Source organism: Balaenoptera physalus (assembly GCF_965194825.1).
Source record: "Balaenoptera physalus genome assembly, chromosome: 15".
Lineage (NCBI taxonomy): Eukaryota > Metazoa > Chordata > Mammalia > Artiodactyla > Balaenopteridae > Balaenoptera > Balaenoptera physalus.
In genome coordinates this window covers 67909949-67976547 of record NC_138894.1, presented here as the reverse complement: position 1 = coordinate 67976547, position 66599 = coordinate 67909949, and the positions used below count along the sequence as shown (strand labels likewise).

Below are 66599 nucleotides of genomic sequence, written 5' to 3'. Positions count from 1 at the left end.
AAGACAGAGTTGAGAACTTGGGAAGGTCAAGTGGCTAGAATTTGCAGAGTACGGGAGGAGAGAGAGGGAGCTTCCAGGAGAGAGCGCTTCAGGGATCAGTAAAGGTTTCTCCATAAGTCTTCAGCTGAGTACAGATCAGCACATGCATGTGAGGAAACTACTCAAGGTGGGGGAAAGATCTACTGAAAAAGAGCAAGCATAACAAGCCCGAGAGCACAGGTAAGGAGCATTTTGTGTTTCCACCAGTCAGAGTGGAAAAGCCTCAAAATACCAGGGCAAAAGTAGAATATCCAGAGAGTATCACCTCTGTAAAGTGTCAAATTATACCAGGATTACAGGCTGCTCTGCTCCAGTCTAAGAAAACTGGAAAGCAAGCCTCCAGAGGACCAAACTGTTTCCAACTCAACTGTGTTTCAGAACAAAGATCAAGAACATTTAAAGGATGCAAATATGCCCAGCACCTCCCAAAAAAGTAAAATCTGGTATCTAATAAAAAATTTACCAGGCATGCAAAGAAGTAGGAACCCATAATGAGGAGAAAAACCAATCAATAGAAACAGACACGGAGATGACACAGATGATAAACTGGCAGACAAGGATATTAAAACAGTTGTCATAACTATATCCCATATGTTCAAGAAGGAAGAAGAAAGGTTGAGCATGTTAGGGAGAGATATGGACGGTATAAAGAAAATCTAAGTCAAACATCCAGGGCTTCCCTGGCAGTGCAGTGGTTGGGAGTCTGCCTGCCAATGCGGGGGACACGGGTTTGAGCCCTGGTCCGGGAAGATCCCACGTGCCGTGGAGCAACTGGGCCCGTGCGCCACAGCTGCTGAGCCTGTGCTCTGGAGCCCATGAGCCATGGCTGCTGAGCCCACGTGCCACAACTACTGAAGCCCACGGGCCTGGAGCCCGTGCTCCACAGCGGGAGAGGCCACCGCGGTGAGAGGCCTGTGCGCTGTGGCGGGTAGTGGCCCCTGCTCGCTGCAACTGGAGAAAGCCGCACGCAGTGGCGAAGAACCAATGCAGTCAAAAATAAATAATAAATAAATAAATTAAAAAAAAAAATCCAGAGAAAGAAAAAAGCTTGTCTGGGATGAAGAGTACATTGAATGGAATTAACAACGGTAACAACAAAGATCAGGCACTGCAAAAGAAAATATTAGTAAACTGGAAGACACAGGAATAGAAACAATACAAATGAAATAGACAAAGAAAAAACAGGAAAAATAAACAGAAAACAGGTGAACTGTTGAAAAGCTTCACACAACTTAATATGTGTGTAATTGGAGTCCCCAAACCAGGAGGGGGCATAAAAATACTTGAAGAAATAATGGCTAAAAATTTTCCAAATTTGATGAAAACTTAAAACCCACTGATCCAAGAAATTCTATGAACTCCAAGCACAAGAACATAAAGAAAATTCCACCAAGGCATATCATAATCAAGTTGTTTAAAAACTGGGATAAAGAGAAAATCTTAAGACAGAGGCATGTTACATGCAGAGGAACAAAGATTAGGATGACAGCTGATTTTTCATCAGAAACAAAGCAAGCACGAAGACACTGGAGCAACATCTCTAAAGTACTGAAAGAAAAAAATCGGTCAACATAGAATTTCATGCTGAGAAAAGATATCTCTCAAAAACAAAGGCAAAATAAAAAATTTATTATCAGCATACAGAAATCACCGCCACACCTGCGCTACAAGAAATGTTAAAGGACATACTTTATGCAGAAGGAAAATGATACCAGATGAACATATGCATCTACACAAAGGAAGGAAAAAAGAAGACTTAAAAAACCCCTTATTTTAACAATCTCTTTGAAAGATAATTTTTTTATGCAAAGATAATAATAATGTATGGTGAGGTTAATAACATATTTATAAGTAAATATCTAAATACCATATTTAGAAGTAAAATATCTGACAACAATAGCACAAAGACTAAGAGGGGAAATAGAAGTAAATTATTTTAACATTCTTGTACTATACACTAAATGATACAATAATTCTTGATTGTATATAGTGACACATTAAAGATGTATACTATAAATCCTAAAACAACCACTAACAACAAAACAGAGGTATAGCTTACAAGCTAACAAAGGAGATAAAGTAGAATAATAAACAACAATCAATTAATCCAAGATAAACGAGAAAAAGTGGTAAAAACAAAGAACAGATGGGACAAATAGAAAACAAACAGCAGAGTGGTACATTTAAACTTGGCCATATCAATAGCCACAGTAAGTATAAATAGTCTAAATACCCCATATAAAAGCCAGAGGTTTTCCAATTGGGTAAAAAAAACAAGACCTAACTGTATGCTACTTATAAGAAGCCTACTTTACTTGTAAAGAAGAAAACAGTTTAAAAGTAAAAAGGACTGAAAAAGATACACCACGCTAATGCTGATCAAAAGAAAGTTGGAGTGGCTATATTCATATTAGGAAAAAAGTAGATTTCAGAGCAAAGAATTGTTACCAAATAAAAATGGGTCATTTCACAATGACGAAGGGGTCAATTTGTCAAAAGGACATTGCAATCCTAAATATTTATGCACTTAATAAGAAAGTTTAGAAATACATGATATAAAAATTAATAGAACTGAAAGAAGTAGGCAAATCCACAATTATAGTTAGAGATTTCAACACCACTCTGTTAGTAATATATACAACAAGTAGACAGAAAATCAGATATTGTATGGAAGATTTGGGGAACATGATCAGCTACCTTGACCTAACTGATATTTATACAACACTCTACCCAATAACAGCAGAATACACATTCTTTTCATGTCAGAACATTTACCAAGATGGATCATATTCTGGGCTATAAAACAATTCTCAAAAATTTTTAAAGGATTCATCCATACCAGGTCCACTCTCTGACCAGGATGGAATTAAATTTGAAATCAATAACAAGAAGATATAAGGGAAATCCTCAACTATTTGGAAACTAAATAACCCATGGGTAAAGATGGATATGAGTAAAGATAGATATGTTCATTCTCTTGATTGTGATGATGGTTTCATGGGTGTAAACATATGTTAAAACTCATCAGATTGTATACCTTAAATAAGCACAGTTTAACATATTCTAATTCTATCTCAATAAAGCTGTTAAAAAAAAGACGTGCTCAAAGGTTGAGATTTAATAATAACCACAATTTTTATTTCTTCATCAATGATACTGTTAAGTGAGACTGGTTCTTTTTCTTTTCTTTTGTCTTTCTATCTCTTTTTTCTTTTTCTTTTTTTTACCGTGCAGGGCAGTGAAGTAGGTTTTTTTTTTAAATAGTACAATTTTGTGTTCTGTCTTGATAAGTGCTAAGTGCCAGAAGTTTTACCCACTATTGCTTTAGCAACATCAGTGCAAAGTTAATACAGTAAAAAAGTAAAACTTGCTTTTGTATTATTGTAAAAATTGATTTGACCTTGCAGACATCCAAAAGGGTCTTCGGGAATCCCCAGGGGTCAATGGATCACATTTTGAGAACTACTGTTTTAATACAACTTTCTGGTTATTACTGCTTTAGTCCAATAGTGTCTCTTTAAAGGTAAGACTAGGTATATGAAAATCCTGCCACCAAAACTGCATGGGTAAGACCTTTATTAGCAGTTGAGTCCTTAATGTGCTTCAAATCACAGTATAGAATCTATACCATAATAAAGATGAAAACCATTCCACCTGTGACTAATGCTATCACTGCATACACAAATTATTTTTTTCCATGATGAAAAAATGGGGCCTGCGGTTGTTTAGTTAAATGTAATAGTCATAGGTTATCTTCCATATGAAGAGTTTGAAGACAGAAAAAGTTGTAGTAGGGAAAAAAATAGCAGATAGAAGGCATTTCTGAAAGTCTCCAGAATGAAGGAGGAGAGAAAAGAAGAATGAATGAAGAAAAGGGGAAGGGTATGTTTAGGGTATAAGGCATAAGAAAAGATAAAAATAAAGAAGGAAGGGACACATAAATAGAGAATTGTATTGGATTTGCAGATTTATGGAAAGTTGTCAGAAAAGCCCGCCTGTGTAAAAAACAATTTACTAAAATCAGTTTCACGTACTATGCAAAATGTTTTAGATGTATGGGATACATTACACGGATACATGAGTGGTGGATACAGAGATGTACTGTTCATACTCCCTTCAGCGAAGGACTCTGCTCCAGCTGTTGGAGTGTCGCTGGCAGACAGCCTCTAGCTGTCAGCTCCTTTGGCTGCAGAGAACTGCTTATAGGAAGTCACCCCACTGAGGTGAGGGTACAAAGCTTCAGCCATTTGGGGTCACTGTGGGACAAGTCTGACAGGCGCTTTCAGCTCCAGGGCTCTCCATGGGGCTGGGTGAAGGTGTGGAGGAGGAGGCCGCTTCCCGGCTGACTCTTCCCTCTGCCCAGTCTGGTTCCTCCCTCTCCCTCCCACGGGGGTTTGTCCCGAGGGCACTCCCTAATACACATCCTGAATGCTAAGCTCTGTTTCAGAGTCTACTTCCTATAGATCTCAAACTGCAAAAGCATCTTACTGACTTAAATATAATCAAAATTGGAGAAGACTGGGGAACTGTAGGCAATGGAAACTAATTATCAAAATTACGTGTTAAGGGCTTCCCTGGTGGCGCAGTGGTTGAGAATCTGCCTGCCAATGCAGGGCACACGGGTTCGAGCCCTGGTCTGGGAGGATCCCACATGCCGCGGAGCAACTGGGCCCGTGAGCCACAATTACTGAGCCTGCGCGTCCGGAGCCTATGCTCCCCAACAAGAGAGGCCGCGACAGTGAAAGGCCCGCGCACCGCGATGAAGAGTGGTCCCCGCTTGCCGCAACTAGAGAAAGCCTTCGCACAGAAACGAAGACCTAACACAGCCATAAATAAAATAAATAAATAATTTAAAAAAAAAATTACGTGTTAACCTTTTAACTCAAGCATTTCTGTATTTCTCATTTTGAATTGCTTATACTTAGCATACTATCTTTAACATTTTGTTTCATGTAGGTTTGCTATTTCCACCTTCCCTTTCTTATAGAAATCACACTGTGGAAAGATAAAAAGCTAATAGGATAAGAAAAACAATTACGCTGTTTCTTACCCAGCCACTCAGGAAACCCACAATTTCAAGGTTGGCCTAAGCAGCAAAAGACGAAAAATATATTGGAAGATGTGATAGTGGTTTTGTTCTGAATACATACCAATGGAAAATTCTGAGGTGGTCCGATGATCGGAACTGACCATGGATGTACTAAAGAAGCTATTTAATTTTGTTTGAGCCGGAAGATTTGAATTGTTACTCAAAATTCTCAGACATGAATAGGATTAGCAATTTTGAACATCAGGGAAGTGTGTATTTCCATGCTGTCTTCCTCCATAGCTCCAGAGGAGGGCAGACAGTATTCTCAGGTCAGCCCTCTCCCTTTTTAAATTTACTCTTATAGCCAAGCCTAAGGTGAGCCTTCGGGCTGACTGCATTACCTTCAGACTTTTGCTGTCTGGCAAATAGGTCTGTTTCAGGGTCCTTGTTTTTTTTCGGGGATCTATATGTTACTAGATGATTCATGGCAAGCCACACCCTGATCCTTAGTGTGGAAGAAAAAGAGGATGGTGAAGTAATTGTCCAGACAACTTAGACTGGAAAGGTACAGACCAAACTGAGATAGCGTTTTGTTTCTAGGATTATCTTGATAACAGTGATCTTTGATGTTACAAAGTAAATACAGTTGTATTTAGCTTTTCCTTTGGAGGGCATGGATTCCACTGTGAACATTTTAGATTTCATTTATATCAGATAGTTACTTCAACCATACTTCTCAGCTTGGGAGTATGATAGTCTGTCTCCTATAAAGCAAGGTAACTATCTGTGAGAAAAGAAAGAGAAAAGATATGATGGACTGGTATAAAGGAAATATTTTGAGGGTTCCAGTTCAGGCTTTGTTTCCTCATCTGTTAAATGGGATTAATACCTACCTCACATGGTTAGGAAGGGTTAATATGGGAACATAGGAAAAGCACCTAGGACAGTGGCTGGTACAGAAGTATCCGGTAAATATCGATCCCTAGCCACCCCTTCTTAATGAGCTGTAGGAAAAGAATTCTTAACCTCACAGGGTTTGATGAACCCTCCCTCCCCTTTCTATTCCCAGTCATGGCAGTGGAGATCATAAAAATGCTTCTTCCATGTCTCTTCCCTCCTTCCTTTCTTCCTCTCCTAGACAAGGAAGTGGCCGTCTCTGTTCCCATGGATTCGGAAGCTTGTGCCTCTCAGGACAGCCCAGACCCCGGGTTGCTAAGGTGGTGGGTGGTGGTGGAGAGCTGCGGCTTCGGCCTGCGCAGCGCAGTGGGGCGGCGACCGGGAGGCGATGGGGAGGCGGGCGCAGTCGACCCAAGGGTGGAGAAGGGGGAAGGCGAAGGACGCGCGTTCCCGGGCTCGTGACCGCCGGCGGCTCGGGAAACCGGCGCCCAGAGAGCCCAGGAGAGATGGCAGGCGGCGGGGACCTGCGCGTCGTGGACACCCTCCGCCTGCTGCTGCTGGTGGCCGCCCTGCCCCTGGTGTCCCGGGGGGTCAGTCGGGGAGCGGTAGACTGGACCCAGGAGAAGGTGAGGGGCTGCTGCTGGGCGATTGTACCTGGGAGGCTCTTGCGGGTGCGGGGACTCAAGAGTCCCGCGACCCCCACCTAGGTAGGATGGGAGGTGGGGCAGAGCCGAGGTCCCCGGCCCCTGCACCCCGAGGAGTCGGGGCTCTGCGTCCTCGCTGGCCGCGGGGCTGCTTTGGAGATGCCACGGGAGCTGGGTGATGTCACCGGCCTCCGCTCGGCTGCGGTCGGATGCGGGTACTGATAGGCACAGGAAGTGTGATTCGCCTGCGGTGGCGGAGCCGGGAGGTGAGGGCTCATCGCCGCGCCGCCGCCCGCTCGGGACACGCGAGGCCAGCGGTCTCTGCGCTCCCGGCCGCAGGGGTGCTGGGCGCGTCTGGCGGTGTACCCACCGCTCCCTCGCCGCGGCATCCAAGGAAGCCCTCCAGACGCTGAGGTTTCCATGCAGTCTCAGCACGGTCCTGTGTCACTGTCGGTCTGTTTTAGATTTTTAAGTGGATCAGCTCCGAAGGAAGGAACTTAACTGGAGACATACTTTAATTTAAATATATATATATATTTCTCAAAAGACAGTAAAATGCAATTGCCAGAGAAATGTATAGAGTTGGAGATTTCACATAAGGAACTTAGGATAAAAGTGATTGGCATGTTCCCTTTGTGTGAAGTATATAGGTTCACAATTATTTCCCTTTCTTGTGTAACAGTTTTGAAATCCTGAAATTGCTAGGGACTTAAGCAAAGGTTAATGGTATTGGAGTAAATGGTATACTTTTAAAGATACTAAGAAAAGCAGCAACGTAAAGGGATATAAACTTTGACAGTGTTGTTGAACAGATCTTTTAAATGCTTACAGTCTGCCAGTATTAATTCACAGCTTGGAAATACAGGACATAAGGTGAATGCATAGGCCCTCTCATGGTCCACATGCCCCTCCTGCCCAGCCACAGGCGATGTGTATGAATAGCCCACTTCAGCTCTCTGGGTGATACTTACAGCTTCACCATTCAAGGGCCACAACATGCCCCACTTACACATGGACACCACTAGCCACAGGGAACCTGGGGAGGATGAGGGTAGTCAACCCAAGAATAACTTCATTATAAGAAAAGCTTCCTTTGCTGTGCAAAAGCTTTTAAGTTTAATTGGGTCCCATTTGTTTATTTTTGTTTTTATTTCCATCACTGTGGAGAACAGTATGGAGGTTCCTTAAAAAACTAAAAATAGAACTACCATATGACCCAGCAATCCCACTACTGGGCACATACCCTGAGAAAAACCGTAATTCAAAAAGGGACATGTACCACAATGTTCATTGTAGCATTGTTTACAATAGCCAGGACATGAAAGCAACCTAAGTGTCCATCGACAGATGAATGGATAAAGAAGATGTGGCACATATATACAATGGAATATTACTCAGCCATAAAAAGAACGAAACTGAGTTATTTGTAGTGAGGTGGGTGGACCTAGAGTCTGTCATACAGAGTGAAGTAAGTCAGAAAGAGAAAAACAAATACCGTATGCTAACGCATATATATGGATTAAAAAAAAAAAAAGGTACTGTTGAACCTAGTGGCAGGACAGGAATAAAGACACAGATGTAGAGAATGGACTTGAGGACATGGGGTTGGGGGGGCGGAGGGGGGGAAGCTGGGGCGAAGTGAGAGTAGCATCGACATATATACACTACCTAATGTAAAACATTTAGCTAGTGGGAAGCAGCCGCATAGCACAGGGAGATGAGCTCCGTGCTTTGCGATGACCTAGAGGGGTGGGATAGGGAGGGTGGGAGGGAGGCTCAAGAGGGAGGGGTTATGGGGACATGTGTATGCATGTGGCTGATTCACTTTGTTGTAGAACAGAAACTAACACAGTATTGTGAAGCAATTATACTACGATAAAAATCTATTAAAAAAATCAGCAAAATCTTAGCAAAAGAGAAAAGAAAGTAAAGCTTCCCATGGGGATTCAGCACAGACTTAAATCTTCTCCTTCCAGACCAGAAATTGGGAAGGGGCATTAACTACCGGAATGTGGAGCCACCAAATGTGTCTATGATACATGGAAATGAATGGGACTAAATGAGGTGGGGACTGTTTGAAGGAGCTGCTCTGAAGGGATCATTTACAGGCAGGATGTATTTGTGGGTGCGAGAAGGTGCTGGATTCTTACAGTGTTTTAAATGAATGAGACTCTAACTTTTGAGAAATGTCTTTTAAAGAACGAATCCCTTTTATATTTAAGAAACTTCTGATCGCTTTTCTATTGGGAAATTGTTTCCTTTAAAGTGGTACAAGCTAACGAAGCAAATGACAAAATCAACCATGACAGTTCCTGATTTCTGGTTCCCCCTGCCCTCCCTTACTCTCCAGGCTTTCATAAAGTCTTCCGGATGTCACGTACAGTTTGCAGCCTGGGGAATGAATTAATCCACACTAAAATATACATGCCTTCCTGCTCTGAATGGCATTTAGCTATTTTATTCATGTGGGGTGTGCCCTTGGCACACTGGTCTGCCGAAAGGTGAGGTGTGGTAAAGGAGGCATTGATTTTGAAATCGATTTTCTTTGCTTTGAAATAAAGGTGTGTCTCTAACAGTGGGATCTAATATGTAAAAACAGTTCAACCCTAATTTTTGGTTGTGTTTAGAAGACTGTGATTTGCTTATTTGAAACTTGTAAACATTGTTTTCCATAGAAGTAATATTATAAGTTGTTAGATTCACAGGTGGGCCCACAGGTGTATATTTAGGGACATTGGCATCTGGGTACCAGGATTCTATATATAAGCATCTGGCTTGAATCTCACTGTGCCCCTGTGAGGAGGGTACATTCATCCCCAATTTACAGATGAGGAAACTTGACCACCATTACAGCAGCGAACTGAAGAGCCCTCATCTTTCCTTAGTTTAACTATCCCTTTATTATTGGATAGTTAGGTTGTTTCCAAACTTTATCGTAAAGCTGGGACCCAACATATTTTAATTGGTAGAATTTTCCTTTATTATTCGAGTCATATTGAGGGTGGAGGGACAGATTTTTTGAACAGAGGAAGCTTGAACAGGAAAGTTGGCCTCACCTAAAAGTCCTCCTCCAGGGTAGTTCTGGAGGACAATTACTGCTCTCACAGCATTTCACATTCTTCTGCTTCTGGAGCCACATATATTCTAAAAAATCTTAGGGTTCCCCTCCTCCATGGTTCTAAAAGTTCTTAGCCATCTACCCCTCTACCCATCATGATTCTTATGAATCATGAAGCAGCAATGGAGACTCCAAGGAAGGGACAGGGGGTCAGTGGTAGCCTGGGTATTGGTGGTAGAGGGAGAAAGAAAATGTGCCATTTTTGAGCTTCTACCATCTGGCAGGTAAGTACTATGACATCCATTATACAGATAAGGAAACTTTTCCTAGTCACAGCTAGTAAGTGAGGGAGCTGCGATTTGGCCCTAAATTGTTGTTTTCAAAGCCTGCACTACTTTGCTTTTAGATAGAGGGCTGGTAGCCTTTAAAGAAGACAGAACTTTATCTTATTCACTTCCCAGCTGTTCCACAACTGCATTTGTAATATCAGTGGCATCTGACACAGAAAGAGTTCAGTAAATGCTGGCTGGGTTGAATTTGCAGTAGACACAGGTGTTAATCTCAGTGCTGTCTGGGAGATGCTCATATGGGATGGAAACTAGAATTGAATTGGCTATGCTTCTGTAATGTTCTCCCTTTAATTCAATGGTTTGGGACCTCAAATTCCTCTGCAAGCTGGGCCAGCTCTACAAATTATGTAATTAAACTCCTCTTTGGCCTGGCACCATGTGATTAGTCCAGAGGAGATGCTGTAGGATATCTGGGTCACACTTTTTTAGCTGAAAGATTCTTGTCACCCAGAGCAGACTTATTGTCCTTTCTGCCTGGATGAAAGACAAGGCAGGGGCTGTAATAGAGACTCATTCCTCTGAGAATGCCTGTACGAATAGAAAATTGTCTACATGCCTTTTAACTGAAATAAACCTAGAATAATTTGGGGTTGGCATTTAACATTGGGCTCAACATAGTTTTGCCTCATTTGTTTACTCTCCTCATGCCCAGCCCACACTTTCTTTCCAGGTTTCCCCTCTTCCTCCTTCCTCTCAGCTCCACATAGATTTTTAGATTTATTGGATTCTGAGAGTCAGCCGCCATAAAAATAGCATGGATGCCATTTAGTTTGGAAAAAGCGAATGCTTTTCCATTCAGGGCTTTAATAAATATCAATAGAAAGGCTTAAGTAATTAACTGAGTGTGACTGTTTCCCCTTCTCGATCCGTCACTGATTGGGAAGCCTTTAATCTCTGTGATTTCACAGGGGCATCTTTATTCCCAGGGAGGCAGGGTGAAGGAGGGCACTTTACTGAAGTATGTTTATTAAGTGGGTGAGCCCAGGAGATTGAGGATCAACACAGGTAAGTATCTATATTCAGGAGCACTGATGGGCCTGTCTGCTGAGCTTACCCTTTATTCATCCATTAAGCATTTTTTGGTGCTATTTGTCAACTATGTTTCATGCACGATATCTGTTACAGGTAGAGATGCTGGAGGGTTATTTATTTTGTTCCCATTTTTTCTTAAATCTCTTAAGAATTCTTTCAAGCCTCTATAAATCACCTATTTATATATCTATCTTCTTCCTCCCCGTCCTTATTTCCCAACATCTTGGGGCTCACGGGAATTTCCTTGGCCTCCTGTTTGGCTCACCAATTGTTGGACTGTGCCCCGCAGGCCTGCAAGCCTTGTAGTTGCCTAGTTTCAAGGCCAGAGAAAGAGCCCGGTGACAGTGACAGAGACATTGATGATTTATTGGACAGGGGAATCTTACACGTCCAAAACAAAGGGTCCTGGAGTGACACTCCACCCCACTGGGCAGGTGGCCAGTGAGGGGGAGGTCATGGCAGCAATCTTTAATATAAATTGCCCATTTACACATCAGCTGGATTTCCTTTCACTTTGGACATGGAGTGAAGGACCACAGTGACCAGGTAGGTTCTGGGATGGAGTAATAGATAGTAAATAGAACAGGAGCCCCTGGCCAAACAGCCTTTGACACAACAGTTCTCGATTGTCACAACGACTACTGGGCCAACTCAACTCTAAATCATCACAAGCATCGACTCTCAGAAATTCAAAAAGAACAAAGCCCACCAACATTGACCCACAGCACTTCCTGGCCCTTTGCAGCAGGCAGCTACTTGTCTTTCCTGATTTTATAATTTCTGTTCATTCAACTGATTTGGTATATATGATGGCAAACATGCCCATTTTACTTTATTATTATGTAAACATAATCTTAGTGAAGTTGAACTATTTTAGAAAAATAGTTCATCTGTCGATTCCACATTTGATGAATTCATCCAGTGTTTATTGAGCGTGCCACGTGAGCTGGGTACTGTGTAGTTCTGGGGAGAGAGTGGAAAATAAGAGAGATAGTTCCTGTCCTCCTGGAGATGACCTCTTGCATGAAATCAGACATTAAACAAGTAAACACACAAGGCCTCTGAGCTACAACCTGATATGAGCAGGAGTTAGCCTGGTGAAGAGGAAGGGGAAAGCCTTCAAGGTAGAAGGCACCACAATGCAAAGGCCCCAGAAGGCCTGAGCCTCATAATGCTTTGGGTCCTGGTAGGATGCCAGGTGACTGAAGCATGGTGAGCGGGGGCGAGTGGCCCTGCATGGGGCTTGTGAGGCAGCAGGAGAGACCGGAGGCTCTTGTTGGCCCGTGTTAAGTAATAATTAACCATGTAAGTTTCCAACTTCTTGCCTCTATTCTCTTTTCACTTCTCACATTTCTATTGTTGTCTTTTAGCTCCTTCTTTCTTCTCAAAGTGCTGTTTGAGAGTTAACAGGAGGACTTAGATCTGAGGTACCAAGGAGTTTAAAGGCTGCAGCAACAAATTTACTAAGGAAATATATTTTAAAATGTATTACCAGTAAATAAACACAAACCTTAAGATGTTCCAGATACAGCATCGATACACTGTGTTTCACAGTGGAAGTTCACAGACAGCGTAGGAAGGCAGAGCAGAACTAGCACGGGATGGGGAATCTACAGGACCAGGATCCTTTCTCTCGAACTTACCTGTAACTCTCCTACAACCTTGGGAAAATCAGCTGGTTTCTCTGACTCAGTTTCCACTGACGGAAAGCAAAGAGATTGGATGATAATCATCTCTCAGCGGCCTTTCCAGCTTGGAATTCTATCCCTCTTAATGTTTGATAGACGGTAATAGAACTAATAAAACTTTCTGAATAGTTACTGAGGCAGTTTACATGTATTAGCTCACTTAATTATAATTACCCTAGGAAGTAGGGGTTATTACCTCCCTTTTACAGATGAGAATGTTAAGCCTTAATGAGGTTAAGTAACCTGGCCAGCTAGTAAGTGGTGGGGAGTTGAGTTGAGAGGCTGAGTTGAAAGGGGGCTGCCTGGACCCACAGCCCACGCTCTTTGCATGATAATACCTGAGAGTGACGCTGAAGCATAGCAAAGTGTAGATGGGTATAAGTAATTAGGCAACAAGCACTCTCTAATTCCACAGTTTCCCATGGAGTGAAAATAGCCATGTGATAACTTAGACATAGTCAATTTACACTGGTCTCGGAAAAAGCTGTAAAGTAGACAGGGCTCCCCTGAGCTCTGTTTTGCATTCCAAAGAATTTATGTTACCTTCATCATTCCCCTTAGGGAAGAAATCCTCTGATCAATGAATCACATTGATCCCTATGGGGAGGAGTAACACATTCCGTCATTGAGTGCCTGATACACATGTAATGAATGAATGATTCATCATTACTCGTATCACATGTAAAGTAATATCCAAAATACAAATTTGAATGTTATGTTTGTTCAGCTGCTTAAATTAAGGTTCACTTAATTAAGATATAAGTGTACCAAAGAGTGTGAGCATTAATAGAAGATTAAAATAATTTTAACTGAAGGCAAAAAGTGTACTATTTAGTGGGTTATAGAATCATCAAGCTCTGGCTGAAAAGAATTGCAGCAATCATCTAGGTTAGTGCTATTCAATAGCAATATATAATGTGAAGTACATATGTAATTTAAAATTTTCTAGTAGCTCTATTAAAAAAGTAAAAGGCAATAGGTGAAACCAATTTTAATACTACATTTTATTTAACAATATATCAAAAATTTTCATTTCAACATGTAATCACTATAAAAATTATTAGTGAGATATTTTACATTTTTTTCGTGCTAGGTCTTTGAAATTCAATATGTGTATTACACATGTTGACTGTCTACATTTCAAGAGCTTAATGGGCACATGTGGCTTGTGGTTACCATATTGGACAGTGCAGATTTAGCTCAAATTCCTTTATTGGTATTTTGAGGGGAATGAGAATTTAAGGGACCTGCCCAAGGTCATACAACCTATACATGGCAGCCAGAAACTTTGAATCTAGTTTCCCTCACTCCAAGAATACACTTATTCTGTAACACGTCACTGGCTTTTATAAAGCAATTATGCTAACAAATTATATTGTTTTTTTGGCTGTAGTTTTTGAAATATTAAGTTTTCTTAAGACTAGGATATCAATTGTTATTTGTAAACCTTAGTTTTACAAAGCAATTGTACAAAAATTATTAAAATTACACAGGATATAAGTGTTAAATATTAATTCTCGGGTTCAAAGCATTATATTAATTCTGTTTTAAAAACAAGCTGCCAAAACAGTTTAAGTTCTAGATCTAAGGCGCCAATTTTAAAGTTGAGTAGTTTAATTTACTTTGTATAACGTAAGAGCTATCCCTTTATTTTGAGGTTCAAAGCTAATATTTTACAATTGCAAGTGTCTCAGGATAAGTCTTAAACATATTATGAAATGATAGCCAGTTAAATAATTTTATTTGATCCTCAGAATTATCACCAACCAGCCCTTTTGAATTTATCATCTCTTCGACAAGCTGCAGAAGGCACCAGTATTTCTGAAATGTGGCAAAATGACTTACGACCGTTGCTGATTGAGCGATATCCCGGATCCCCTGGAAGCTATGCTGCTCGCCAGGTGAGAAAACAGCACACAAACCTGAAGGTTGTCAAACACTTTGCTTTCACATGAGAGATAACATTATGCCTGAAATGCTGAGTTGTCTGATATTCAGATTTGTCATCTCATCTTATTCACTAAAATAAGCACCTAGAAAACCAAACAACTGAGAGCAAATATCTGTTCTGAATTAAAAGATGCATGTTAACCTAAATCAATTTATGTGTGAAATCTCTGTCTGGAGTGCAGCATTAGACAGGGTACTAAGTGCTCAACTCTTGATCATTTCTATAACACAACCCCAGGTACCCAACCGAGTTTTCTTGGACCCTAAACACCCAATATCAACAGCCTTGGACATTTCTTTCTTAACCGCTCTGGGTCAAGAGTGAGTTACTGTCCTAACAAGCCTTTATTCCCCTTTGGGAAATTGTATTCTCCCAGGAGGGAGAGTCAAGATCAGTAATAAGCTACTCTGTCCAGTACAATGCTTCTCAGGCTTCTGACTCTGACCCATGGTAAACAAATGTATATATTTTACATTTTATACATACAAACATAGAGTTAACTGATACAAAAGTTTCATGAAAAATACTCCTATTACCTTCAATCTACCCTGATATTAATTCTATTTTACTATTTATTATTATTATTTTTTAAAAGCTGGTCATGACCCACTAATCTGTTTTCAAGGCACACTGATTTGCACACTGCGGTTTGAAAGACACTGCTATAGAGGGTAGATTAAGCCATAAGGTGGGCTAGACCTGAATGTCTCTCTGTCTCCTTAGTGTCAGTCTTCTTAAGCAATCTGAAACCCCAGCTCTGAATGACTATTTTTTCAAAGTAGCCCCATTTTAAGGGGCAACTTGGGAAGGAATGGGGTGAGGCTGGCCTCTCATATCCTCCTCTGAGAGTAGCCCACCTGCCCTAACACTTCAGGCAAACACCTTGGCACTCTGCTGCTGTGACAGGGTGACACCTGCAAGGCCTGGCAACACAGCTGGTGGGCTCTCCCTTTCTATCCAGTATATGGCTTCTGCTTTTCAAGTTGAGCCCAGATGCCATTGTCTGTTGCCCCGTTAGCCTCTTGTCTTCTCTGCAAACAGCTCTTGCTTCCCCTAAGGACTTAGGTGGCAGAGACCCAAAGAGCACCTTAGTTCCTTCTGAGCTCTAGGCAGAGTGAGGAGTAATGCTGATGATGGCTGATGTTCATCTGGCACTTTTTTCAGGTCAGGCACTTCACAGAGGTCTTTGCATGGATTATCTCATTCCGTCCACACAGTAATTGTGGGTACAATTATTCTCCCAGTGCTACAGATTAAAAAAGACCTGAGGAGACTTCAGTGGTGGCGCAGTGGTTAGGAATCCGCCTGCCAATGCAGGAGACACGGGTTCGAGCCCTGGTCTGGGAAGATCCCACATGCCACAGAGCAACTAAGCCCGTGCTCCACAACTACTGAGCCTGAGCTCTAGAGCCCACGAGCCACAACTACTGAAGCCCGTGCACCTAGAGCCCGTGCTCCACAACAAGAGAAGCCACGACAAGAAGCCTGCGCACCACAACGAAGAGTAGCCCCCGCTTGCCGCAACCAGAGAAAAGCCCGCGTGCAGCAACGAAGACCCAATGCAGCCAAAAATAAATAAAATTAAATAAATTAAAAAAAAAAAAAGACCTGAGGCTTAAGTATGCAAATTAACTCGCTCAAGGTTGTACACGTAGCAGTGATGAGGCCAGAATCTGGACTGGTGTCTGCTTGACCTCTCCATCCAATCCCTGGAGAGTGGTAGCAGGGAGGGACCAGCTCTGTGGTGTGTGCTTACAAATGTGTCCAGCTCTGTACCTTCTCAGGCCCGGGTCGGAGAGTGAGGCGCATACCACTCATTTCAGTGACCTCCCCTGGGCCTCGTCTCCCAAGCATTTTCTAAAAGAAGTTCAGGGCACTTAACTGGGTCTTCCCAAAATCCTCAGTTCCTCATTAGAAAAAATCTAGGTCTGTAGCGCTCACTTATCTCCACTTTTTTCATTTCCCCATACCATTTGCTCAGAAGGCCAAGTATATACCGAGAAATGTTATGTGCATACTTCAGACCTGAGGTTCCTTGCCTGTGACCTCTAGAAAGCCATAAAGACAACAAATATTGTTATTTGATCTTTAACTTCAACAGAATAGATTGCACAAATAATACACATAGGTTCTGTCGTGGTTTTAAAAATTCATATTCATTTAAAAGTGTTACGGAATCCATAATAACGTCTTCCATGTCATGTGGGGTGGAGGCAAGTGAGAAATTTATTGACGGTGCCTTGGAATGTGCTGGGAATAGCTGCTGGGCTGCTTGCGCATGGGCTGGCTGACAAAGTAGTAGTCCTAACAGGATGGTTGTGTTAGGAATCTCACTTAAGAGATTTGATTTTATAATTTTGGGGAAAGAAAATTACCATGAGTTTTAGGAAAGCTGTCCCCTAAGCTGTGGAAGATAAATGGTTCCTTCTTTTGAAGATGAGGTAGATGACACTGAGTTATTATGAGGGAACTACACTTAATGGCTTTAATTTGACTAGGATTAGTACCTTTTACCCTGAACTACATTTTGACAAGAATGGTGGAAAATTATTTTTTTCTCCTAAGGCATTTTTGAGCACTAGATCAGACGTTTTATAATTTATAGAGTTTCAGGGTTATCACTAAAGAAGACTCTAAAATCTAAAAAAAGTGTGCACTTGATATAAAATTGGTTAGTGATTTAACTTTTATCAGTTATCAATAAAGATGTGCATTGCTATGAATTCCCTTTCAGAAGATAATATGGGAACAATATCCCATGGTCTGCATTTTTATTGTCTCTGATCAATGGGCCTAAAGCTGCCTGTTGGGTTTTTTGGAATATTTTTATTTGAGAAGATACTTTATTTGTAAATTTAATACTTTGAAAGTATTAAATTTTGGAGGATTTCAGTGATTTCTAGCTGAGAGAGGAATAAAAAATAAATTTAAAAAATCAGGGTGATAAAGTCTCACTAAGGAGCAAGCCAGAAACTTTGTCTAAAAGAGGCAAGCTAGAAACTTGGTGGTTAAAATCCCCTATGCATGTCCAGTGCATCTGAGTAGCTAAAGCTAGGCTTCTTCATTGAAAGGTATGTGTATCCCTGAATGGAGGGCTCTGGGTGGAGGGCCTTCAGCTTGGAGCCTGAGAGACTAATATATGGCCCACCCAAGAGGGAAGAGGAACCTGAAGTCCCCAGTGGCAGGGTTCAGCATCCAGACAATGGTCTGTTTGCAGACTTAATGCAAATATCGCAGGATCTGCTTCCTCCAAACAAATCTGGTCTACTAATGACAGTGTTTCTCAGAACTTGGAAATGAGAATGTAAGTTTAATTAATTTGACCCAGGATCATTCATCAGTGTTAACCTAAAATCCCCTGGGGCCTTCCTCCCCAGGAAGTAGAATGCCATGTTTACTTTTATCTTTCTCTCTCTGCCTCTCTGTCTCTCCACTCCCACTCTTGGCCTCTCTCTGTCTCTCTCTCCTTGTCTCCCCCTCTATTTTCATATCCTTTTCTTTGTCTCTCTTTTCAATCTCCATCTCTCTCTGTCTCAATCTATCCATCTCTCTTTGTCTCTCTTCTCCCTTCCCTATTTAAAAAGATAGATGTATAGAAATCCAAAATACAGTCTGTATTCTAAATTGCATTTTAGCATGCCTGGTAGGCAGAGGCTTTTGCTACCTGTAGTTAGAGAAGCACAGCTGCTTTAGATGCCCTCTCATAGCCAAGCACTCCCTGTTTAGGGGCACTCTAGTGAGAAGAGCAGTAGCTTTTGGAGCCTACTCTAGAGAATTATAGTGGGAACTTGCAGACTAAGTCTGCAAGCCAAAAGCTCAACAGTAAGGGATATTGGTGACCTAATTAGATTATGCAGCCAATTTGATTGTTTATAAAGAAATTAGTTGCTAAGATAAATAAAAATATTTATACTGAATAAAAAATGTTAGTTCAGGCAGAACTCTTTTAGGGGCATTTGCTGATGCTTTTGTGGATTTTAGTGTCAACACAGATATCAGAAATTATGGCCCAAACCTGTTCACTGGATGAGGAATGAGTTTGTGTGTGAGACTTCAGCTGAGCAAAGCTAACAGATATATTTTTTAAAATCCCAGTTCATTTTGTAAGCATGCAGGCAGCTATTGGTATTGAACACATTTTATGGAGCAGTTCATCATCTGGATACCAGATGTTCTGGAGGATGTGCTTTTTATTTTTTTTTTAAGATTGACCCCTTTCATGGAAAAATTTCTTTTCGCCAAAGTCTGAGGATAACTTATTTTCAAATTCTCTGGAAAACTTGTCTTAGATGCAGTGATTTCTCTAGTCAAACTATTAATGTTCCATATCATATAATTTTATATAATCTCATTGAGAATAACTTATTTGTTATAATCAACCCATACTTACTGATAGCCTACTGTGTACAAAGCTCAGCACTAAGAATTGTGGAGAATAACAAAATAAATGAGATATGAGTGATAATTTCAAAAAGGTTATAAAGTTTTAAAAATTATTTTTATATGAAAAGACAGCCTGTAAATGTGTAATAGAAAAGGTAAGGTACTGTGTATACATGCTCTTTAGGCCAAAGTCCACCTCCTGACAGAGAGCAAGGAGTGAATATCTGGGAAACTGTTTGTTTATTTGGCTTTTGCAGGACTGACTGTAGAATCACTGTCCTCCCTCTGGCTTAGTTTTCCTCTTCCTGGAAGCTTCCTGCCACAGTTGTTCCAAGGCCCTTGCCTACGTGTCATGTCACATTAGTTAGGGCAGGTCACACAAGACTTGGCTAGGCTAGAAAGTCGTGTGTGGAGGGGAATCTCCCATTCTTTTCCAGTCATTATAAGTTATTCGTTTATCACCTCAAGGTCCATCCCCACTGGATGTTCATTGTGGAACAAACTGCCGGATGTGTTGTTGGTTAGTTTGTTGTGTGACTTAAAAATAATTTTTTAAGGCAACTTACAAAAATCTGTATAATATTTCAAAACGAAATGAATGGAACATAGTGAGGAAAATAAAGCAAAGGGAAAATAAAGATAGGAAAGGACAAATGGAACAGCAATGAACTCACCTGTAGCTTTTCACACCACAAACTCTAGATTCTTTTTATTTTTTTAATAAATTTATTTATTTTATTTATTTTTGGCTGCATTGGGTCTTTTTTGCTGTGTGCGGGCTTTCTCTAGTTGTGGCGAGAGGGGGCTACTCTTCACTGCGGTGCGCGGGCTTCTCATTGCAGTGGCTTCTCTTGTTGCGGAGCATGGGCTCTAGGCGCGCGGGCTTCAGGAGTTGTGGCTCACGGGCTCTAGAGCGCAGGCTCAGTAGTTGTGGCACACAGGCTCAGCTGATCTGCAGCATGTGGGATCTTCCAGGACCAGGGCTTGAACCCGTGTCCCCTGCATTGGCAGGCGGATTCTTAGCCACTGTGCCACCAGGGAAGCCCTAGATTCTTTAAGAAGACACCTCCAGTCCCTGAAGTGGTGTTTCTTTTCCATCTGCTGCTTTTCCCTGTCAGTCACCATGTTGCTCACAAAGCCCAAGATGACCAGGAGAGATGGGAAAATAGATTCTTTCTTATTTTCACCAGTGTTTGCAGTGGGTCTGGACCTGTCTTGAATGCAAAGGGAAAACTGCTTGATATGTCATTATGGTTCAGAGTTGCTTATTGATTCTTAGAGCGGGCAGAACCTCACGTATCCCCCAACCATCCCCTTGTAACGGGACTCTCTGTGAATTATCCTGAACAGGTGAGCATTAGTAGTTTTTGTTAGTGTTTGTTACATTATGAAATATTTGCTGACTGGGGGGCACATACTAAGTGCTTCAGACAAAAAGAGCTGCCATGTGCAGTTCTCACCCTCAAAGAGCTTAGAGTAGAAGTTATGACCTGTACGACCCACCTAGTATACCTAATTTCTCAAACCTGTCTTGTTATCCTCCTAGAAATATTAAAAGTGGGCTTTAATATACACTGAACTGGAGCTCTCTCTCCTGATGTGCAGAGATGTCCATGATACACTGCTGAGTGAGAGGAGCAAGGAGCAGAGCAAATATAGAGTAGGATTCTATTCCTATAAGAATATACATCCCTCGGCCAAATATACGTGTTTGAGTGCTAGTACATGTTTGTATAAACAAGGAGAAAGGTGTGGAAAGATATACATCAGACTCTTAACATTGGTAATATTAACAATTGGTTGAGTTGGATTGGCAGGGGGAGGTTAAGGGAGAGGGAGAGGATTAGCTTTTCCTTTAAACATCCTTGCTATTCATATAATAAGCATGGATTGCATTTTTAACTTGAAAGGCATTACATAAAATTTAACTGTCTAGAGCTGAAATTTTGTTTTTTGTTTTGATCAGCACATCATGCAGAGAATTCAGAGACTTCAAGCTGACTGGGTCTTGGAAGTGGATACCTTCTTGAGTCAGACACCCTATGGGTACCGGTCTTTCTCAAATATTATCAGCACCCTCAATCCCACTGCTAAACGACACTTGGTCCTCGCCTGTCACTATGACTCCAAGTATTTTCCTCATTGGGACAACAGAGTGTTTGTGGGAGCCACTGATTCAGCTGTGCCATGTGCGATGATACTGGAACTTGCCCGGGCCGTAGACAAGCAACTCCTTTCGCTGAAGGTATCTGTTTCCCTCTTGTAGATTCCTGAGATAAAACATGTTAGCAGTAATTCAGAGTGAATTCTAGAATCCTTGGGTGAGTGAGAAAGCCATTTAGAAGTGTCGACTTTCTGTACATTTTGTACTAATTTGCTGCAAAATGAAATGAAGTTGAAATAATATTAATTGGAAGATTATATTATTTAAAATGTCCACCATGGGCAATAAGTACATGACAGTGTATTCATTGATTGGCACTTGATTTCTTAGTTATGAATACACATCAAATTAAAAAAAAATTTTTTTTTTTTTTTTTTGCAAAAGATGAAGAAGGTGGAAGGTTGGTATAGGCCTGTGTAGGAGAATTATGTTTATTTCTTCTTGTTTATATAGTCATGGAACATCACAGCCTTCTATACTGAGATGTGGCAGCCTTGAGTCAGGGAGGGAGTTTCTGCTAGTGGTTCTGAAGTAGACAGTGGGTAATTCAGACACATCAAGATGAAAAGCATGAAGCAGAAATGCATTATTGTTATTATCTGTGAATCTTGGTTCAATTTTATGCAGCATAGCAAAGCTTTTGTTACATTCTCAGCTCAGAATACTACTGGGACTCTCAGATGTTATTTCAGTCTCTGTGTTCTTAAGTGTATATTGAAAAAAAGTGCTAAGCTAGATGAAGACATTTTGTTCAGATATCACTCATAACCAGGTAAACACAACAAAGCAGAAACAAAAAACTTTGTTCGCAGGCAACAAATACCTTTTTTTCCCCTCAAAGCTTTATGAAGGGGCCAGCTTTTGATACAAGGGGGGTAAAGAAGTAGAAGATTTATCTTGTAATGGAAGTAATAGAGATATTTGGTTCTATTTTTGCTTTAGATGCTGAACTTGAAGAAAGCAAGAATTGTTTATAACCTCTGAGTATCCTTTTCACTGTTTTTTCATTTTGTTTTGTTTTCTGAACCTTCTATAATGTCTTTGTCCCATGCTCTGTCCTGCTTTTAACTAGCATCCTTTCCCAGCAATTGGGTGAGAGAGTTCAGAAGCTGATGTAAAAGGTTAATTTTTCGTATTTGCATTTCTAGTGTAAGGACATGAAGTGAGGCGAAGTATGACTTAAAGACACAATCTGTGTGGTACGCGTGTTTTCTCTTGGTGAGCTCCTTTACCTTTTTCCATGTAATTCACACCTGCTTTTGGTGACCAGAAATAGAAAGGACTGAATGAGTTGTTGAGTGGGGATTTCCATGAACAAAATACACATACATTCTTTTAATTATCTTTTCTAATAGAGGTAAGCAGTGATATGGTCAATTAAAAATAAAGACTGGTTTTGAATGCAAACTTTGAGAGTATCAGTTTTATTCTTCCAGTTGTACTTTAACTAGATTTGTATTAAGGAGATATTTTATGTCCTTCAGCTGTCATGGGTTGGGTAAGGGGTGGAAGAAGGTGACCTGGGAGAAGATTGGATAGGAGACTGGATGATGGTTCCAATTCTTTGCAGTCTTCCTCCTCTAGCAATAGATTGTAATTATACATTCACCTCTTTTGTCTTGTAACTTTGCTGTGCCCTCCCACTTTAGCAGGTGGTACTTCCTCATTCCTTGTCTTTGGAGTCGGTTATTTGACTTGCCTTGGCCAATGGGATGCTAGTAGATGACATAAACAGAGGCTGGAAATGTGCTTGTGCAATTGGACTTGCTCTGTCATGTCTTTGCCATCGTCATGGGGAGAGCGTGCCTTGGCTGGCCTGCCAGTCGCAGGAGGAGGCTAAGAGGCTTGTGAAGCAGAGCCAAGCTAGATGACTGCAGGGGGAAGCAGAGCTTCTCCAGCCTGGACCAGTTGTCCCCGGTTGACCTGCAGACCCCGCAGGACTCATGATTGTTGTTTTAAGCCTCTGAGTTTGGGGTGGTTTTTACACCTTAGTGTTGTGGCATTAGCTGATACAGCCTTGGTTGGGGAAAGACTGCAAGTAACATACTGACCCTGTTAACACTGGTTACTAGGCGTTTGTCTATTGCCAGGAAGAATAACGAGAAGAAAATCTAGCCATGCAGATTTTCTAGCTCCGAGATACTAGGCTGAGTTACTAGAAGTTGAAGGCCACAGTTATTTTTCTGCCAATCCTAAAAAGAAGTAAAAAGAGCACGTTGCCTCACAGGACTCAGAGTAATTCTCCAAAACGGTCTCTGCCTATCTAAATGAAATGGTGCTAAGAGAAGAGAATGAAAGGAAGTCATTGCACTGAACACTGGAGTCGCCAAGCGGTTGACATTTCTGAGGCACCTGAACCTTCAAGCTTGCAGAATTTGAAGACTGCCTCCTTTTGCTTCTGCCCTGAGCATGAACAGAATGTCTCTGGTCCCAAGCAGTCTTATTCTGCCCTGGTGTTCTGTTTGATTTGGAGTTAGAACTTTGGAACCAGTCAAGGCCCTTTAAACAACTGGAAACTTAGACTGTCTCCACTAATGTATGCACTATACACGTGTTGCCAGTGAGACAATCTATTTCATTACTGAGTTCTTATTAAACCCTGAGTGCATATATAGTATACAGATAGACACATCCTGTGCTTAGTACTGTCAGGAGTTATGAGAGACTCAAAATACAATAAACTGTCCTTTTCTTGGGGCCTAATTAAGGAGTAATATTACGACAATTGAAATGATTACCATACAAAGATAACTTACTTTTCACTTGATAAAGACGTTTTCCTCCTTCTGATGAAATCACCCTAAAACAATCAAGAAAAATTCCATCTTTGAAGAATCCAGTGAACATCTGGAAACCACCATATGAAGACAGAAGGTGAATGGAGAAAAGGCAGATGACATATCAGAGTAGAGAGACGTCACATTCCCCACAGGGGAAAAAGGAAGCCAGTGGTCCCCTGAAAAATCCTGACTGGCTCAGGGATGGGAGGGGACAGTAAGGAAGGCAGAAGTGAGGCAGAGGGCAGAGGAGGAGATTGTTTTAAGTCTGTATAAGGAGCACTTAGGTATATAAGATTTCTACCCCACAGCTGGCAGGTAGGTGAGTATTCCACCTGTACCCTGGTAGGAGATGACAGGATATTTTTCTGGAGAAATTGAACCAGGGAGGTTCTGGATGTTGGGACACCAGATATAAAGGAGGTCAGTAATGAGGTGCCTCATGGAAATCAATGAGATTAGGGGAAAGACTACACACTGAGCAGTGAGATTCCCTAGCCTTCCCTCACTTCCAGCACGAGAAAGACAGCAGCTAGCTCACACCCATCAGACAAGAACCTGGAGGACCCTTCTCTGGAGAATGTGAACCACCTCATAGAAAAGACCCACAGACAGTGACATTTGGGGATCCTCAGTGAAAACACTCACTGGGCATCAGATTGCCTTGCAGTGGAGCCAACCAATCTGTGTCTCTAATCAGTGTTTTAGTATCTTATTGTTTAATGCAAATGAACACAAAGGATGATCAGATATTTGAGGACCATCTCCAGCATGAAAGAAAGAAAGCAAAACAAATAATACAAGTTGAAAAACGAACTCAGAGGAAATAGTGTACAGGAGCAGAAAATAACTTAAAGAACACTATTTTAATATCCTTAGAGAGGTAAGAGGAGAAGTGTTATCCATAACAGATTAAGGAAACGTCAGATTCAGTTCCGTCCAACGGGAGCACATTCCCCAGTACTGCACAGGGGCGGAGAGAGCAAATGGTGGTGTATTTTTCTTCATCCATGTTCAGCTGCCTGAGTGCAGGCACAAAGCAGGCAGAGAGTTGGACTTAACGTTATGTTTTTGCCATGAGAGTTTGACCAAGGCAGAGAGAGGCACAGGAGTTGAGTGTGTACGCAGGGAGCAATTAGAATGATTGACTCTGGAATTTAAGCTGAATATATAGTGAAGTGAGGACAGCGTAAGGGTAAAGGAAAGACTGGGAAAAGGTGAACATTTCAAAAGATTATGGATTCCAATTGGCTTGAAGGACTGTAGGGATAGGGTACCAGAAGGACTAATCTGAAGGGTGAGAGTTGTTGTCAGACAGTGCAAAGTATAAAATCAGTCAGAATCCTACTCACCCTTCTAAGTTCCACTCAAATACTGTCTCTTTCATGAAGTCTTCCTTGACACTCCAAGGATTCCACTTCTCAATCTATCCAATTTCCAGAGGAGTTCTGTGTTACATTTGTGACCCTTGGTATATTTTGCCATACCCGTGTATTTGTTTCATCTTTCCCTAACCCAACTAAAGTGTAGGTTCCTCTGAGGGAGAGACTGTAATTACCATTCTTTATGTCTCTGTTGCATTCCAAGGGCAGATTCTTGAACCTAGACGCAGTACAACATTGCAGACTTACATAAGGTGAGAAGCAAGAAAGATTTGCGTTGTTTCAGGTTGGATTCGCTGGGAGGTGCACTCTGACGTGGAGGTTAGCATTTCAATCATGTAGTAGGGAGTGGCCTTGGCTCAACACCTGTGGCAGGGAGGGGAAAGAAATGGGAGTAGGCAGAGGGAGAAGCCGGGCTGCCATGCAGGTTCAACAGCAGCCTCAGTCAACCCCTGGGGAGCTCTGGAGGTAGCATGGCCCTTTAGAGAGCCCCCAGCACCTGCTTAGGCCAGTCATTGGATGTAGGAGCCCCCATGGCTGAGCCAGTCCTTAAAGGGACTAACAACTGAAGGCCTTCTGCGGACACCTCTACTGGCAACAGGGGCAACACACCCTTCTGAAAGGGACCTGGGCGTTGTGTCACAGTGGCCACCACTGCAGTTCCATAGTTCCAGAGTTCTCTAAGGAGTAAGAAAAAAGTGTAAGACTTCTATTTTCAGAGGGAGTGAAGAAGGTGAGATTTCTGTGGCTGAAGACTGTGGGACCCATGATGATTTTCAGAGAGGAAATGGTGCAAAATAAATTTTGGCATATTTTCACTTGCTTTGGCTTCTTCCTTTTCTTCACAGCACATCTGTCTTTTTGTCCAGTTAATAGGAAAGCATGCTATTTTTCAGTTCTCATATTTTTGCTCTTTTTCTACTGTTTTTTTTTTAAATCAGAATATTTCAGACTCGAAGCCAGATCTCTCACTCCAGCTAATTTTCTTTGATGGAGAAGAGGCTTTTCTTCACTGGTCTCCTCAAGATTCTCTGTATGGGTCTCGGCACTTAGCTTCCAAGATGGCATCAACTGCACATCCACCTGGAGCGAGGGACACCAACCAATTGCATGGCATGGTGAGTCCAGGTAATTTTCACGGTGCTGCAGCTACAGACTCTGCTTCAAAGGAAGCCTGTGGCAGGGAGGGGAAGCCAATTAAAGACCCAAAAATGCCACAGCATTCTTGGAACAGAGCGTTTATAATAGAACATTTTTTTGGCAGGCGTTGGGATTTTGAGGAATCCCAGAGCTAAAAAAGAATGATTCTAGGTTAGAAGTTATGTTTGACTGAGCTCAATTAAGATGATGTAAAAATTCAGAATAAGGAAACATCAGATTCATTTCAGTCCCACGGGAGCACATTCCCCCAGTAGGTATAGAGGTGGAGAGAGCAAATCCCATCTTTGAGGCCTCTGTCAAGCCAGAGGAGGCTGGGGTCTTGGGAAATGGAGTAAGAGTGGAACATAGTATGGGGATGAGAGGGAAGAATTTCCTCGGTGGCTTCAAAGCATTATAGTGACTCCAAGTGTGTATAGGACATTTTGATGTGTCAGTTTTTACGTGGTGTTTTTGACATGGTGGTGGAGACATTTCAGTGCTGCCTTAAAACCCTGCTCCTATTACCAAGTAATGGGTGCAACTTATGGCCCCCTCCTCATCCCCCATTCTGACCCCACAGCCCATACCTAGTCCCTTACTCCACCTTTGAATTTCCTTCCTATTCTGGCTCTCTTCCCATATTTGACTTTCACTCAGTACTTGAGTCCTCACTAACCGCAGCATGGAACCCCTGAGACTTCATAATTCCCTGTGGCTCCATCCATCCCTGGCCCTCACCCTATCTGTGAGCTGATAGCCTGTTTCTAACCCCCTCCGTTCATCCCTGTCCTTTGCCCTATCACTGACCTTCACCCTATGAGTCCAAATGGCCACATTCAATGTCCTCTGTGAATCCAGCACATCTCATGTTGGCTTCCTCTCTGTCCCGTTGCCCACTGGCAGCTCATAAGGGGTTAGGAGAACATAACTGGTACCTCATTTAATCACTTTTGCTCAAGTGGCTAAAAAGGGTTCAGAGGAGAAGAGACCTGATTGATCGGCAGGAGGAGCAAAGTTGTTTGTTTACCAGTCCAAATATATGAATCCATAGTGATAGTTAGACCATTTTTTCCCCCAGAAACAAACTCTTAGGAGCTTATCCAACCTTGTGAATATACTCCTATTTCAAACAAGCCTATTTTTTCCCAGTGAATATATTTAATCATCATTCATGAGTTAGTAGACACTATGTCTTTAGAGTCATAGACTCTGAAAATATTTATCTATTACATGTCAGGATCAGTGCTAGATATTTACCCATACCTTACCTCACTTATATAAATCAGGAGTTCTTAATCTGGGGTTAGTCTTCAGGGAGTCCTCAAGCCTGCTGATGTTTTATGGCTCAAATAAGTTAAGAAACACTGGCTTATTATAGAGGCTTATAGCCAGAAAGGACCTTTAGAGATCAGCAAGCTTGAGCTTCTTGTTTGATAGAAAAGGAAATGGAGATCCAGGGACTAAGCTCATAGAGCTTCTAGTCAAGGAAATTTTCTTATATGCTGCTTTAAGGAATAAATAGTTACTATCCAAATGCTCTCCTTTGGCAGTTGTGTTATTGTAGACTGGGGATAAAATGGCTAATTAGAATGGAATAGAAGATCAGACAGGCTTGCATGCCCACCTGAAAATAAAGCAAATGTATTCTTTTTTTTTTTCCTATGAAATATTTATCCAAATGTCCTCCTTCTAATTTATCCTTAGTGATATCCTTCTGGGGTTACAGACAAAAAGAATCTACAATTTGCCATTTGTCCACATTGCATAAGCAAGATTTAAAAATTTCCCCCAAAGGATTCACTTACAATGTTATTAAACATTTTGTTCATTTATACAGCTCCCCATTTTATTCTCAGTTATTAAAGTGCAGTTAGTTTTGACTGATTTTTTTTTCCATTGATGAGTATGAAATGTGTTTTGGCGACAGTAATTATACAATATTTTTTCTCCCTTAGGACTTATTGATCTTACTGGATTTAATTGGAGCTCCAAACCCAACATTTCCCAACTTTTTCCCAAACACTGCCAGATGGTTTCATAGACTTCAAGCAATTGGTAAGTACCACTGTTATTAAAGAGTCAAACCTGGTTTCTTCCCACTGACAAATACTGAGTTTTAAAATTCAGAATTTATGATGTGTGTGATTTGAGTATACGATATACTTTACTGGCTTTTTTTCTTGTTTTATTGATTAGTTTATTATTCCTATTCATCTCTTTTAGAAGGCCCACTTTATTTTCCTGCATGAAACTGCATTTTGAAATGGAAACATAAAATACTACATTTCATATTTGCATATCCTTAGAAATGGCTTGGAAATATTTTCTCAGAGTCCTGTTTGAAGCATATGGAATGCATTTTTAGGGAAAACTCAGCAAAGCATGTTGGATAATGATGAATGTTATGTCCTCATAATGATACCAAAAGATATTCTTTAATGTTTCTTTCTTTTCCATCTCTGTCTTTGCCATCCTCTATTTTCTGCTTTATGCAGATGTGATTTTCTTTTAAATCTAGTACAATCTCTGCTTATTTTCCAAAGGAGTAAGAGATGGCGATGCAAGAGCAAGCCAAAATCCTTCAAGAGTCATTTAAGAGAAGGTTCAGTGTCACATAAATGAGAGTGGAAGAGACCAGATAAGGTTAGGCCAGACCAGCCAAGGAAACAAAGATATCTATGGCTCAGGAGAGAGGCTTGGGGCTTGCAGAAGGAAAAGGAGAATAACTTCTTTCTCTCGTACCTCCACTCCATACACCCCTCCCTCTCCACACACATACACACAAACACCCCAAAACAGAACACAACAAAACACAAAAAATTGGCATCAGGGAGAGGTGAACATGCGATAGAATTTTATTATAGAATCCAGGCCAGGAGCCCTGCTTTGAGGCAAGAACATCAGGCTAAGAATTCCTTTCTAGCCACACAAACTTCTTGGAGCAGGATAGGGTTGTACTTTCTTCTCAGCAGTGGGGAAAACGCTGCCATCTCAACTCATGCTTTTGCCACGAGTTCAGAACGTGCTTATATCCAGATCTAGAATATTATGAAAGAAACTTTTACCTGAACCCCAGATGCTTATCTTTGGCAAATTTAAATTTCTAGTTTGAAAGAATTGCTATTATGGTATTATTATTATTATTTTTTTAAATTTTATTTATTTATTTTATTTATTTTATTTTGGCTGTGTTGGGTCTTTGTTGCTGTGCGTGGGCTTTCTCTAGTTGCTGCGAGCGGGGGCTACTCTTCGTTGTGGTGTGTGAGCTTCTCACTGTGATGGCTTCTCTTGTTGCAGAGCACGGGCTCTAGATGAGCGGGTTTCAGTAGTTGTGGCACGTGAGCTCGGTAGTTGTGGCTCGTGGGCTCTAGAGCGCAGGCTCACTAGTTGTGGCACACGGGCTTAGTCGTTCTGCGGCATGTGGGATCTTCCTGGACCAGGGCTCAAACCCGTGTTCCCTGCATTGGCAGGCGGATTCTTAACCACTGCGCCACCGTGGAAGCCCTATGGTATTATTAATGTAAGCTTCTTGGGGGCACTTCCTTACAGCATGTTTTCCTTACTTTGAGTAGCATCAAGAAATTGGGTTTGGCCTTCTGTCAAGGATTTGATTCCCTTCTCTTATTTCCTCCACTGGAATGAATTTATATCAGTAACTCACATCTTAATACAATTTTAACCCATTGTATAACCCACCGAGTGATACTTACACTTCAAACCATATCTCTAATTATATAAGGAAAAGTTGTATCCTAAGGTAAAGGAATTATAATTATCAATAAACAGATGGGAATATTGCTTTGGTCATAGTAAGGGCTTTCTTGATGTTCCTAAAATCACGTTACATATGAATGCTTACCACTCGGTCTAATTTTACCCTTTAAATTTAGTAATTAAAATAACCAATCCTGGAAAGTTTCATTCAGTTGTCTTAAACTCTTCTTGTGATCTCTTATCATCTTGTAACATAGGCTCATGTTATATGTAATCCTGTAATACATGGGTTCTATGCTGCAAGATGACAGGACTGATGGAATGTAGGCCAATGGTTCTCAAATTTTAGTGTGCATTGGAATCACCCGGAGGGCTTGTTACGCCCCAGATCACTGGACCCCACCCCCAGAATTTCTAATTCAGTTGGTCTGAGGTGGGACCAGATAATTTGCATTTCTAACAAGTTCCCAGGTGGTGCTGATGCAGCTGATCAGAGACCACTCTGAGAACCACTGATGCAAGTCATAACAGGTATCCCTTTCCCAAAGAGTGGTCACTCAGTATAGTACTTCATACCTATTCTCTCTAAGGATTCCCCTTTCAAGCTCTGCATCTCCTCCTAAGGCACTCTTCATGCAGGATTGAGTATCTGTAAGTATCTACACCTGTGTTTTTTCTCTCCATTTTTCCTCTAGCTTTCTCATTCTCCATTTCTCCATTGTTCTGTTGAGTTTCTGATTCTAAGGAGGTTCTCACCTGTAAAGCTAGAATCATGTGTGACTCTTAGAAGGACTCCAAAATGTCCACACCCAAGTTCAGCTCAGAGGTTTTTTTTTTCTTTTTTTTTACCAAGAACAGGTTTATTAAGATCCATGGTCAGTTACAAGTTTGGTTTGGTTTTTGGTCACTGGCCCCAAATGTCACTATTCTGAGTTTACATCAAAATACAAAGCCCAACATTTACAGTTTGAACACTTAAAAAAACAGACGCCAAAGACAAAGGCTTTTAAAAATCTCGGTTGAAATGTTCTCGCTGCTGCGTCATCTGTAGAATGAAAGGCATGTGGGGTGCTGTGAGGGTTTCTGACAGTGAACTCGTATTCATCACGTACTGTGAATATTTAAATGTTACCAAAATATTACTGTGTCTTTGAGTGCTTGATTTGATTGAAGATACAAATGATGCTTTTGACCATCTTTGGTTGTAAACGAGAAGCCGGCAGCCTGCCCTCAGGGAACAAGGTGGTGACGGCCCTGACGACCTGCTGTGTGGCCTGGGGGTGTCTTTGCTCCCGTAGGGTCTCTCCTCCTCAAAAGCAGGAGTGTGGCCCAGACTTGGAACTGCTGGGAGAACAGAGTGGCCCTTGCTTTGCCAAACGTGGCAGCAAAATCAGCTTTAAAATCACGAACCAGAGGAGAAGCATTGTCTAATTTTGTTAGGGCTCTCTCTTAGGGCCTGATTCTTCTTTGGAGCCAGAGGCTGGGTTCCTGTCCTGGGGTCTCACCGCCCACCTCCAGGGCAGTGAGGGCAGAGGCCGCGGGCCCTCCGGGGAGGCCTGACTCCTGCAGCTCAGAGGTTTTTGTCATGGGTGTACTACTGCATAATGTTGTTTTTTTTTTTTAAATTATTTATTTATTTATTTTTTTGGCTGTGTTGAGTCTTCGTTTCTGTGCGAGGGCTTCCTCTAGTTGCGGCAAGCGGGGGCCACTCTTCATTGCAGTGCGCGGGCCTCTCACTATCGTGGCCTCTCTCGTTGCGGAGCACAGGCTCCAGACGCACAGGCTCAGTAGTTGTGGCTCACGGGCCTAGTTGCTCCGCGGCATGTGGGATCTTCCCAGACCAGGGCTCGAACCCGTGTCCCATGCATTAGCAGGCAGATTCTCAACCACTGCGCCATCAGGGAAGCCCCCTGCATAATGTTTTAAAACCAAGTGTCAAGATTTCAAACTCCTTATGCATCTGACTGTTGATCAGATAAAAATATATGTTCATCTGCTGTCTAATTATCATCTGCAGAACATGAACTCCACGAATTAGGTTTGCTCAAGGATCACTCTTGGGAGAGGCAGTATTTCCAGAATTATGGTTATGGAGGTGTGATTCAGGATGACCATATTCCATTTTTAAGAAAAGGTAATGTATGAGTGAATATATGTATGCATGCCTACACATGTGTGTTTTTTACCTATTATATTTATTGTATTTTATGTGCATTTGCAACAGTCTAGAAGTGTGAAGAACCATTAAATTTAATAACTGATTAATTAAATCATTCACTAATCATCTCATGGCTTCTATTTTTTTTATGAAAGGCATTCCAAATCCCTGAGGACACTTTTATATTTTTTCCTACACATAGAATATTTATCAAATCTCATATACCTCTGACACCCTGCTTTCCCTTTCATAGAGCTAGATTGTATTCTTATAGTTTGTGTAACTCTGGTGTTTTCCTGCTAATAAAAAAAAGAAGCAATATTCTTTTTCTTTTTTCTTTTTTAAAATTTAATTTTTTTTGGCTGCGTTGGGTCTTCGTTGATGCACACGGGCTTTCTCTAGTTGTGGCGAGCAGGGCCCACTCTTGGTTGCGGTGCGTGGGCTTCTCATTGCGGTGGCTTCTCATTATGGAGCACAGGCTCTAGAGCACAGGCTCAGTAGTTGAAGCGCACGGACTTAGTTGCAGCGCACGGGCTTAGTTGCTTTGCGGCACGTGGGATTGTCCCGAACCAGGGCTCGAACCCATGCCCCCTGCATTGGCAGGCGGATTCTTTACCACTGCACCACTAGAGAAGTTCCGCCTCCTTATTCTTTACGTAGGAGCAAGAGTTATCTTTAAAAAATGTCAATCAAATTATGTTACTTCCCTACTCTAAAGCTCTGGTAGCTTGCCATCAAGTAGAAAAAGACCCAAAGTCTTTATCATGACCTACAAGGGCCTCCATTTTATAACTCTTTTCTCCCTCGCCATCACCTCCTACCTCTCTCTCTATTTATTGCTCTGATCCAGCCACATTGCTTGAGGAACACATTGCCGTTCCTCAAGCAGGCCAAGCACACTCCTACCTCAGGACCTTTGCACTTGCTAATACTGCTGCCTGGAATGCTCATCCCCAGATCTTCACACAACTTGCTTTCTCCTTTGTCACATCTATTTAAATGTTAGCTTCTCAAAGAGGCCTTCCCTGATTTTAAATACCTCTTTATTGGCCCTACTCTCTGCCTCTCATTCTCTATTCCCTTACCTTGTTTTACTATTCTTTATAAGCCTTCTCACTTTCTAAAATTATTTTTTGTATTTGTTTATTTGTTTCTTTCTCTAGTAGAATGTAAGCTCCATATGAGCAGGGCTTTGCCTTTTCACTGATGAACCCTCAATTCCTAGAATAGGGGCTGGTACATAGTAAGTGCTTTATAATTATTTACTGAATTACATAACATTTGTTTAATGAATGAGTGACTTTGGAGTATAAGGGTAAGATACAGGGAAGTACACAGAAGATGATGAACTATCAGCTGTGTTTATATAGTATAGTATAGTACAGTATATAGTATAGTCCTACTCAGATTTCCTTGAAGAATGATAGTTTCTAGTTTACTCATGGGAAATATGCACTTAATTACAAGTTGTTTCTTCTTGTTAGGTGTTCCAGTTTTGCATCTGATACCATCTCCTTTCCCTGAAGTCTGGCACACCATGGATGACAATGAAGAAAATTTGGATAGAACAACCATTGATAATCTAAACAAAATCCTAAAAGTCTTTGTGTTAGAATATCTTCATTTGTAATATTCTGGTTTAGTTTATGCTAATTGCATCTAGTATTATATTCAAAAGTCAAGGCACCCTTTAAAATAATCTGACTCCAGATGCTGTGTGGAAACTTCTGTGTGGAAACGTCTATCCTATAGATTCATTCTGTAAGTATCTTTGAATATCCTAGATTTATGTCATGTCCAAATCGCTTATTCATTTTCATCTAGTGATAAAGAAAGGGAAATATAAGAAAAACTGAAGGTAAATATCTTTTAAAAACTTCTTTAGGTAAAAAACTATGAAGCTAAATCAGATGTGTAGAGTCAGTATCACGTTTTTCTAAATAGTACTTAAATATGATGGTCATGTGCAAAGTGCAGCCTTAGTTTTATGATTTTCTTATACTTGGGAATCTATTGCATATAATACAAAACAGAGATGCAGTCTGAAGACTCAATCTCTTTGAGAAATCTTTGTATGGTTTATTTCATGGAAGTTAAATCAGAATTAAATGCCATGTTGTGAATGTCTTTTTTAATATATGAATGAAAAATTGTATAACAAAATATAGCTCAATTTTTATAGAGTTTTACAAATTTAACATTTTTATTGTAAAATAATATAGTCAGTACCAAAAATCTAGAAAATGGAGAAAAGAAAAAAAACCTATAATTTCATTATATTAGCAGAGTCACCATTTACTCTAGTTTTCCCTCACATATTTTCAATGCAGTTTTTATGTCATTATAATCAAACTCTACCTACAAGTTTTGGGCCTTTTTTTCTGTTAAATGATATAATTACCAGACATTTATTTGCTGTTTTGATCTTGGGTTGAGATGAAGACAGAGACTGTTGAGTGTGTCCTCCAGAGTCAATATGAAGGTAACACAGTGGGAGGACAGAAATTAGGATCATTTTTGTGTAGGTAAATTATATGGTATTCAAGTTTGTTTAATTACTTATAGCCTATTTCTTTCAGGACATTCATGGAAGCAAAATTGTTTGGGCTGGAAACACATAGGAATTCATGGATTTTTCTTTGGCTATAGGAAACAGTTATCTAAAAATGCAAACTTGATCAGTTAAACAATTAGGAAATTGATCCTGCCATATAGAAGAAGTTAGCTGGGGGCTGTTGTTTTTCATGTGCTATCTGTTCTGAGCAGACATTTAATAAACCTCACTGAATTAATGTGCTGAGGCTGGGTAGGGAGTGAGATAGACAAGCTGAGTGGGAAAGCAATGGCAACCTTAAGTTCAATAACAAAGAAAGTCATTGGAAAAGGAATTTACTTATGAAAACAAACCTTCCAGGTTAAAAAAAGGGATCAATATAATTTTATCTATATGAATTGATACAATTTTATAAAAGAATAGCCAGAGTTATAGACAATTATATCTAATAATATCTGTCTATAATCTCATGTTGGTAAATTTTATAGAACTGGATTTTTATAGGTTTCTTTTGATTTTACAAATCTACTTCTAAAATTATATAAAGGGAAGTCGTGCCCTTGTGAGTTAAGTAATATTAATGGCTAACACTTATTGAGTACTAACTCAGTGTCAGTGTCATAGGTGCTTTATATGTTTTTACCAACTTAATCCTCACAACAATCCTAAGGGGTAAGGGGTATTATTAACCCCATTTTATGATGCTCAGAATGGTTAAGTCTCTTCTTCAAGATCATGAAGCTAGTAAGTGGCAGTGCTGGGTTTAGAACCCAACCAGTCTGGTTCTAAAGCTCATCCTCTGAAGCACTTTAGAGTACTGCCTCTTTACATGCAAAGACCTTTGCAGAAAGTTCTTAATGCCAAGTGCAAAGCAACAATTGTGTCTTGAAATTTTTATAGGTCATTCACTCAGTCTGGGAGAGCATTCTTAAATCACTGCTGCCAGGGTTCACCTGACAATGTTAGGCTTCTGAGGCACGTCATTTGTAATAGAATTATTTCTCTGCCATATCAAAGGCTATTTTTACATAAACATGCGTATAACAGAAATCAACATGAATGGTTCCAGGGCTAAAGAATCTAAGCCACAAAGCAGGATTAAAAGAGGCTCAGTTTTCTGGATTAATTTTCAGATGAGTGAAAACATTTGAAAGGAGTTCAGGGAAAACATTTTTTTTAAACACCAGAAAAGAAATGATTTAACTGATGATATTAAAACAGAATGAAAAGAAGTTTTAATAAGGAACCTAAAAATTAGTTGACGGTACTACATATATAATTATAAGCCTAAATAATAAATTCTTTTTGAGGCAGAATGAAATAAATAGATCTGCTATAATCTGTTGGGTTGACATTAGTTGAATTATTTTTAGAGGAGGAAGTTGGAGGATATGTTGAAATGAGATAAAAGGAAAAATAAAAACATAAGCAGATTAACTCAATGAAAATTTTCTTCCTTCTAAGTGGCACATTCTAAAATTCTACTCACTAAGAGTTTGTACTAATATGGGAAAAGCAATCATGATACTGGACAGGGAGACATTTTAAGGCATTAATCTTGATATTAATCCCTGAAATATGTTCTGTATAAAAATGCCAGTCAGAAATATTACTTTAAAAATTATAGCTACAAAGGCAGGGTTCCATAAACATTATGCTGTATTTGGAATTTTTCTATATGCATTTTGGAGCATTTTACTGCCCCTAAGAGAACAATTTGTATGTTTTGTCTATTACTGTCAACCCTGCAACACACAGGGCTATTTTTCTTCTTCAAAGAAATGAGTTCAAAGGAAAATATTCATAAAAGAGTGTTCATAACCTTGGCATCTAAAAAAATCATGAGTCTGTTATTGTAGCTTGAGGGTTGTGGCTGGGAAAGACAGATCCTTCAAACTGGAGAAATTTTTTAGATGGTGAAGCAGTTGTCATAAGAACAAAGCAGCCCATGTTTTCAGCTTCAACTCCAAATCCTTAAATTGTTTTTTCCATGGAGCTTCTTTCTTCCATCAAAGAGGTGCATTCATTATGATGCTGTAGCAAAATCATGTGAAAACTGAGCATTTGCTCAACTTGGCTCAGCTGGGGGTGATTACTTCTTATAAAGGAGGGAAGGACAAGCCGCAAGACACTTCTATTTCTCTGATGGACAGCCCCACAGGAGGCTTGGTCATGATATATTCTGCTGAAAATGAAATCTCAGTTTCTTTGTAAGCCCTAAATCTGAGGAATGAAGGTGTGGGGATAAAGGATATAAAGAGAAGATGAGGGAGACTATTTATGGCAGCCATAGTAATTTAAAGCAAAGCTAACATAGGAAATTTGGGGAAATTACTTAAATTTGCTGTTTATGAAAGTATGGGGCTTGCTTTCATAGCCAGTCTTTTCACCAACTTTCGGCTTCAAAGATGAATGTACGAAAGATTGAGGTTTCACTCTGAGTTTCAGAGCCACTTTCTACACAGTCTGAAACTCTAAAAGTCATTTTGAAGTGGTTTAATGGCCTCCCCTTACTTCTCCCTTCTGTTCTCCCTTCTCTGTCGTCTATGCTACATCTTTCTCAGCCTTCAAATAGCTAACCTACTGCTCTGTTGCGAGGAGCAGGTCCCGTTGTGGAAAGTCACCGCCATGTTTCACGGAAGGACTGAGGCGGAGAGGAGACGTCATTAGCTAGTTGAGCCAGTAGGGTGGTATGGGACACCCCTCAAATCCTCTTCAACATGAAAATGGGCCCCAGGATCCTGGAACTACATCCAGCAGCAATCATTTACGGCAGTTTTGAAGACGGCTGAGATGAAAGGACTGTGTCATGGCTGTAGCCCTCAGCCTGAATTTGGCTGATGTGCTCACACGACGTGAAGTCATCTTACTGTGCCCATATTTCAAAGGCAACACATGGAACGTAGCCCACTCTCCCAACACATCCAAATTTGCCAGAGAGAATTTAGACCATGTGTTTGAGAATTAATGTTAAGAGCACAGAATTGTCAAGAAGAGAAAAAAAAAAAGACTTAAAGCAAAAAACAGACAAGCAAGTAAGCAAACAAACAAAAACCCAACCAACCAACCAACCAAATTAAAACCCTACAAAGATCACAAAGGTAACATTAAAAATAGATTTTAAAGCTGATAAATTATAAATAGCACTGAAAACTTTGTACTATTACATTTACAGATTACTACAGGGTACAAGAGGTCCTTGGCAGTCAAGGATTTAACATTTGTGGTTTTGGTGAACAAAGAATGACATGCAGTAAATTATTTGAGCTAAGAGATTAGCATGGAGAAGTGGATGAGCCGAGCTGCCTTCCAGCCATCAATTTCATTGTTATTCTCTAGTCATCCTTGCAGTAACACTTGGAAAGTAGTAAAACTCATTTGTTTGTAAAAAATGAATGCACACCACCCCCATCTCCTAAGCCAATTGCTCTTACTGGAGCTGTAATTAAAGAGGTCTAGAAACATAATGGTGCTGTACAGATAAGAGCAACAAATGTTCACCATGGTGAGCAAATGAGTTAAGTGACTTATGCACAATGCTGCCTTTCTCTTGTCTTACAAAGGATGTGGCATTATAATGTTCCCCTAGAATGAAGATGTACTTGATCCTCCATCAAAGTTCTTAAAATATAGGGTGAAAATCTTGGAAGAGGAGCACAGGTGTTATAAGAGTATCTTATGGTTCTGTTATCAAACCAGTTCCATTTGCCTGATGCACAGCAAGCCAAATGCTGAGATGCTGCGGTTTACAGCTGAGAAAGTGTTTATTCACAAAGCAGCCAATCGGGAGACTGATGAATAAGTCTCAGATCTGCCTCCCAGAAGGCAAGGGTGTTGGGATATTTATTGGATAAGCAGTGTCTTAGGCACGGGGAAAGGTGATTGGAGGTCGGGGAAAGGTGATTGGAGATCAGGAAAAGGTGAGGTAATCGGTGTTTTGTGCAGGTGCATCTGGGTTACATGCTTTTGCATGTTCAAAATAGAGGTACTTAGCTTGATGGGAGGGTGGAGTTTCCAGCCCGCTGATGTCTGACAGGACACCCGGGCAGGCCCTGCTTTAGGGTCGGTGGTCCCAACCAGTTCCAACTGCCTTGCACTGGATAAGAGTTGACTCCAAGTTCCTGTAAAACAACTGAGCTGTGTGAAGCTGGGAAGGTATGTAATTAAAGAGAAAAGAAAGAAAGAAAGAAAGGAAAATAACTAAAGCGAGCTTAATCAATGAAGGCAGTTTATAAGCCAAGGGGTTTTAACAAACTGTTCCTTTATCTGTTGTTCTGTAAGGCAAGCTCAAGAATTTCTATAGTTATCAGCTTCTGTTAACTCTATGCAGCATGCTTTCACCTCAGGCTTTGAACATCTGGATTTAGAAGATTCCTAAATCCAGCTGCTCATGCTTCATTTCTTTGCAGTTGGACCCTAGTGTTGGAAATGAGAGCTTGTCTAGGAAAACAAAGTTGCTTTCCCTAAAATCAGATTTTCTTCAAGATCATTGTGTTTCTTCCCCAGACCTATACTACAAGTTGGTAGAGCTTAGAAAGTTACATTCAAGGGAAGAGCATCTTTGGATACCTAAATTTGTTAACACTTCCTCTGGGCAAAAGACAGAGAAATGACATTATCTGAGGAACCAAGAAAAATTGAGGGTACTGAGAAATTGACCAGGAAAGGTAAACTTCTCTGCTGTAGGAGGCTGGCAGTCATGGATGAGACCTTGTGCAGACACTGCCTGAGGCCCTAAAGACTGTGAAACTGATGAAGATCAGGGGCGGCAGAAGGAAGGGTTTGTTAACTCACAGTGAATGTTTCAGTCCAGCAGTTCTCAAAATCAAAAGGCTCAAGGCACTTTGATCACATAGATGTTCCTTATATCCCTCCTCAAAGGCCCGTAAATGTTATCAGACCCACGTACTAGGGCTAGCCAGGTCATATGTCTCCATCAGAGTCATTATCAGACCAGGGCATGAGTGGAGTCTGAACTGAGACTGTTGTTCAGGGGTTGGGAATAAGAGAGTAGAATTCAAATCTTTTAGAGCTGAAAAGGCCATAGAAATATCTACTCTCTGGTTTTTTGCCCTCAGCTTTAGATTTTTCCCTGCAGGTGGTACTGCAGAAAGAGCTCCTCTCCACATACTTGCCCCGTCTCAGTGGTAGAATGGGCTCCAACAGATTTTAAAGTTTGTGTATGAAATAGTAGAACACTTTCTTCAGAGGAGATCTCACATGGAACCCCAAAGCTAAAAGAGCAGGTCTGACTGAAGCAGGGAGAGAGTCCTGGAGCCTTGTCGGCTAAGCCTTGTTCAATAACCACCTGCCTCCCCCAACATCTCTACTTAACCCCACAGGGACTCCATGAAACCTAGGTTTCTGCAGAACATAGCTTGGAATTCTGACTTCATTCTCAGTCTTCTTTGACTCAGTTCTCAGAAATAATGACTTGGCTGATCACTTACTATTTGGGATTCTGGACCCAATTCCAATGTGCAAGGGTGAAAGGGGAGCTTCCCACACAACCAAGCAATGCTCTGCACACCAGCTGAGTATCTTACAATTCAACTCAATTCTGACACGATCTTCCTGGAGGTAGCATCAAATCAAGGGTTCAGTCTCACAAACTGGCCCCTTTTCTCCCCACTTCAGATGCCAGTCTAAAGCCCATATCATCACCTGTGTTTCTGACCCCCTGGCAGTAGATTGGAAGTTCCAATGACACCCTCCAACTCAGAATGCCAATCACAAGTCCAGGTTGTTACCTGGACTTCTGACCAGCTGGCTATATATCAAAGGATCCCACTACCCCCTCCTTGGGTTCTATTGATTTGCTGGAGCAGCTCACAGAACTCAGAAACATTTCACTTACTAGATTACAAGTATATTATAAAAAGATATAGCTCAGGACAGCCAGATGGGAGAGGTGCATAGAGGAAGGCATGTAGGAAGGAGTGCGGAGCTTCCATACCCTCTCTGAGCATGCTGCTCTCTCCAAATCCCCACGTGTTCATCGCCAACCAGAAAGCTCTCGAACGCTGTCCTTTAAGGGTTTCATTACATAGGCACGATTGATTAAATCATTGGCCACTGGCGATTGATTCAACTCAGTAAATGGAAAATTTTGACCCATTTACTGACTCCTCTTTCTCTCAGCTCAGCATGTTAGCAAATCCTGTTGACTCTCTTTCTACCATGTCCCAAATCTGTCCATTTCTGAGTACTGCTCCCACTCTGGGTCAGGCCACCATCATCCCTCTCTCACCTGGCCTCCCTGCTCCATCCTTGTTTCCTTTTTCACTTCTCCACACAGGAGCCAGAGCCATCCTTTCAAATTACAGTCATGTCACGTTACTGCTCTACTCAAAACCCTCCAATGGCTTCTCCTTTCACTTGAAAGAGAATCCAGTGCCTTCTTGTGGGGCTGTCCAGGCCCCACATGACCTGACCTCTTTTACCTTTTTGATCTCACCTCCTACCACTTTCTTCCTCACTCATTTCACCCTGGTCACACTGACTTCCTGGCTTTTCCTAAACAAGCTGGGCGTATTCCTGAATCACCTGGGGAGCAGATGTAGCAATAAATGAAGTCTCACCAGCCAGGAGCCTGAAGCTGGGCTGTGAGCGGTCTGCACCTGGTCTTTTTTCCCAGGGCCAACTGAAGAGGTTCTGGGCTCAATGCTGGGCTCTGGCCATTAGCTTCCAGCAGGTTCTGAGTGTGCTGCCCTTAGAGATGAGGCTGACTTAGAAACAGAACAGCAACAAGTTTCAATGTGTCCAGAGAACTCTCAGTGGGTCCAGAGAATTCTCCATGGGTCCAGAAAACTCCCTAGGTCTGTCTCTTGCCTCCCTTCCCTTCTCTCCTTCGAAAGATGGATATTTTAAGAAAGCCCAGGGAAGAGATATGAGAAATATGGGGTATAAATAAAGTGGAATGAAGAATCACAGTATTGTGTATTTTTCAGCATTGGGTCATGTTTTTTGGATGATACTTGGGTGGGGAGCAAAAGGCCAGAAGAGGATAGAGGGGAAAAGAGAGGAAGGGACAGTTGAGGTTCCTTTAGGCTTTAAGTGAGAAACCTGTCCTCAGATCCTCAGAATAACCATACTCCATCTCCGTTAGGCTTCTGTGTACTAGCAAGGCCTCCGGGCCTAGGTTGTTCCTTTGTGGTAGTAAAGAAGGCCCAAGAAAATTTGCATAGGCAACACTAAAGCATCAACTAAAAAGTTTCTGACTTATCCCTGTGACTCCCTCCTACATCTGTCAACAGGGAAAACTCCAGGGATGAGGTTGTTTCCTACCTCCCTGCTCTAGACAATGTTCCTCCCTGGGAGGTGGGGTGGAAGTGGAGGGGGCTTTCTCCATCCGCATGATCCCATGCCCTCTCCCTTCTTCCCATTCCTCTCTACCAAACTCTGTTTCCATTTTGAGCTGAGAGTGATGGATAGCAGTGTTTATTGAAAACATTTTTAAATCAAGAGATTAAACTCTGATAAGAGTAGAATTTCATACATGAGTCAGTGTATAAATCAGATTGTAGAGTTGATGCTTTAAAGATATTTCCATGTTCTCAGAACTCCAGATGTGAATTCCTAGACATTGTTTCCTCTTTAGGGCAACTTCAGCATGTTACCCACACAGATAAAAGGCAGGACCCTTGCAGAGGCAATAGGCTACAAAGCTCAAGTTGTAGGACGCTCTGGGCCCCTGAGTCTATCTGTCTCCTTCCCCGAATTCAGTGCCTCACCTTCTATATGAGGTTGAGCTCTCACAAGCTGCGTGACACCCTGACAGTTTGCCCCAGGCAGGCTGGCTTGAGTTTCTCTCATGCTGTGTTTTGACAGCATTGGTTAGGGCACAATCCGTGGGATCTGTTTGGATTGGTGGTTCTCCCTCTGGACACGGGTCGTATCAAAGCAGCAGACAGGCTGCCTGTCTGAGCCATTTTTCTGACATCAGGGCTACTGCTCTGGCTGCTTTCAGACCTACACAGTAATCATGCGGAGAGGGCTTGAAATGGTTGGGCATCAAGTGCAAAAGAAAAAGCACTCAGAGGTGTGGAATTTATTTGCATTGGTTCAGGGAACTAAAGAAAAAAGTTATTGGAGAACTATATTCGTGGCCTGTGTGCCCATTGAAACTGGAATTTGTCTTACTGTGCTTTCTTGGTTCTCCCCCAACCCAGCTGGATCTTTCCCAGGTTCTTTTGCTGGTTCCTCTTCATCTCCAGCCTGGTTAATATTGAAGGGCCCAGGGTTCGGTTGTTGGTCCTCTTTTCTTCTCTGTCTCTCTTCGTCCATTCTTGACCTCATCCAGCTCCAAGTCTTTACCTACTTATTGATGACTTCCAGGGCTCTCACTTGCCTTCCAGTCTCGTGTATCCAGCTGCCTATTGAACAGCTCCTTTTGGAGGGCATACTCAACATGCTTTCAATGAGCTCCTGGTCTTCTCCCCACATACCTGCTCCACCTATGGCCTTCTTCCAGTAGCCTCATTCTTCCTGTGGCTGAGCCAAAACCATTGGTGTCACTCTTGATTTCTCACCTTCTTTCACATACCACATCCAATTAGTCAGGAAGTAGCCAGATCAAATCTACTTTCAAAGTCATCCAGAATCCAGTCACCTTTTACCACCTCCATTTTTGCCGCACTGGTCCAAGCCATCATTACCCCTTGTCTCGATGACTGTAAGATGCTCTCATCAAGTCATCCTGCTTCTACCCTAGCCCTTACAATCTATTCTCAATGTAGCAGCAAGAGTGATCTTTAAGGAAGTAGGTTAGATCGTGTCACTTTTCTGCTCAAAACTCTACAACAGGTTCTTATTTCACTCAAAAGTTAATGTCAGCATCCTTACGATGGCCTGCTTGACACCCTGTGATCTGTCCCCTAACACCACTCTGACCTCATCTCTGACCAGTCTTCCCCTTTGCTCACTTTGCTTCAATAACACTGGTCTCCTTGATGTTTCTGGAACATGTCAGACTGGATTCTATCTCAGGACTTGTACACAGGCTGTTCCCTCTGCCTGGAGTACTTTTCCCCCAGATACCTTCATGGCTAATTTCTTTATGTTCTTCCAAGCTTTGCTAAAATGTAACTTTTCAGTGAAGTCTTCTTTGACCCCTCTATTTAAAATTTTAATCTTGTTCTGTTCTATATTTTCTTTGATCACCCTCTAACATACTGTACAATTTATATAATATGTTTGCTTTTCATTGTCTGCTTTCCTCTTTTAAAATGTAAGCTCCTCAAAGGCAGGGATCTTTGTTCATTTGAACAGTACCTGGCATATGGTGGGTTTGTTAAATGAATGAATGAATGAAATGCAGTGGAAACAAGAAGAGCCTTACAAGGCAGCCAAATGAAAAGTGAGCAGTAGAGGCCACAGAACACAGGAGTTTAAGTTGTGGCCGGGTATGGTTGAGGACCAGAAAGATTCAAGGTTGTAACTGGAGACAATGCTATGGGCTAGAATGGTCAATTCAGGAACCCTCTGGGGTCTGCTGCATGGTCATTGATAATAAGCCAATTGACTAAAAGCAAAATCAGTCACCCTACTAGTTAGTCCCTATGTAGAGACATGACTTGTAAATTAGTCTTTCTCCTCACCTTGGTTATTGGAAAGCTGCATCATACTTCATGATGCAAAATAATCTAATACGATTCTTGATTAGGATATGGAAATGGATACTTGTTATATATTCTCACTTTCACACAGACATACAAGATGGAAGGGAAAGTGAAGATTTCATAGGGAAATGCTGCATTCATAGAATTGGAGCTGGAGTAAACTAAATGGAAATTTTTTTGTGGTGAATTTGATTCCCATACGTACTTGGTGTGTAAGTTGACTTCTAAGTTGTTTGTGATCTCTGCATATACTACAGCCACTTCTGTCACAGCCTATGGGCTAGGGCATAGCACCAGAGAAGTGACAGTGATGTATCGATGAAGAGCAAATCATCTGATTGTTTCAGGACAACTTAGAGGGATGCCCAAACCCAGCTTCATCTTTCTGCCTCTGGTCTCAGACCCTTTGATTTCTGGTATTCTGCCCCTTGCTAGCTTCTCCTTCAACTCAGTGCTGCTTTACCCTGTGGATATGGTCACTGTAATTATCAGTAGCATCCCCTTCCACTCTCAAGGGACCTACTTAAGATGATAATTTGGGGGAACATCCTACGTCCAGAGCTCAGATTGCCTGGTAACCTTGGAGCCTCCACTGGTGGCGTCTCTGCCCCTTGCCCCTACGGCCCCTCCCATTGGCTTTGGCTGTGGTGAAAACTTGATTGTGTGGAAGTTCACTTTCTCCAGAAATTCAAAATTTCACTCAGTTCAGAATATGTAATTTGGCCGTTGAATAACAGGGTGGATCCAAAAGTTTCCAGTTACCAGCAATAGAGAAGCAGGGCTAACTGAGAACAGAAGCCTCAGCCCACTCCTTGGGCTTGGGTGACCAGGAACCACATTGGCTCGCAGATTGTGCAGAGGATCTTGGTGTTCTGTGAAGTTTGTGGCGTTTTTGTTGGTCGTATGGGCAAGTCATGCCCTCTCTCTGGGCCTTGGTGTCCTCATCTGTAAACTATAGGGATTTAACCTAATGATCTGTTGGGTCCCTTCGAGTGCTAAGATTCTATGCAGTAGTACAGCATAGTGTTTAAGAGCCCGGCCTTTGGAGATGGAATTGAATCCAAATCCTGGCTCTGCAATGTAAAAGGCATTCGATTTTGAGCAGGTTATAAACTCAGTTTTCTTGTGGGTAAAATGGGTTTCACACTCACTGAAGCTTTTTATGATGACTGAATGAAACAGGTGATAAAACAACTTGTGGGGTGTCTGACACATGATCACTCAATGGGGGATGTTGGCTACTATGATCTTGGTTGTGATTTGCATGGGATTGCTTTCAAAACACATGATCTCATGCAAAGCTCACAGCTGTGGGACATTAGCAAGGTGGCTATTGTCATCTGTATTTTATCAATGAGAGGAGTGAAGTGCCTAGAAGTCAGGTGATTTCACAGAGCTGGTGTGTGACAGCACCAGGGCCTTGCCAGGTATGGTGGGGAAGCAAGAAGTGCCTCGGTCAGGCATTCATCGAGGAGGCGGAGCTGTACTCACCTACCCAGCAGGACAGATCTTCAATCACAGTCATTTATGTAAGAAAATTCCCCAGAGATTATATCAAAGGAGAGCCAGCTGTAAAAAGCCTGAAGATGAGGTCAGGGAGAACAAAACATTTTCTACTTTTCAGACAATGAAATAGCCCCGTTCTCTCCTTCTGTTGTTCCACTGTCCTGGCACATTGCAGTATCGGATGTTGCTAATGTCATCATGGGGATCAGACTGTTTCTCATCAGCCTCTCTGATCATAGTTCCCGAGTTCTGAGACTCAACTCTTCACCTCTGATCTTCACCACTTTTCCATCTGTGTCTCTTCTGGGGCCCCTCTTCTCACTTAAAATGGCATTGAGAGTCTTTTTCTTTTTTTAAAAATACTTTTAAAAGAGAGTAGATCTTTAATGTTCTCACAACATACACACACACACACACACACACACAAATTGCAATTATGTGAGGTGATGGAAGTGTTAACTAACCTTCTTGTGGTAATCATTTTGCAATATATGTGTATAAAATCATCAAGTTATACACCTTAAACCTACACAATGTTATAGATCAATTATATCCCTATAAAGCTGGAAAAATTAAAAAATAATTTTTATTCCTTTGCTTTCTATTCACTAAGGTAATACATGCTTATTGAAGAAATGTTGAAAAATACATAAATATATAAAGAAGAAAATACTAACCTCAGAAACAACTGCTATTAACATTTTTACATTTCAAGCTAGATTTCTCCTATGAGCATATATCAATACATCAATTTTACTTAATCAATATTCTATATATGTTTGTTTTATAATCTTACTTTTGCATTTAAAATCTTTATGTGAGCATTTCCTCATGTCATTAAAATGGTTTGAAAACAGCTTAAAATGGGTGATTAATGGCCCATTATATGCATATACCAAAATGTATTTAACCCATTTCCCAAATGTTGGACTAACTCTTTCCAGCATTTCATTTTATAAATAATACCTGATGAAAACTTTTGAATGTAAACCTTTGTCCACACCTCTGTTTATTTCATTGACAACGCTGCCTATGTAAGAGGGCAGCAGGATGAATTGCAAGGATTAATCCTTGTTGGAAGCAGCTGAGCAACAGAAAGGGCTTCTGCAGGGGCCTGGCTCTGCCAGTAGGTGTCACCTTTGCCTCATGGTTTCTGCTCTTACCTATTTTTCTCAGGATTGTTTTTGAAGGCCAGGAATAGAATACATTTGTGAGTCAATGGAGTTCAACTCCAAGTATTAAAGTCTCCCACAAGAGACACAAATCAACAGTGCCTTGAGGGCTGCAGGCCTGGTTATTTTGTTTTCTCTGTTGGGTTCATTTCATCCAACCCAGCAGCATGTTTGCTTCTGACCTGATTCTAAGAAAAAGCTTGCAATCTGGATTGTTGGCAAAACGCCACCCTATTAGACTCTCTAGGGAAAAGAACACACAAAAGTGTGGAAAAAAAGCTACTGCTTATTGACTGCTTTCTAAAAGCATGGGGTTAATTAAAAATTCAAAACAATTTAAAAAGATAATGATTATCAACACCCTATTTTAGATATGGAAACTGAGGCTCAGAGATGCTACCTTGGCCAAGGGGCCATGACTATTTAATGGCCTAAGGCAGCATTCAAACCCAGGTACATTTATTTCTGAAGCCTGTAATTTTAACAATTTTCCTATTCTAGTTAAAAAATATAGATTCTAAGCCCCGTCCCCAGCTTATTGGACCAGACTATCTGGGCCCAGGGGCTTAGACTTTGCATTTAAATGACCTCCTTGGGAGATTTGTATGGGCAGTAAAGGGAAATGTCCATTTCATCTGTTCAGTGACCAATTGAACCAACTAGAAGCCATGACTAGAGAGGCTGGGTTGACCTTGGGTGGTCTGAGTCTTGAGTCACTTGTGCAGTCCCCATTTTATGTCAGCAGCAAAGGTCTTGAAATACTCTAGGGTGGCTTGGCTCAGAGCATATGATATGTTTTGAAATTGAGAACTTTATTGCTTGGGCAACCACTCTTCTTTCTTTTGCTAAAAAGATTCTTTGAAACTCTTTTCATTCCTTAGCAGATCAGCAGCGTGGCTTACGGACTGGACCTGTGCATCTAAGTCAGACAGGTTAAGATTTGCATTCTAGCTCTGCTACTGATTATCTGTCTGATCCTGGCCAAGTGACTTAAGCTTGAAGTCTGAAAAATGGGTGTATTTACACCAACTTCATAGAGTTGAAGTGAATATTAAATGTTACTAACAGTAGAGGTGAGATAACTAGCACTTGTCTCATAATAGGTGACCAGAAAATAACAGGGGGAAAAAATATAACCATTTGATTAAATAACAGGGAGAGGAAAAAAAAAGTTATTTTAAACATAGATAGCTGACTTTTTTTCTAGCTATTTAAAAACAGCTTTATTGAGGTATATTTACAATCCATACCAGAGAATTCACCCATTGTTAAGTGTACAATTTGATAATTTTTAGTAAATTTATTGAGTTGTGCAACCATTGCCATAACCCAGATTTTGACTGCTTCCATCACCCCAAAGCATTCCCTCACACCTGTTTGCTGTTTCCATCAGTTACCCCCGGCGTCAGGCAACTACTGATCTGCTTTCTGTCTCCATAGGTTTTCCATTTCTGGACATTTCATATGAATAGGATCATACCACATGTAGTGTTTACTGTCTGGCTTCTTAGCATAATGTTTTTGAGGTTCATCCATGTTGTAGTGTGTGTCAGTAGTTCTTTACTTTTTACTGGTGGATAAAATTCCATTATATGGATATTCTACATTTGGCTTATACATTCGTGACTCCAGTATTTTCTCCAAAATCTCACCAATATTTGTTATTGTCTTTTTTTTTGTTTTTTTGTTTTTGGATTATAGCTATTCTAGTGGGTTTGTACAGGTATTATATTCTGGTTTTAATTTTCATTTCTCTAATGACTAACAATATTGATTATCTTTTCATGTGCTTTTTAGCAATTTGTATATTTTCTTTAGCAAAATGTCCACTGAAATCTTTTCCCCATTTAAAAATTGAGCTGTTTGTCTTATTATTGAGTTCTACGAATTCTCTATATATCCTAGACACAAATCCTTTACCAGATATACAATTTGCAAATATTTCCCCTCCTAATTTGTGGCTTTATTAATAAAGTTTTTTGAAGGAGCAAATGTTTATAACTTTTAAATACTGAGAAACTTTATTCATATAAATAAATAGGAGAGTGGATCAAGTATTGTTATATGCAAGTCACTCAATTTCTTGGAACTCTTCCCAATGTATAGGCGATTATTTTTCCTCCTCTTTCACTGATGGTTTGGCTATGGAAGATCAGAAAACTTGGGCTCTTGCCTATAACTAAGAATGTAAAGGCCTTACACAGAAAATGTTGAAGTGTATAAAAATCTTCAATATACACTATTTTCAGATTGCATATCAACATAAGACTTAGGATTCAAGTCCCCTGTCTTTATCTAGATGCTATGCAAAAGCTACCCCCTTCTTATGCATAAATGTGTGGAAATGGTCCACTTTCATTTCCAGTACTTTGTTCCTTTTATCTACTTCAACCAATAATATTAAAATATTTTAGATATTATTAAAAATATTTTGAATTTTTTAGCAACTGACAGCTTGATTAGGTTCTCTTTTATCTTTTTAAATAACAGTTTTATTGAGATATGGTGCACATACTACAAATTCATCCTTTTAAAGTGTACAATTCAGTGGTTTTTATAGGGTTGTGTAACCATCACCACTATACAAATTAAGAACATTTTCATCAGCACAAAAGGAAATCCCATACCCATCAGGATCATTTCCCATTCCCTCCTTCTCTAGTCCTTGACAAACACAAATCTATTTTTTGACTTTACAGACTTGCCTATTCTGGACATTTCCTATAAATGGAATCATACAATATGTGGCTTTTCATGACTAGCTCCTTTCACTTACTATAATGTTTTCAATGTTCATTCATGTTGTAGCATATATCAGTACTTTATTCCTTTTTATGACTAAATAATATTCCATTGTATGAATATTCAATTTTTTGTTTATCCATTCATCAACTGATGGACATTTCAGTTGTTTCTACTTTTTGTCTATTATTAATAATGCTGTTATGAAAATTTGGGAATAAGACTTTGTGTGGACATAAGTTTTAAGTTCTGCTGGGTACCTATTTTTAATTTTTTGAGGAAGTGCCATACTGTTTTCCATAGTGGCTGCACCAATTTATATTCCTACCAACAACAAAAGTGTTCCCTTTTCTCTGCATACTTGCCAGCATTAATTTTCTCTTGCCTTTTAGATAATAGCCATTTTATCTTCAAGGCTGCCTAATCTTTTTTTTTTTTTTACTTTATCATAATTTCAGAATTGTTTATTTCATTAACCATATTTAACATAATTTATATTTTATATTTGATAATTACAATACCTATGTTAATTGTAGGTATGAATCAGTGGTTTGTTTTTCTATCAGCTCTCATTTTCATTGGCTTGTTTTCTTGGTTTTATTTTTATTTTTTGGTGATTTGTATATATGAACTTGTATTCCTGAGAACTTTCATCTGTGAAAATTCTTTGAGGACTAGGTTATGTTGCATTCCTTCAGAGAGGATTGGTACTTGGTTCTTTTATGTCACTTGTGGCACTACCAATATGGGACAACTTTAAACTAAATTTTTAACTTGGGAGTTTTTTGGTCACATGCATATTATAAATACAAGTCCTAGACCTAACTTGGAATCAGTTTATGGATATGAATTCTCAGAGAATATGCCTTTTCCCTCTAGTTCCATTACTAAGAGTCAAGGTTCGTTATGGTCTATCTCTGTGAGTTATTGCTGTTTTTCTCTGAGGGTATCATCCTATGGGTGTCCAGCCTTTATTAGGAGTCCTTCATCTGGCATCTTATCTTCCTCAGGACATAAGCCTTGTTGCATATGGCTCATTGAAACTTACGTTCTAGGTTACCAGAAATCAGTAGATCCTTGGGGGCAGCTGTTTGCTTCAATGTTTAGTTATCTTGCTGAATTTGTGCATTTTTTTTTTTTTAAGCAGCTTTGACCATGAAGGATTTCCATTACTTTCTTGCCAATTCAGCTGCTAGGCATTTAAAGAAGTGCTTTGTGAAGATATACAGATTGCTAACAAACACATGAAAGGATGCTCAACATCACTAATCATTAGAGAAATGCAAATCAAAACTACAATGAGGTATCACCTCACACTGGTCAGAATGGCCATCATCAAAAACCTACAAACAATAAATCCTGGAGAGGGTGTGGAGAAAAGGGAACCCTCTTGCACTGTTGGTGGGAATGTAAATTGATACAGCCACTATGGAGAACAGTATGGAGGTTCCTTTAAAAGCTAAAAATAGAACTACCATACGACCCAGCAATCCCACTACTGGGCATATACTCTGAGAAAACCATAATTCAGAAAGAGTCATGTACCACAATGTTCATTACAGCACTATTTACAATAGCCAGGACATGGAAGCAACCTAAGTGTTCATTGACAGATGAATGGATAAAGAAGATGTGGCACATATATACAATGGAATATTACTCAGCCATAAAAAGAAATGAAATTGAGTTATTTGTAGTGAGGTGGATGGACCTAGAGTCTGTCATACAGAGTGAAGTAAGTCGGAAAGAGAAAAACAAATACCGTATGCTAACACATATATATGGAACCTAGAAAAAAAAAAATGGTTCTGATGAACCTAGGAGCAGGGCAGGAATAAAGACGCAGATGTAGAGAATGGACTTAAGGACACGGGGAAGGGGAAGGGTAAGCTGGGACAAAGTGAGAGAGTGGCATTGACATATATACACTACCAAATGTAAAATAGATAGCTAGTGGGAAGCAGCCGAATAGCACAGGGAGATCAGCTCAGTACTTTGTGACCACCCAGAGGGGTGGGATAGGGAGGGTGGGAGGGAAACGCAAGAGGTAGGGGTTATGGGGATATAAGTGTACGTATAGCTGATTCACATTGTTATACAGGAGAAACTAGCACAGCATTGTAAAGCAACTATACTCCAATAAAGATGTTAAAAAAAAAAAAAGTGCTTTGTATGTTTTTTTCAGCATTAGTAAGTGTCTTTTATTAGGAGAAATTTTCATTATACTTAGTCAGCTATATTGCCAGAAAGAGAAGTTTTGAAGGGTTTCTTTGAATTTTTTTAAAAATTAATTTTTATTGGAGTATAGTTGATTTAAAATGTTGTGCTAGTTTCTGCTGTACAGCAAAGTGAATCAGTTATACATATATATATATCCACTCTTTTAGATACTATTCTCATATAGGTCATTACAGAGAATTGAGTAAAGTTCCCTGTGCTATACAGAAGGTACTTTTGATTAGTTAATTAATTTATTTTTTATACAGCAGGTTCTTATTAGTTATCTATTTTATACATATTAGTGTATATATGTCAATCCCAATCTCCCAATTCACCTACCACCATCACCTCCCCCCCTTCCCCCGTCACTTTCCTCCTTGGTGTCCATACATTTGCTCTCTACATCTGTGTCTCTATTTCTGCTTTGCAAACAGTTCATCTGTGCCATTTTTCTAGATTCCACATATATGTGTTAATATATGATATTCGTTTTTCTCTTTCTGACTTACTTCACTCTGTATGACAGTCTCTAGGTCCATCCATGTCTCTACAAATGACCCAATTTTATTCCTTTTTATGGCTGAATAATATTCCATTGTATATATGTGCCACATCTTCTTTATCCATTCGTCTGTCGATGGACACTTAGGTTGCTTCCATGTCCTGGCTATTGTAAATAGAGCTGCAGTGAACATTGTGGTACATGACTCTTTTTGAATTATTGTTTTCTCAGGGTATATGCCCAGTAGTGGGATTGCTGGGTCATACGGTAATTCTATTTTTAGTTTTTTAAGGAACCTCCATACTGTTCTCCATAGTGGCTGTATCAATTTACATTCCCACCAACAGTGCAAGAGGGTTCCCTTTTGTCCATACCCTCTCTAGCATTTATTGTTTGTAGATTTTCTGGTGATGCCCATTCTAACTGGTGTCAGGTGATACCTCATTGTAGTTTTGATTTGCATTTCTCTAATAATTAGTGATGTTGAGCAGCTTTTCATGTGGTTCTTGGCCAAATGTATGTCTTCTTTGGAGAAATGTCTATTTAGGTCTTCTGCCCATTTTTAGATTGGGTGGTTTGAGTTTTTAATATTGAGCTGCATGAGCTGTTTATATATTTTGGAGATTAATCCTTTGTCCATTGATTCATTTGCAAATATTTTCTCCCATTCTAAGGGTTGTCTTTTCATCTTGTTTATAGTTTCCTTTGCTGTGCAAAAGCTTTTAAGTTTCATTAGGTCCCATTTGTTTATTTTTGCTTTTATTTCCATTACTCTAGGAGGTGCATCAAAAAAGATCTTGCTGTGATTTATGTCAAAGAATGTTCTTCCTATGTTTTCCTCTAAGAGTTTTAGAGTGTCCGGTCTTACATTTAGGTCTTTAATCCATTTTGAGTTTATTTTTATGTATGGTGTTAGGGAGTAATCTAATTTCATTCTTTTACATGTAGCTGTCCAGTTTTCCCAACACCACTTATTGAAGAGACTGTCTTTTCTCCATTGTATATCCTTGCCTCCTGTGTCATAGATTAGTTGACTGTAGGTGTGTGGGTTTATGTCTGGGCTTTCTATCCTGTTCGATTGATCTATATTTCTGTTTTTGTGCCAGTACCATATTATCTTGATTGCTGTAGCTTTGTAGTAAAGTCTGAAGTCAGGGAGTCTGATTCCTCCAGCTCCGTTTTTTTCCCTCAAGACTGTTTTGGCTATTAGGGTCTTTTGTGTCTCCATAAAAATTTTAAGATTTTTTGTTCTAGTTCTGTAAAAAATGCCATTGGTAATTTGATAGGGATTGCATTGACTCTGTAGATTGCTTTGGGTAGTATAGTCATTTTCACAATGTTGATTCTTCCAATCCAAGAACATGGTGTATCTCTCCAACTGTTTGTGTCATCTTTGATTTCTTTCATCAGTGTCTTATGGTTTGCTGAGTACAGGTCTTTCACCTCCTTAGGTAGGTTTATTCCTAGGTATTTTATTCTTTTTGTTGCAATGGTGAATGGTGAATGGGATTGTTTCCTTAATTTCTCCTTCTGATCTTTCATTGTTAGTGTATAGGAATGCAAGAGATTTCTGTGTATTAATTTTGTATCCTGCAACTTTATCAAATTCATTGATTAGCTCTAGTAATTTTCTGGTGGCATCTTAAGGATTATGTATGTATAGTATCATGTCATCCGCAAACAGTGACAGTTTTACTTCTTCTTCTCCAATCTGTATTCCTTTTATTCTTTTTCTTCTCTGATTGCCATGGCTAGGACTTCCAAAACGATGTTCAATAATAGTGGCGAGAGTGTCTTGTTCCTGATCTTAGAGGAAATGCTTTCAGTTTTTCACCATTGAGAATGATGTTTGCTGTGGGTTTGTCGTATATGGCCTTTATTATGTTGACGTAGGTTCCCTCTATGCCCACTTTCTGGAGAGTTTTTATCATAAATGGGTGTGAATTTTGTCAAAACTTTTTTTGCATCTATTGAGATAATCATATGGTTTTTATTCTTCAGTTTGTTAATATGGTGTATCACATTGATTGATTTGCGTATATTGAAGAATCCTTGCATCCCTGGGATAAATCCCACTTGATCATGGTATATGATCCTTTTAATGTGTTGTTGGATTCTGTTTGCTAGTATTTTGTTGAGGATTTTTACATCTGTATTCATCAGTGATATTGGTCTGTAATTTTCTTTTTTTGTAGTATCTTTGTGTGGTTTTGGTATTAGGGTGATGGTGGCCTCATAGAGTGAGTTTGGGTGTGTTACTTGTGCTGCAATTTTTTGTAAGAGTTTGAGAAGGATGGGTGTTAGCTCTTCTCTAAATGTTTGATAGAATTCACCTGTGAAGCCATCTGGTCCTGGACTTGTTTCTTGGAAGATTTTTAATCACAGTCTCAGTTTCAGTGCTTGTGATTGGTCTCTTTATATTTTCTATTTCTTCCTGGTTCTGTCTCGGAAGGTTGTGCTTTTCTAAGAATTTGTCCATTTCTTCCACGTTGTCCATTTTATTGGCGTAGAGTTGCTTGTAGTAGTCTCTTATGATGCTTGGTATTTCTGCGGTGTCTGTTGTAACTTCTCCTTTTTCATTTCTAATTTTATTGATTTGAGTCCTCTTCCTCTTTTTCTTGATGAGTTTGGCTAAAGGTTTATCAATTTTGTTTATCTTCTCAAAGAACCAGCTTATAGTTTTATTGATCTCTGCTATTGTTTTCTTTGTTTTTGTTTCATTTATTTCTGCTCTGATCTTTATGACCTCTTTCCTTATATTAACTTTGGGTTTTGTTTGTTCTTCTTTCTCTAGTTCCTTTAGGTGTAAGGTTAGAGTTTTTATTTGAGGTTTTCCTTGTTTCTTGAGGTAGGATTGTATTGCTGTAAACTTCCCTCTTAGAACTGCTTTTGCTGCATCCCATAGGTTTTGGATCGTCGTGTTTTCATTGTCACTTGTCTCTAAGTATTTTTTGATTTCCTCTTTGATTTTTCAGTGATTTCTTGGTTATTTAGTAACGTATTGTTTAGCCTCCTTGTGTTTGTGTTTTTTATGTTTTTTTCCCGGTAATTTATTTCTAATATCATAGCGTTGTGGTCAGAAAAGATGCTTGATATGATTTCAATTGTCTTAAATTTACCAAGGCTTGATTTGTGACCCAAGATGTGATCAATCCTGGAGAATGTTCCATGTGCACTTGAGAAGTGTAATCTGCTGTTTTTGGATGGAGTGTCCTATAAATATCAATTAAATCTATCTGGTCTATTGTGTCATTTAAAGCTTGTGTTTCCTTATTAATTTTCTGTCTGGATGATCTGTCCATTAGTGTAAGTGAGGTGTTAAAGTCCCCCACTATTATTGTGTTATTGTCAATTTCCTGTTTTACAGCTGTTAACATTTGCCTATGTATTGAGGTGCTCCTATGTTGGGTGCATAAATATTTACAATTGTTATATCTTCTTCTTGGATTGATGCCTTGATGATTATGTAGTGTCCTTCCTCCTCTCTTGTAATATTCTTTATTTTAAAGTTTATTTTATCCGATATGAGTATTGCTACTCCAGCTTTCTTTTGATTTCCATTTGCATGGAATATCTTTTTCCCTCCCCTCACTTTCAGTCTGTATGTGTCCCTAGGTCTGAAGTGGGTCTCTTGTAGACAGCATATATATGGATCTTGTTTTTGTATCCATTCAGCAAGCCTGTGTCTTTTGGTTGGAGCATTTAATCCATTCACATTTAAGGTGATTTTTGATATGTATGTTCCTATTACCATTCTCTTAATTGTTTTGGGTTAGTTTTTGTAGGTCCTTTTCTTCTCTTGTGTTTCCCACTTAGAGAAGTTCCTTTCGCATTTGTTGTAGAGCTGGTTTAGTGGTGCTGAATTCTCTTAGCTTTTGCTTCTCTGTAAAGCTTTTGATTTCTCCAACGAATCTGAATGAGATCCTTGCCAGGTAGAGTAATCTTGGTTGTACCTTCTTCCCTTTCATCACTTTAAATATACCATGCCACTACCTTCTGGCTTGTAGAGTTTCTGCTGAGAAACCAGCTTTTAACCTTATGGGAGTGCCCTTATATGTTATTTGTCATTTTTCCCCTTGTTGCTTTTAATAATTTTTCTTTGTCTTTAATTTTTGTCAATTTGATTACTATGTGTCTCAGTGTGTTTCTCCTCGGGTTTACCCTGCCTGGGACTCTCTGTGCTTCCTGGACTTGGGTGGCTATTTCATTTCCCATGTTAGGGAAGTTTTTGAATATAATCTCTTCAAATATTTTCTTGGGTCCTTTCTCTCTCTCTTATCCTTCTGGGACCCCTATAATGTGAATGTTGGTGCGTTTAATGTTGTCCCAGAGGTCTCTTAGGCAGTCTTCATTTCTTTTCATTCTTTTTTCTTTATTCTGTTCTGCAGCAGTGAATTCTACCATTCTGTCTTCCAGGTCACTTATCCGTTCTTCTGCCTCGGTTATTCTGCTATTGATTCCTTCTAGTGTAGTTTTCATTTCAGTTATTGTATTGTTCATCTCTGTTTGTTTGTTCTTTAATTGTTCTAGGTGTTTGTTCTTTAATTCTTCTAGGTCTTTGTTAAACATTTCTTGCATCTTCTCCATCTTTGTCTCGATTCTTATTCAGAGGTCCTGGACCATCTTCACTATCATTATTCTGAATTCTTTTTCTGGAACGTTGCCTATCTCCACTTCATTCAATTGTTTTTCTGGGGTTTTATCCTGTTCCTTCATCTGGTACATAGCCCTCTGCCTTTTCATTTTGTCTGTCTTTCTGTGAATGTGGTTTTTGTTCCACAGGCTGCAGGATTGTACTTCTCCTTGCTTCTGCTGTCTGCCCTCTGTTGGATGAGGCTATCTAAGAGGCTTGTGCAAGCTTCCTGATGGGAGGGACTGGTGGTGGGTAGAGCTGGTTGTTGCTCTGGCAGGAAGAGCTCAGTAAAACTTTAATGTGCTTGTCTGCTGATGGGTGGGGCAAAATTCCCTCTCTGTTGGTTGTTTGGCCTGAGGTGACCCACCACCGGAGCCCACAGGCTACTTGGTGGGGCTAATGGTGGACTCGGGGAGGGCTCATGCCAAGGAGTACTTCCCAGAAGTTCTGCTGCCAGTGTCCTTGCCCCCATGGTGAGCCACAGTCACCCCTCCTATTCAGGAGACCCTCCAACACTAGGAGGTAGGTCTGGTTCAGTCTCCTACGGAGTCACTGTTCCTTCCCCCTGGGTCCTGATGTGCACACTACTTTTTGTGTGCACTCTAAGAGTGGAGTCAAAGGACAAAGTCCTGCAGTCAAATCCTGTTAGCCTTCAAAGTCAGATTCTCTGGGAATTCCTCCTCCTGTTGCCGGACCCCCAGGTTGGGAAGCCTGACGTGGGGCTCAGAACATCCACTCCAGTGGGTGGACTTCTGTGGTATAATTGTTCTCCAGTTTGAGTCACCCACCCAGCGGTTATGGGTTTTAATTTTATTGTGATTTCACCCCTCCTACCGTCTCATTGCGGCTTCTCCTTTTTCTTTGGATGTGGGGTATCATCTTTTTTGGTGAGTTCCAGGGTCTTCCTGTCGATGATTGTTCAGCAGTTAGTTGTGATTCCGGTGCTCTTGCAAGAGGGAGTGAGCACACATCCTTCTACTCTGCCATCTTGAACCAATCTCCCTGGGTTTCTTTGAATTTTTAACATACAAAGTAATGTGAATTGGATGTTAAACTTGAATTTCTTTGGAATTTTCCTTTTTTAAGCCTTAAATTTGTAAAGAGATTTCGTTTGAGGATTTAAATTTCTTTCTAGGAACATGATGGTAAACAGGCTTAAATTTATACATAAGGTGTTTTTTTATTTTTTGTTTATTTATTTTTTTGCAAAACAGCTGATAAGATATTTTGGACACTGTGGATGGACTAGCTTAAAGTGGAAAATAGAATAAGCTATGAATGTTCTCCCTTGGATGAAAAGTGGCATGGGAAGAGGGGGGAGTGGGGTGGTGGTGGTGGGATGAATTGGGTGATTGGGATTGACATATATACACTAATATGTATGAAATAAATAACTAACAAGAACTTGCTGTATAAAATAAATAAATAAATTAAATTAAATTTAAAAAAAAAAAGAAAGGAAAGAAAAATGCATTGGGATCAGTTTACTTGGTGAACTCCTAGGGCCTATTTTAGAGCCTTCTGGGGGCAAAACTGTCATTGTTCAACAGAGTCTTTACTAATAATAGAGGTGTTAATATGCTCTCCATGTGCTTTACTCCTTTGTCTCTCTCTATAAATTTAGAACTCTGGCAGAGGAGAGAGTGTGATTTATTGGGTCCTCTCAAACTCCAATAATTTTTTTCATAAGTATATTACCCAGCAGTATAATAACATTGGATAAGAATAAATCCTTTTTAATTATTCGGTTAGTCTCAGGACATTTAAAATGACTTCCTTCCCACCCCACCCCCCATTTCCCAGCCCAAAGTTTAAATCATGAAACTGAGAGAAAATCTTTAGCACTCCAAGCTCATTCCTCATTCAATGGCTCACTCCTTCCAGAAACTGTCTAGTAGCGTCCTTGCAATAAAATAAAATAAGATCAAAAATATAATCAGTTTGGAGGGTGTTATCAGCAACAACGGGGTCAGTCTTGAACTCAAACAGAGGAGTTCAAGGATGTCTCTTTTGATAGCAGAGGAGATTCTGGATGCTCCTCAGATGCTCTGTCTATCATGTGTTCCCCATCTAAGGCTGATAAGGAAAAAAGCAAGAATGGGGTAACCAATTGCTTAATGATTTTTTTGCTCTATCTGATTTGCTGAGTAGGAAAGATTTAATGGAGTAACTAGAATTGTTGAAAACGCAATTTGATGTCTTTTCTATGACAAGTAGAATGAGGAGGTCTTTCTTCCTGATAGGTAGTATAGGAGTGTTGAAGCCCACTGGAATTGGTCGGCCCTAGCCTAAAATCCTGTCTCTGGGACCTAATGGCTGTACCACCCTGGAGTTACTTATTGGAGATAGTTATTCCTGTTTATAGATGAGGACACCGACCTTGAGAAGTTGGGTGGGATAATGTCTGTAAGGTACTTACCAAGCACTCAATAAATCGGAGCTGCAATGAAGATTTATTAGTTTAGAATGTAACCTCTCATCAAGTAAGTGCATTACCAATGGGCTCACTGGTATCTGGAAAAGACCAAAGAGATATTTACATAGGATTTTGTATGGCATATTACAAATCATATACACTCACTGTTTTAAGATATTAAAATTAAGAGGTGACTTTCAACATTCTTGACTCACCCCCTTCCTCTCAATTTGGTCTAACACCAGAACCTTAACAATTATATTTCCTCCCAGTATATGGCTATATTACTATAATTTCTATTTGTGCAGATCCATATCATTCTGAAATTTAAGTTTGCTCTTCTTCAATATATCATTGGCTGCATATACGATCTTTTGGTGAATTCTCTGTTCTGACTGTCTTATACTTTGCTAACCTGCTAACTTTTGCTATGATGGTGGGAAGGGTTTTGTATGAGTGAGAGAAGAGTAATACGGTCTGAAAAGGATTCCCCTTAACCCAGTTCTATGATACCCCTCAAATACCTCCAAGCATCCTTATACTACTGCTGAAGTGACTCAGGATTTTACTGTTTACCTATATCTGATGCACTATTATGTCCAAAGTGAAGCTCTCAAGATGGTCTATGTGAAAACAAAAGAACTACTATTTATATTTAGTTTTAAATTTCTTCCTTTAAAAATTCCAAATTTAGTGTATTTTAAAGTACAGTATCCATATATATATTTTATAAACAATATACAGATACTGTGAGTACATAACATGCTTTTTTTTTTTAAACTGATGGGAGAGTAATTAAAACAATTTTAGAGACCACTGGTATAGATTATACTTTCAGAGTTAATCATTATCAACTCTAGTATATTAATAAAGGCAAAACTCATCTTTAGTAATAAGATCCAAAGTTTACATATCATTTATATCTGGTAACAGCTGAACTTCTATTACTCAAATTTTTGTTTTGTTTTTTGTAAAATCATGTCCAGAACATGTCTAAATTGTTTGGTAGGAATAAATAAGCTGAATAAAACATAAGTAGAAATGAGATAGGACTAAATCTCTTCAGAGATATTAGCTAAATTTTGAAGGAGAAATACAACTTTTGGTTTGTTAAGACTTATTCCCTAAAATGAAGTATCCCAGGGTGGTATGAAATGTGTTTCTAACAGGTTCACATAGAACATTCAAATGTCACATCCTAATTTAAAAATAGACTTTCATTTAAAAGACTATTTTGGTCTTCATTATGCAAAAGAGGGGTTCTCTCTTTTAAGCTTTTAAGTGGGGAAGGGAGGACCCAAGGGAGCCTGGAGGTGTTTCCCAGTGGAGAGAAAAGGTAACTCTGTAGGTTTAGGGGGAAGAAGCCAGCCATAAAAGGAAGAAAAGGAACTGAGTTTCAACCCTTCTTGTGAAATTTTAAAAGGCTCTGCAGTGTGAGAGAATTCACAATGGTTGCTATGTTAGTTTCCTAGGGCTGCTATAACAAAGGACCACAAGCTGAGTGGCTTAAAACAATGGAAATCTAGTCTCTCAAAGTTCTGGAGGCTGGAAGTCTGAAATCAAGGTGTTGGTAGAGCCATACTGCATCAGAACTCTCCATGGAGAGATCCTTCATTGCCTCTTGAAAATTCTGGTAGCCCCAGGTGTTCCTTGACTTATGGAAGCATCGCTCCAATCTCTGTCTCCTATCTTCCCTCTGTGACTCTGTTCAAATTTCACTCTTCTTATAAAGATATCAGTCATATTGGATCAGGGGTCCACTTTACTCCAATATGACCTCACCTTAACTAATTACACCTGCAATGACCCTGTTTCCAAATAAAGTCATCCTGAGGTATTGGGTGTCAGGACTTCAATACATCTTTTGGGGGGTGGGGGACAAAATCCAACCCATAATAGCTGTTGAGTGTCCTGTAGTTTCTTGGGAGGAGAGAGGGAGGGATTGTGCAGTGATTCTGGATTTCTAGGCCGTGGGTGGGAGGTGAGCTATAAAACATGAGAATGGAGTGGGAATAACGATCCTTAGACATTCTAAGTCAGGACATGAACTTGGAGACCTGAAAAATACTATGGGGAATTAAGGAAGAGAGAATTTGCCCACATTCATTACCAGCCATCAAGTTAATATTAAGTTGGATGTTTTTGTTCATTACCTTGTGGAGCCCTGGAAGGTTTGTTTGCAAGTGGGTGAGTGGCTGAGTGGGGGCTGCCGTTCACCGGTGCCCCCCGCATAGCCACACTCCCTCTCCACGTCTGCTGCCCAGTCTCTTTGGTGCGTGTTCCATTCAGATTGATACCATTTCAGTTGTTATACCTTTTAAATACCACCCCTGGGAAGAGCTATTTAAATAAATTTTCACTCTAAGTAGCGAGGAGGAGGAGTCAGCACAGAAAAATTTTTTAAGAAATTGGTGGTAAAAGGAAAGTTATAGTAGTTTGATGGGAGAACAGGTTAATTTCTTTTATTTTTAAATTTTATTAATATTTTTTATTTTAATTTTTATATAATGCAATTTGAATGTACTTATTGTCCAATGGGAGGGCTGGAGGCCCTGATGTGGGCAGGAGAGTTCAGAATCAGGCACATCCGTGCTGGGTTAACACTGGAAGGGAGTTGTTTCTATTTGGGAAATTATTTTACTCCAGGCCTGACCTTTCCTAGAGTGTCCTTCAGGCTCTGAGTCAGGGTAGTTGGGATGAGTGCCCTAATTCATGGATGCTTTCTTAGCTTGGAATCCACCTGGTCAACTGGCAGGCAAGGATATGGCTGTTTTCTCCTCATGGGGACCATGGCACTTGGGCATGCTCATACATACTACCGCCAGAGGCAAGCAACTTGGGAGAAGCCAGGGCCATTCTTGATTTCCTTCCTGTTTTTCTATCCTTCAGTGGCAAACCGACCTAGTTTCCAATGGGAATAAAAGACCCATTGGCTTGATTTAATAATATTTTTACCAGTATAATTTCATCTAAGATCTTTATGCTTCTAAGTTAATGAATTTATTTTAAAATTAGACCTCCTTCCTTCTACCAACTCTGGGTTTAGTTTGTTCTTCTTTTTCTAGTTCTTTGAGGGGTAAAGTTAAGATGTCTGAGTTTTTTTTTTGTTTGTTTTTTGTTTTAATGTAGACATTTACTGTGATAAACTTCCTTCTTAGAACTGCTTTTGCTGCATCCCCTAAGTTTTGGTAGGTTGTATTTCTGTTTTCATTTGAATCAAGATGTTTTTTGATTTCCATGTTGATTTCTTCTTTATCCCATTGGTTGTTCAGGAGTGTGCTGTTTAATCTCAACATATTTGTGAATTTTTCAGTTTTCTTCTTAGGATTGATTTCTAGTTTCATACCATCGCTTGTTTTGGGACTTTTCTCTGAGGGAATTGCTCCATGTGTAGCTGTAAATTTGGTTGTGTTCATGGGAGGAGGGAATTTCAGGAGCTTCCTGTGTTGTCATCTTGGTTCCTATTAAATTCTGAATCTATCTTATTATTTTTATTATAAAATTAATACATTGCAATTAGAGAAATTTTTGAAGCTTGAGAAATAAAAAATAATTACTCTAAGTATTACCATCCATAAAAAACTACAGTTAATGGTTTGGTATATTTCTTGCTAGACTTCTTTCTTTGCATTTTTAATATAGTTGTGATTATATTGCATACACAGAATTTCTTCCTGCCTTATAAACTTTGTTATAGCATAAACATTTTCCATGTTACAGCAAGTTCTCTATAAACATTCTACTGGGTGCATAATATTCCATTATGTGAGTGTGTGATAGCTTATATAACTGCTTACCTATTTTGCCATCAAATAAAATTGTGGACACTGCCAAGGACATCCTTGTGCAGTGTAGATGGGATAATTGGAGAACTTGATGGCAATATATACATCTGTGTTGAGAGACATTGTCACTTAGGGGATACACCAACTGTGGGGTAGAGCCCACGTGTGAAGACTAGTTCCTTAGCTCTTTCAGAGGTAAAGTCTCTCAGGGCTCTGATCCTGCCTGGGAAGGGACCTGGGGATGGATTAGGGTGGGAGACAGGAAAGTGGAACTAGAGACTGTTTACTAGTCAACAACATTTTCTTACAGTTTTAATTGGGGTTACACAAAACACACTGTGTCTTGTGGCTCTTGTACTCAGAAGGCTGGAGGTGAGATTTCAGTGGCCCTCAATTTCCTTGATGCCTCTTTATAGGAAGCTATACTTATTATCTGTCCCTTTAACAGTGAAGTGTCTTGGATTGGTGAAAGAAATTGAAGAAGACACAAATAAATGGAAAGATATCCCATGTTCATAGGATTAGAAGAGTTAATATTCTTAAACTGTCCATACTATCCCAAACCATCCATAGATTCAATGCAATCCTTATCAAAATTCCAATGGCATTATTTATAGAAATAGGAAAAACAATACTGAAATTCATATGGAACCACAGAAGACCCCAAATAGCCATAGCAATCCTGGGAAAGAAGAACAAAGCTGGAGACATCACAATTCCTGATTTCAAACTATACTACAAAGCTACAGTAATCAGAACAGTATGGTACTGGCATAGAAACAGACATGTAGACCAATGGAACACAATTGAGAGTCCAGAAATAAACCCATACATATATGGTTAACTAACATTGACTAAGGAGTATTCACTCAGCAGGGAAAGAATAGTCTCTTTAATAAATGATGTTGGGAAAACTGGATATTCTCATGCAAAAGAATGAAACTGTACCCCTATGATACACCATACACAAATTTCAACTGAAAATGAATTAAAGACTTGAAAATAAGACCTGAGACCATAAAACTCCTAGAAAAAAAACATGGAGAATATGCTCCTTGACATTGCAATATTATTCACAATAACCAAGACTTGGAAACAACCTAAGTGTCCAACAATGGATGATAGAAAAAGAAGATGTGAGATACACACACACACACACACACACACACACACACACAAGAATATTATTCAGCCATAAAAAAAGGAAATCCTGCCATTGGTGACAACATGGATGGACCTTGAGGGCATTATGCTAAGTGAAATAATTTAGAAAGAGAAAGACAGATAACTATATGATCTCACTTATGTGTGGAACCTAAAAATATTGGACTCATAGAAACAGAGAGTGGAATGGTGGTTGTCAGGGGCTGAGGAGTAGGGGAAAAGGGGAGATGCTGATCAAAATGTACAAACTTTTGATAATAAGATGAATAAGTTCCAGGAATCTAATGTATAGCATGGTGCTGTAGTTAACAATACTGTATTGTATACCCAAAAGTTACTATGAGAGTAGAACTTTCATGTTCTCACCATAACAATAACAACAAAATGGTAATTATGTGAGGTGAAGTACGTATTACTGTGGTAAACATTTTGCAATCTATACATGTATCAAGTTGTCACATTGTACACCTTAAACTGACACAGTATGTCACTTATATCTCAATAAAGCTGGAGAAAATCCCCTAACTAACCAACCAAACAAACAAAAAAACCCAGTGAAGTGTCTTGATGTGTTTGCTCAGACTACCCTAGGCGTCTGAATGACTCCTCTGGTTTCTCCTTTACTCTGTGTGAAGGATGAGTTTTCTGAGTTATTCTGGGAGATCACCACTAGGAGATGCACAAGACTCAAGGAAGTTAGAGAGAGCAGAGCTAGATGATTTTTTTGTTCCAGGTTTATCTGAGTTTTGCAGGTTCCTTTTGTTCTAAATCCATTGAAAACTGAGGGCAAAATATCCATTTCTCAGATCCCATTATCTCCCCAAAGTGAAAAAAGAGTGGTTTTGCCCTTCGTTTGACCTAGTGAAATAGACGGAAGGAAATGGCAAAACAGACTCCCCATGATAAGGATAATAATAAGTGTAGCACTTGATTTCTTTCAGGGAGACATGAACACTGTTTTGCCATTTACTGTTTCACCAGAGGATGGTGATGATGGCAATGCAAATGGTTAACATTGTGTTTTTACTTTGCTTCACGATAAAAAATTTATGTACTTTATTAAATTTAGTTCCCATGTACATTGTCTCAGTTCATTGACACAACAGTGTTATTATCCCCATTTTGCAGATGAGGAAACAGAAGCATAGAGAAGTCAAGGAACTTATCCCCAGTTACCTACCTAGTAAGCAGCTGAGCTGCAATTTAAACTCAAGGTCTCTGACCCCAGAGCTCTGACCCCTTAACTATAAAAGGGTTGAACTATAAGCTATGCTTCCTGGTTATTATCCCAACTTGACAAATGAGGATCCATCAGACAGAGGTCAGACCAGTTAAGGAACTTGTTCTGGGCCCCAGCTGGCTCAGGGAGATGCTTGGACTTGGTGTTCATTCTTCTGGTCCAGAGTTTTCCCGTTCTTTGTTTTGTAGGATCAGCATCTGAAAAGGGCCATGAGGGAAGAGGAAGAGGTGGGGCTTTTTGGTGGGGACACATTGAGGGGATCTTAACACAGAGGGAAAGCAGAAGGCTGCTAGGTGGCAGACCCTCCTATCACCAGGTCCTTGTGGGCTACGGCCACCTTGACCCTGGCTTGGGTCATGGACTGATTGGAGATTGCCTTCATTTTGGGTTCTGGGTAGAGCAAGCTGGGGTAGACGGGGCAGCTTGAACAAGAAAGTGTAACCCTGTTTGAGTCATCCTGGCTTTGGAACTGCCTGGTCAACAGTGGATGGCAGCAATCCCTTCCTGGAAGGGGCAGGTGCTTTGGGTTCCTTTCTACCACCCTTGCTTTGTTTTGTCCATGGCAGTGCTGGACACACAGCACTGAATGATCTTATAATCTTATTCCTGTGTTTGTATGAATCTGTTTTACTCTGTCTA

At 40.1% G+C, this 66599-nt stretch overlaps 1 protein-coding gene across 1 annotated transcript; it reads left to right on the top strand.

Moving 5' to 3' along the window:
* Positions 1–6363: 6363 nt before the first annotated feature.
* On the top strand, positions 6364–34770 carry QPCT (glutaminyl-peptide cyclotransferase). Its single transcript, XM_082427810.1, has 7 exons — positions 6364–6591; positions 14492–14638; positions 21038–21316; positions 26336–26512; positions 28490–28589; positions 32266–32382; positions 33891–34770. The coding sequence occupies exons 1-7, from the start codon at positions 6472–6474 to the stop codon at positions 34034–34036; spliced, it is 1086 nt and encodes a 361-aa protein (XP_082283936.1). The 5' UTR covers positions 6364–6471; the 3' UTR covers positions 34037–34770.
* Positions 34771–66599: the final 31829 nt, after the last annotated feature.

Bases quoted from the DNA above. Each gene is read 5' to 3' on its own strand.
- QPCT (XM_082427810.1), top strand. From the start codon at position 6,472: ATGGCAGGCGGCGGGGACCTGCGCGTCGTGGACACCCTCCGCCTGCTG. The intron at 26,513-28,489 runs GTGAGTCCAGGT...TTTCTCCCTTAG, and splicing joins CCAACCAATTGCATGGCATG to GACTTATTGATCTTACTGGA. The intron at 32,383-33,890 runs GTAATGTATGAG...TCTTCTTGTTAG, and splicing joins TATTCCATTTTTAAGAAAAG to GTGTTCCAGTTTTGCATCTG.